Source organism: Cornus florida, unplaced genomic scaffold, assembly GCF_030987335.1.
Source record: "Cornus florida cultivar Cherokee Brave unplaced genomic scaffold, ASM3098733v1 CherokeeBrave_3.0.0_Hap2_Chr05, whole genome shotgun sequence".
NCBI lineage: Eukaryota > Viridiplantae > Streptophyta > Magnoliopsida > Cornales > Cornaceae > Cornus > Cornus florida.
In genome coordinates this window covers 64,930,510-65,002,598 of record NW_026775575.1, presented here as the reverse complement: position 1 = coordinate 65,002,598, position 72,089 = coordinate 64,930,510, and the positions used below count along the sequence as shown (strand labels likewise).

The following is a 72,089-nucleotide window of genomic DNA, read 5'->3' as shown; positions in this document are numbered from 1 at the left end:
TCATGTAATTTAAAAACATTGTTGCATGCTGTCAAGAGTGGAGGAGTTTTTATTTGCCGGTTTGTATTAACCAGTTTATTTTGGCAAGTATAAAAGACCATTGGGGTTGTATATAATGTGTTGTGAGACTTCTTAGTTGACATATTATGTCAAGTATAGGCTTTAACATGGAGGATTAAAAAGGACGTCATGTAATGAAACGATAATTTTCATGCAGTCAGGGATTAAGGAGGATTTTCATTACTAGTCTTTGTTTTAATAATTTAAATGAACTAGTATGAGAGTATGGTTAGGGATGTCTAGTATAATGTGCTCAGCTCATATTTCTGATAGTCATTATATCATGGTGTGGGTGTTAATTGATGAATTATTAAAATTTCTATTTTGTCAATTGGATGGATATGGATGGTTTAAATTGTCTATCAATGCTTTAACAATTTAAATGGAAGTTTTATGATTATAATCATATACTGGATGCATAATTTGGTCATACATATAATAGACTATATTTATGTTTATTTTGGAGTATGGTTGATGATTATTTATTATTAATTTGTCAACTATATTGGATGGAGGATGGTATGCACCGGTATGGGACGGTGGCATATTAGGTATGGATTAGTTCAAACACTATAACCTACCTATTCTGGATTGAGCTATGAATTTACCATAAAGGTTCAGTCCCACTCATATTTGTGTCATATCAATTATGAATTGAATGACCTACTTTGGTTTCTGGATGGATTGTTATACTTATATCAGACCACTACAAAAGATGGATGATATTTTGTATTAGGAGTATACGAACTTTATATACATATCATTATGGTGCCATGGTATGAGTTTGAGTCTTAGGACCATGGTTAGGGTGCGTATATCGCCTAGGATGGATAATTGGACACAGGTGTTGTTCCCTGGTAGGTCTAGATACACATGACCACAGTATGTGCGATTTGCATGGTATCTCTACTCAGGCTAAGACAGACCTATTGGACTAGTGAGCATCCTATAGTGTATATCTATATCTATATGGACTATTTTAGCTATTGCCGAGCTATCTAGGATGTATCTGCATATTGGGTTTATGTATCGATTGTAGTAGTATGGAACTTGCATGTGGGCCTGACCCACCCTTATTTTTTAGGTGTTCGTGAGTACCAGGCTTAGGGCTTGATCGTGGTGATGCAGATACAGACACTCACTATTCCGACTATATAGGAGTTTCTTTCTTATTGTAGTTTTGGGTTTTAATTCTGTATTTCATTTACAGTTGAGGATTATTAGGGGTCCACTTGGTGGATTCCCGAGTTGTAAGGATTGGAAGGTTTAAATTATATTAAAATTTTATTTGAAGGATTTTTCGTATTTAGAATTCTTATCAACTTATTATTATTTTATCTTATTTCATTTTTTTTTTATATTCTGTGTTCAATTACATATTGATTGTTTGGTATCCCTCGGATCTGTGCCCGGACTTGATCACCCTGTGGCTCTAGAATCGAGGGGTATCACAGTATTGAAGTTCGAGTTTTGTGGTAACGCGTAATGAATCGATAGGGGTTTTAAGTCACAATAATAAATTTCAACTGCCAAAATAAATCATTGGGATGCTACTGGATATATATCAGACTGCTAAGGTCATTTTTAAGGAAGAACAGAGGGATTGGAAGTGGTCGGAGTCGAAGTAGAAGGTCGGAAACAAGGCTGGAATGGACTGGAGGCTCACAGAGAGGGAGAGAGCCGGCTCTGGGAAGCCAAGAGCCGTCTCCCACTCTTCAAGAGCCAGCTCCAAGATGGTATAGAGCCGGTTCCATGCAGATAAGAGCCTACTCTAAGTTTCAAGAGCAGGCTCTCTCCTATTTTGACGTATTTTAGTGTTTTCTGATTTTCTAGGCACCATTTGGATGATTTTAATTCTTTCGAATTGTGTTTTGAGGGCACTTGGGGTTCTTAATTTAAACTTCAAGTGTATTTAAACCTCTTATTGCATAGTTTATACATTTATGCTAAAGTGTTAAACAGTAGGAAAGTAGACAACTTTTCAGTACTGTTAATGGTTAGAGGAAAGTTAACTTGCGTAGTTTAATTCAGTGATTGAACGGATTATAAAACCAGTCATGGGGATGATTTTGGGTGTAAATCGGATTCTTAAACTCAGTATTAAAGATGAACCGAAGGTTGGGAATAGTCGGAGACAAAGCTGAAAGGCTAAACGGAGCAAAACTGGACAGAAGAGGCTCTAAGCCTTTAAGAGCAGGCTCTAAGTTTCAAAAGCAGGCTCTAAGTTTTTATGGAGTAGGCTTTAAGTTTCTAGAGCAGGCTCTCTAAGTTTTTGTAGAGCAGGCTCCATGGTGTAAAGAGCCTACTCTATGATTTTCAAGAGAAGGCTCTTTGGTTAGGTTACGTTTAGTTGCAATCTGGAGCTGTTCGAGAACTGTTTGGGCTATGTTTGGAGTTCTAAATTGTTTTAGGGAGTGAACTAACAATTTTAAAAGTAATTTCAAGAGATCTTAATCTCTCTAATTGCATAAGTTAGCCTATTATAGGAAGGGAATGATCAGTGTGAAATTTAGACAATTTACATACTGTTAACGGTTGGAAGGGAAGTAGTTGTTCAATTTTTAAATGGGCGACTTAAGTAATTATAACATGATGTTAATCTTGTTTTAAATGCACGTTAGGGTCATTTACTTAATAAATTTGATCTGTGCACGCTCGGAAATATAATTGCTGAATTAATAAATCCGTTCTGCAATTACGTAGATTAAGGATAGGAAATTACTTGCTTGCTCTAATATGGAAATTTAATGAATTATAACATGTTTCTAATTTTTGTTTTAGATGCACAGTAGAGTCTTTTAGTTAAAAAATTGGACCTGTGCATACTTTGGATTTTTATATTGCTGAAACATTAATTTTCCTGCAATTACATGAGTAAAAGGTTTGCTTTAAATTGTTGAATTGTTAGATACACTATTCTGCAATTAATTGGATGATGGTTTTCAACTGGATGATGGTTTTGGACTTAAATTGCTAAACTAAAACATAGGTTTTGTAATTTACATGGGAGTTAACCTGGACTTAATTGAAGAATTAATTGCATATTTTCTGTCAATTATATGAATGGATTCTGGATTTTAAGTTGACAAACGATTAAGTTTTGTCTCGTCAATTTCATGGATATTGTCATGGATATTTAATTGATAAACTGTTCCAATTTTGTTTTATCAGCTACATGGATTTATGTGGATTATATTTGGTGTAATGATTGAGTTAATGCATCATTTACGGATCATATGCATGGTATGTACCGGTATGGGACGGTGACATACGGAGGGACGGATTAGATCAAAACACTAATTCCAACCCATTCATACATACATAATGGATTAACTAAAATAATTGAATCCTACATGGTTTTATGTCTTGTCAACTAAAACAGTTGAATGACATATTGGATGGTTGTTTATATTTTCTGTTAATAGGAAGGATAGGGATTTAATTAAAACATTCAAATCCTAATTATATGTTGTGTTTTGGTGACGAATAGTTAACTGACTCAACATTGTATTTGGATGGGATGTATATACGCTTAATTTATGTTAATCTGTGCGACTGAACAAGCTGAACGACTAGCTGGATTTCTTATGGTTGGATAGGATCGGACTTTATATATATAATTATGGTACCGCGATCTAAGCTTGAGTCTCATAGTCGACGGTTAGGAAGCGTATATGCAGTAGGATGCATAGCTAGCTATGTTGGTTGAGGTATACCCTGTTAGGCTTAGGTAGTCATGCCCACTTAGGTGCATTTTTGCATGTTGCCTTCTATTCAGGTTGAGACCCTTAGCATAGTCTAGTGAGAGTCATGTAGCGTGGTTATATGTATATATCTATTTACGGACTATATAGATATGGTTGAGACATCTAAGATGTATCTACGTATCGGGTCTCTGTTTGGATTGTAGTTAGGATAGAACTTGTTTGTGAGCCTGACCTACTATTATTTTTCAGGTAACGGACGGTTTCAGGTCTTAGATCTTGTTTGTGTTGAGCAGAGACGACTTCTCATTCTTCCGACGACGTAAGCGGTTCCTGTATGGTTTAGCATTGGTTTCTTTTTCGGTGGTTCATTTCTCAGTGATGATTTTATTAGGGGTCCACCAGATGGATTCCTGAGTTGTATTAGAAATGGAGAATTTAGATGTATCAGAATAATTCTTTATTAATTTAATTTTATTCTGAGGTTTCAATATTTGGTTTATCATTCTAGTTTCTTTTCAGCAAATTTTTATTTATTTTTGTTTCCTTAATTGTATTTTGTGTTCGTTTATTGCTAATTTATTTGATATCCTAGGGTAGTCGGGCGTGGGCCTGGCCAACCCGTATCTGGAAATCCGGGGGTATCACAGGAAGTGTCTAAGACACATTTCTTATGACCCTGTGAATTCATGCAAAGAATAGGTAAAACGTAAGTGGGATCATGTCATAGGGAATACACATCAATAACACCACAACAAGCATGTAAATAAATATCATCCAATCACAAATACACCAAATATGCTAATGAAATGCAATGTCATGTCAATGTCACTCCCCCATTTTTCAAAAAATTTCTTTTTTTTTTTTGCCATTCCAAACCGTTAATGCAATCCGGTCCATAGCACCTCTATGTCGCCACGAGGGGAGGGTTGGCTTGCTTTTCCCGACCACATGGCACATCCATGGCGTCGTCTAGGCATAGGTAGCTTAATCATACTAGAGTCTCTCTCTAGCTCCCTCTAGATCATGTTAACACCACGGACCACTAGGCGCCTCCTAGGCGTCCGAGTTTTTCACAAACACTTTTCAAAAATTATTTTTCCCAAAACAATTTCATTTCTTTCAAAACACTTTTTCCTTTTTCTTTCCCAATAGATGCATGAATGCTTCATGTTTCTAATCATCAATTCAACAATAGATTTTTCATATATGTTTTCCAAAATAAATTTCTAAAATATGTAAGTCATGCTTTCATTCAACATGGATATCACATAGTAAGTATACAAAGCCTAAATTATATTCACTTATGCATGCTTATACACAATGTATCAACTAACACATAGCCACATTTTTCATATACAATATTTAAGCAATTTGTAAGAATTCAAACTAATTAAGCATGCAAATCGACAAATTATAGAGAAAAAATTCACAAAAGCATAAGAAATCATGTATTTGAGACCCCTAGCTCTCCAAATTGAAGAAAAACCCCAAAATTTCCAATTTCAAACCCTAAATTCGAAATCCCTAGGCTTGGCCAAACGGTACTTGGCTCCTATCAAATCGACGGCCTCGACGAGCTCTCCAACTTTGCTTCACCAGGTATTACCAAATTCCAATTGGTGTAAGAAAGATCAAGCCTTGAAATTGTAGAAGGAGAAAAAAAAAAACGAAGCTATTGGACACAGTGAGAGAAAAACTGATGTAGTAAATGGCAATTAGGCCTTTTGTGAGGTTTAATATAATGGTGGGGCCCACTTACTTTTTTAAAAAAATATATCTTATAACCTTAGCATTTATATATATATATATATATAGTCATAGACATTACATTCTCCCTAACTTTAAAAGATTTCGTCCCCAAAATCAAGCCATACCTGAGGGAGAAAACAATTCTGGATACTTGGAGTAAACCTTCTGTTCGAGCTCCCAAGTAGCCTCCTCAACTCCTTCATGCCTCCAAAGAACATTTATCAACGATATCGTCTTGTTTCTCAACATAGGACTACAATATATATTAGTAAATCTTACTTGACACAATCTGACCAAAATTCAATCTTTTTTATTAGACAATTTAATTACACTGAAACCAATGGATTGGGGACCAATTTTTAATTTCCATAATTCATATATGAGAAGTCTACTTAAACACTTATAGAGGTCGGGACAAGATTTAAATTCTACCAAATATATATAAATATATATGGCATATACAAATAGAGAGAGATAGTAGTACCTAAATCATTGGCTTTACCAAGGATGGAAACAAGGGGTTTGCCTTGTAATCAAGAGGAGGCACCGAGCTGGTATAATCCTGATCACCTGCCTTCGAAATCTCATGAATCCTTGGAGAGAGAATGACGCGTATGCCCGGCCACTGCCATTAATGCAGTCCGGCGGCGACTAGGCATGAACAGCCCATGAATTGGTGTCCTCGGAGGAAGACGTAAAAGAAGAAGTCGGTCTGGTAGTTAGGGTTTCGCTGATCCAACTAAAAGCCTCCCCAATTTCACTGAAACTGCAATTAGGTAATGAAAAGTAAATTAACACTGAAATCAAAATGCTCTAGCTTCATAAAATCCTAATAATTGAACATGTATGAATTAAATTATGAACCAGTAGTGAAGGCATTAATTGGCTGATTGAACAGAATCAGATCCAAATTAACTGTGCATTAAACTAAATTATACAGCTTTGAATAAAATATCACAGTCCACAAGTAAATAAGGAGTAGTGAGATTCAAAGAAAAGGATAATGTAGTGCATATAAAGAGGAATCGTACCATCGGATTCGTCGAACGAAGCAACGGAGAGACTCCGGCAATTCCTAAAGAAGAGATCCAAGTTCTCGTCCGTATCCTTGGAGATTCTGTTGAGACTGAGACCTCGTCGGTACTGCGACCTCCCTTCGATCAGAGATTCCTTCAAACTCCGATTCATTTCTACGGATCCATACCATTACCATCCAAAATACACAAGGTTTAACTTGTGTACATGAGGGAAAGAGAGTAATAGATGAGAAGTACGGGTCAGTTTGGTGCAATGGAAAAGGGAGGAAAGGGAAGGGAAAGTGACGGAGGGTGTTAAAAAAAATTTGTTTGGCTAAAATGGGTGAAGGAAAAGAAATGAGAGGGAAGGCTTTGGAGGGTTATGTATAGGTTTATACAGTAGTTTTCTTATCCTCCCAAAAATGGGAGGAAATAAAAGAAAAGTGAGGGCAATGGCTGATGGAGGAGTTGTGATGCCAATTTTACCCTCAAGATTACACAAGTTTGCAAAACAATATACATACAAGTTAGCAGTTGTAGAGAGTGTGAGAGATGCCGAACCAGAACTGGAAAAGCGGGATGGAAACTGAAAGATATGGGTTTTGATTTTCCGAACAATTTGAAATGATATACCGATACGGGTTTTAAACTTCTGATTCTTGCAGACAGATAGATAAACTGAAATATATGGGTTTCGAAACTTCTGATTCTTGTAGTGCAGAGAGAGAAAGAGAGAGGAGAGAGGGCAAGTTCAGAGTGGAGAACGAGAATAGAGATGGAGGCGAGATTGGGGAGGCTAAAATGATTTTCCCTAATTTTTTTTGTCTTTTCTTGTGGCCAGCTATAGGATATATATAGTCTCCTATAGCTGGCCACAAGAAAAGACAAAAAAAATTAGGGAAAATCATTTTAGCCTCCCCAATCTCGCCTCTATCTCTATTCTCGTTCTCCACTCTGAACTTGCCCTCTCTCCTCTCTCTTTCTCTCTCTGCACTACAAGAATCAGAAGTTCAAAACCCATATAGCTGGCCACAAGAAAAGAAAAAAAAAAATTAGGGCAAATCATTTCAACCTCCCCAATCTCGCCTCCATCTCTATTTTATATATATATATATATATCTTTTAAAATATAAAAGGGTATAATAGTGAATTTATTAAAATAATTCCCATTCCTTTCTTTTCCCAAACATGATTATTATCCTTTCCTTTCTTTTCCTTCATTAATTAACCAAACATAATAGGAGGTTAAAATTATCTTTCCCTTTCCTTTCCTTTCTTTCATAACTAATGTTATATTTTCCCTTCAAACCCACTGTACCAAACATAGCCTGAGAGAGAGAGAGAGGAGCAGGGGTAGAAAGAGAAACTGATCAGCGATTAGGAGTGGGGGTAGAGAGAGAAAGGGAGGACGATGGACAAATACAAAATGAATAATGAAAAATAAAAATAAACGATGGGTCCATGTTTCTACAGCAATCAAGTGCCACATTTAGTAAAATGTGTAGCATTTTTTTTAAAATTGCTGTTAAAATTTTGGCACCACATAAGTGTTTTGTTGTAGTGTTAAATAATTTGTTCATCAAGGAATAACTCTCACGGTCATTCAAAGATATGATAAGATTGTAGTATGCTCCATGACTTTCACATCTGGGATGTGGTGAATTGGGAAGAAGGACAAACAATTTCACATTACCTCCATAATGTTGCGAGAATTGAAATGCAAATCTCAAAAGTGGGAACAAAGTTCCCTTTAGACTGTCAATTTTTGAATAACAACTGATAAAACACAAAAAAAATGTGGTCCAATCCACCTCCTCATGATATAGTTTTCATAAGACAAACTTAAGGTAAATGTCATCTAGATCTTAAATATAAGAGAAACATCAACCAATGCACCAAATAATTTTTTTCAGAAAATTGAAAAGTGCCTATAAAAATTTATACAGTTCCCTGCAGTAAACTTTATATTTAGGGAGCAATTTATAAATTGGTTTATCATTACCATCAAAGATGGATAGAAATAAGATAACAAGTAGCAAAAACAAGTTTGTGAATATAATTTTAAATAATTATTACATAATTACTCAATAAAAGATTCTTTAATTGAATTTACACGTTTAAGCATAAAAAAATGTAAAACCCAAGTCATATAATTCGTTAAAAGAGTAGCTGCTCCCATGCTTCGCGTATGAATTGGCAAATTGAGAGTGAATTCACCCTAAATTCATGAACTCAAATTGTTGAGTTTACAAATTCAGATTTCCAATCCGTGAATTATATGCGGATTGTTACATACAAGTATATTTGTATGACTCGTCTCATTAGTGATAAAATTATAAAAATCACTTCGTGATGTTTATCATTTTCCTATTTGTATACTGAATGCATAATTTGATTGTTTAATATTCATTCTATTCCATATTAGTAGTCCATCTTTCCATTTAGGGATGTTTCATATGAAAAATCAAAGCAAAATAATGCTATATTTTCATAATTACCTTTTAAATTTTCAAAATCTAGGAATATGCATATTTGAATTTAAAACAATAACTTGATAATTTTAAAAGTCCTAATAACAAAAGTAGAAGACTAATATGGACAGAAGGAACACACTCTAACAAGCTAAGCTAACTTGTAACACTTATGATATGTAAGTAATTGACAAGGTTAAAATATATAACTATTTCATATAATTAATTAATTAAAATATTTATAAATATTTATTTAATATTAGAAATTTATAAAAAAATATTTATTAAATTAAAATGATAAGTTTTAAGTGGAATAAATATATATAAGTAAATATATGGGTGCTCTCAAAATTTTTAGACTTTGACGCTCTCTCACTCTCGTATTTGCTCCGTCTTATGTGACTTAGTGTATCCCCCCAACAAAGATAATCACACAAAACCAAATATTGAAAAAAATCATTTTTGCTAAATTTAAAATTAGTAAGAAAAAGAAGGAGATGATAAACCGAAATTTTGTATTATAAAAATAATGATTTGGAAGATTTTATAAATTAGCAATAAAGGAATCATGCCAAATCTCAAGTATTTGTTTGGAATTATTGATAATTTATACCTTTTGAGTAAAAAATAATGATTAGGAAAAAAAATATCTTCAAAAATTCTGCAATGAGAGATACTAAGTCATAATGGCACTTTAGAAAATGAACAAATCCAAGTTGAATATTAGTAAAGTTGAAGAAAAATAAATTGAGCTACCTTTTCTATCTCCATTTGTGCGCATCAATTGCTGGATGAATTCCCCACTTTTTCACCTTCAATGGCCGTTCATTAGAGAAACTTTGTTGACAAATTGAAGCCTCAATGTAACACCCATCACTATTGCATTTCCAATATTTTTTTTTTAAATGGGTCACATGCTTTATGAAACAACATTATGTGATGTGACTTGATGCTGTAGATCCGATCAGATATATCACAAAAGTTTTCATAATCACCATTGATTTTGAGATCAATTACATCCTTGTTAAATGATTTTTCTTGATCTATTCTGATGATGCAAGATTTTGTCACGACCCAGAACAACGTCGTAACCTGCAGAGAAGAGAAAAAGTCGTCAAAGGCACCGGTATAGTACCGGCCCAAGAGTCTCTGATGGTCAAGTTAGTACAAGACCAAGAAGATTAATGGACTCTATTAAGGATATTTTTTGCATACCTTTTGAAATGGATGACTACCCTTTTTATAGGATATGTTACAGTATCTGATAAGGGAATTAATTTCCTTATCATAGTGCATTACGGATCTGAAGAACTCATCCTTATCTATATTACTTCATAATTGTAGTTTATCTGACTTCTTGGCTTCCATGTCTGTTAGAACTCGTGTATTCGTGTTAGATTGTAGAGACCGTATCATTAGTTACCCCCCATTCTCATGTTTGGATCTTAAACTAATAGAATGTAAGGTGTTTGGTTCCCTAGAAGATTAATAATATATATATATATATATATATATATATATATATTTATATTATTGGGGCCTCAATGGCAAATGCAGGGGACCTCTTCGTCAAATATTGCAATGGCCCATTTGTCATAAAGTTACAAGGAACCTCTTTGTCAAAAAGGTGCAAGGACCCCCTTGTCATAAAAGTGCAAGGGATCCCCTTGTCAAAAAGGTGCAAGGGACCCGCATGTCATAAAGGTGCAAGGGATCCCCTTGTTAAAACAGGTGCAACCCCTTGTCAAGAAGGTGCAAGGGACCCCCTTGTCATGAAGATGCAAGGGATCCCTTTTTCCTTTATAATGTAGAGGCCGCTGGTGTAGGCCTTGTATTGTGGCCACTTATTTGTAGTTGTCAAGAGAAAAAATGCAAGGGACCCCTATTAAACATCGTAGGGACCTCTGGTATAGGCCTTGCACTGTTGCCACTTGTTTGTAATTGCCAAGTAACGCAAGGACCCTGTAAGGAACTCCATTTGGCGGGCAACTAGAAGAGGGGGCCTCGCATTTTCAATTTCAAATTGCAAGTGTCTATTTTTCAACTGCTATTTTTATAACCATTGCAGTAGATTAAACTCTTTTCTGCTTATTTAAGTCACAGAGAATGCTTGACCATTTCAATTATCTTCTTCTGCCTCCTTCCTCTCCTCTTGCTTCTTTTTTCTTTACCACTTGCACTCTTTTCCTTTTTTCCATGGCTTCTTCAACCCAGCCTCCTGGGGAAGTCATTGAGCGCAATAATTCAGCCGGCAAGGTGCTTCCCATCAAACCACAACATGCAGCTTCGTACTTAGACGCCAGCCACCTGGGCCAACTGAAGCTGAAATTTTTATTCCCGGAGTCTGTGGAGGTCCGATGTGCTTCTCCTCGTGAAAGAGTATGTGACGATCCTCAAGAAGGTTATACATGTTTCTTTGAGATGGCTTTCGATGCTGGCTTACGGTTCCTCTTACCTAAATTTGTTAGGGAGCTGCTCAAGTTCTTTAAACTAGCTCCCTCCCAGTTTTCTCTAAATGGTTGGAAGACAGTTGTGGGATGCATGATTTTATGGTATTTGTGTGGTAATACTCTTTTAACATTGAAAAAGTTTCTTTACTACTTTCAACCCAGGAAGAAAGCTGGTGATTGGCTCAATTTTGCCCACCCATCTGACGCCTTACTAGGAAAGCTTCCTAATTACCCTTGAAAATGGAGATTGGTTTTCTTCTTTGTGTCAAAAGATGGTTGGGAGTTCGATGTGGGTGCCAGTCCCAAGGACAAGAGCCTTTCTGTGCCCCAATCGTGGAGCGAGCCGAATCTTGCCGGTAACTAAAAGTTTATTTTATTTATTCCCCTTAGATGACTTCTTTGACTTATTTAATACTTCTTATTTCAACAGCTTTTATAATAGATCGTGACTTAACCGATGAAAAACATGCTAATGTCGCAAAAGCCCGTGTATACCAATTGAAAGTATGGGCTGAGATAGTGAATCCGCAGACTATTGCGTCATTTGAACTTAGCAACAGAGTTATTGCTCCATCCCTCTCCATAGTTAAAGGTATTATGAGTTCGTCTCTTTAGCCAAATTGTGCAATCATTTTATTGTCTATATTGATTGTGTTAGCTCCCTTACAACTGCACCATTGGCATTTGATCATGATGTGATTGAACAGCTTTGCAATAATGGCAACACATTTCCACAGGCCAGGAGGAGAAAAAGGAGTGGTTCAAATCAAATAACTCATCCGCCTGTTGAGACCTCTTCGCTACAGGAGGCATTACCTAACCCAAATCCTTTTTTGACAACCTTTAACGTTCCTACAAAACCATTATTTCAGGACATACTTAACAGTGAGAACCCTTGGCCCTTTATAGTACGAAGCACTATTAATATCCCTTACAGTACAGGGATATTGGTTATGGGATTCATTTAGCCTGGGTCCTTTTAGTACAGGACACTAATTTGTTATCCCTTATAGTACGGGGACATTGATTACGGGATTCATTCAGCCCGGGTCCTTTTAGTACAAGACCTTATTTCCTATCCCTTATATTACGGGGACATTGATTACGGGAATTATTCAGCCCGGTCCTTATAATATAGGACACTTGTTATCATCCCTTATGATACGAGGATATTGATTACAAAATTCATTCAGCCAGGGTCTTTATAATACAGGACACTTATTATCATCCCTTGTAATACGGGGATATTGCAAGTATAAAGATAACTGATCAAGAGTTAATGCAACCAAAAGGAATTTATTAAAGACCATCATTGCCCCAAGGCTTATTAAAAATGAAAGACTAAGTTGCGAATCGGCATGAATCTAACATTAAACATCACGAGAAATAGAAAAATAGAAACTAACATTAATATTTAAATTATAACTTTACTGATAGTACTTCCTTAGGTGTTTTGCATTCTAAGGGTGGTCAAATTGCCTTCCCCCCAATGTCTCTAGCCAATAAGTGCCTTGTCTTTTTGTATGAACAACCCTATAAGGGCCTTTCCAATTGGGGGCAAGTTTCCCCTCGTTAGGCTCCTTAGTTGCTTGAGTCACTCTACGTAGAACAAGGTCACTGGGTTAGAACCTCATTTTCCTTACACGAGAGTTATAATATCGAGACATCGTTTATTGATAGGCTACAACTTTGACTTGAGCTTGTTCTCTTCTCTCTTCAATTAAATCTAAGTTGACAGCTAGTTCTCTTTCATATTGGAGTGGATCATAGTATTTGGTTCTGAAAGTAGTTACACCAGTTTCCACTAGAATTACTTCTTCGCTCCCAAAGGCTAAAAGAAAAAGAGTTTTACCTGTTGGGGTTTTTGTTGTAGTTCTGTAAGCCCATAATACACCAAGCAGCTCCTTCGGCCACCCCCCTTTCACTTTCTCAAGTCCCTTCTTAATTAAGCTGAGTATTGTTCTATTAGCCACTTCTGCTTGCCCATTGGCTTGCGGATGCCCTGGTGATGAGTAATGATTTCTTATTCCTAATTGGGAACAAAACTCTTTGAAGACAACACAGTCAAACTACTTACCATTGGCATGGTGAACTCTAATCTTGAACACTATAAACTTCCAAGTGAAGTCTTTGACATTGTTTGCCGTAATGGTGGCCAATGGTTGAGCTTCCACCCACTTAGTGAAATAGTCGATTGCCATAACAACATATTTGGTTTGCCCCTTCCCTGTAGCCAGTGGACCAATCAGGTCCATTCCCCATTGAGTAAAGGCCATGGACTTAACATCAGCACTAGCTCCTCTGGTGGTTGTCTAGGGACATTGGCAAATTATTGACATTTATCACACTTCCTTAAAAATTCTAGTGTATCTCTTTGCATGGTGGGCCAATAATAGCCTTGATGAACTGCCTTGTTAGCCAAGGATCTACCCCCTGTATGATTTTTGCAAACACCTTTGTGTATCTCCTTCATGATATAACGAGCTTCCTTCGCTGAGACATAACGTAAAAAGGGCAAAGAAAAACCCATTTTGTAGAGAACTCCATTGACGAGCGTATACCTGGGTGCTCGAATCCTTACCTTCCGAGCGTCCACCGGGTTTTGTGGTAACTATCCATCCTTAAAGTACCTGACTATTAAATCTGACCACTCTAACTTTGGTGCTAATTCGTTTACTTCTTTGTGCTCTTTGGATATACTAGGCTCTTCCAAATACTCAAGTGGTATAGCCTTAATACTCTCAAGCTCCACTATGGTAGCTAGCCGAGCTAATGCATCTGCATTCTCATTTTTAATTCTGGGTATTTGAATGATTGTAAACTTCTTGAAGCGACTAGTTAGGCTCCTCACCTTATGCAAGTACAATTTCATCTTGTCATCTTTGGCTTCGCATTCTTCACAGACTTGTCCTGCAATCAACTAAGAATCAATAAACACCTTCAATTGTTACACTCCGAGAGCTTCTGCTAACTTTAATCCTACTATCAAAGCCTCGTATTTTGCTTCATTATTGGTGGCTCTAAAACCAAACCGAAGTGCATATTTCAGATTCTCTCCCTCTGGTGATATAATCACCAATCCGGCCCCACGGGCTCGGGCGTTGGATGACCTGTTAACATAAAGCAACCGAGCATCATTCGAATGCATCTGATTCTTAGGATCAATTTTAGCTGTGGCTGTGACCCCATCCTCTTCTAGAGAGGAAGAAAACTCAACCACAAAATCAGCAAGTGCCTGGCCTTTTATTGCTACCCTTGGCTTATATTGGATGTCAAACTTACTGAGCTCTACTAACCACTTTGTGAGGCGTCTTGATGTTTCTGGCTTGTAAAGGACCTACCTTAGTGGTTAGCCTATTAGCACTATTATGGTGTGTGCCTGAAAATATGGTCTGAGTTTCCTTGCTGCCACAACCAGTGCAAATGCTAGTTTCTTTATTGTCAGGTACTTTTCTTCTGCTCCCCGAAGAACTCGGATAGTATAATATACCAGTTTTTGAATATTATTTTCTTCCCTAACCAATGCTGAGCTTACCGCTGCCGAGGAAACTGCTAGGTAAAGGTATAAACTTTCACCAGAAATTGCTCGAGACAATAATGGTGGTGAGCTAAGATAGTTTTTGAGCCCAATGAATGCTTGCTCACACTTCGGGGTCCACTTAAAGGCTTTCTTTAGTATCTTGAAGAAAGGAAGGCACTTGTTAGTGGCTCGAGAGATTAACTTGTTCAAAGCTGCGACCTTTACTGCTAACCTCTGAACCTCTTTGGTTGATTTAGGTGATCTCATATCTAACATAGCCCGAATCTTTTCAGGATTTGCTTCGATTCCCCTTTGGCTTACCATATACCCTAGAAATTTTTCCGAGGATACTCTAAAGGCGCATTTGCTTGGATTCAAGCACATATTATAGGCCCTGAGCACATCAAAAGACTCCTGTAAACCAGCTAAGTGGTCTTCAGCCTTCAGGCCCTTTACCAACATGTCATCCACATGCACTTCCATGTTTCTCCCTATCTGTTGCTTGAACATTGTGTTAACCAGCCTCTGATAGGTGGCGCCAGCATTCTTCAACCCGAATGGCATCACCTTATAGCAATAAGAACTCTATCAGTAATAAAAAATGTTTTTTCATTGTCAAGAGCATACATAGGGATCTGGTTGTATCCAGAGTAAGCATCCATAAAGCTCAGTAACTCATGTCCTACTGTTCCTTCAACCAACATATCGATCCTTGGCAAAGGAAAACTATCCTTTGGGCAAGCCTTATTTAGATTTGTGAAATCAACATAAAACCTCCACTTGCCATTTGCCTTCTTAACCAGGACCACATTTGACAGCCAATGGGGGTACTGTACCTCCCGGATAAAGTTGGCCTTCAGGAGCTTCTCAACCTCCTCTGATAAAGTGAGGTTCCTCTCTGGAGTAAACACTCGTCTTTTCTGTCTGACCTGTTTAAAAGATGGATCCACATTCAGTCGGTGCTGCACAATGAAGAGGTCGATACCAGGCATGTTGTCATATGCCCATGAAAACACATCTTTGTTATCTCTGAGAAGTTGAACGAGTGAATCTCGGATGAGTGGGTTGAGTAGTGACCCTATACTCACTTTTTTTCTAGCTCTTTCTTTATCCAAATCGATCTCTACGAGGTCCTCTACAGGTTCCGCCCTTTGAGTGGTGATAAGCGCCGAATATTGCATATTCAAGCACCCTTATTTGAATTAGTTAAGTCCATTAGTTGATAATAATGTATAGTTTAGCTTTATTTGTTTGTTTTTGTTTACTTTCAGGTCGGTTCCCCCGAATGTAGCTAAAGGAACGGTTTTGAAAATCTTTTGAAGAACCAAAGTAAGCCGTTACTGGGGACTATTATTTGAACCAAGTTCATTAAGCCATCATGTGTATGAATGTTGCGGCATTGTATTCAAGATGACGACCGCATCACTTGACCAACCAAGGAGGCTAAAGAGAAGGCTGAGAACTTTCAGAAGTCAAGCCTCCGCGGGCGCCCGCCGCGCCACCGCGGGCGCCCACCCATCATTATAGAAGCATGTCCTCCTTCATGGGGCTCCACAACTCTCACGGGCCCCCACTGCATGCTCCCGTGGGCGCCCACCAAAACCCCCAGTACGCCACTTCCGGATGCAAGAACCTGCGGGCGCCCACCGATCTGCAGAGAGCAGCTTACCTACTCCTGCTTTTGTGCTAATCCTTGTTCCCTCTGCATTTTGTGTGGTCCAAATGACATCTAGGGTGGTTGGAGCTCGTAAGGGAGTGGATGGAAGTAGGTTTTTGCCTAGATAAGAGGGGAAAGGCTTGTATTGATCCATATCACACATTTTGGCTAAGCTCTAGAGAGAGAAATGAGAGTTCTTGAGTTTTGGTGTATTTTGGGTGCTCTAAGCACAAAAATGGAGAGGATAAGCATCTCAAACCCTTCATTCCTTGTTCTTATGGGTAATTAAATCTTTCTCTAGGGAGGTGATGAAGCCCTATTTTGTAAGCATTGCTTTGTTTTGATTTATATTTGGGTATAATGTATATATGTAACTTTTCCATGAACTAGAGCACTTCATATGAATGAATTTCAATATCTATAAATGATCATTTTGAGTCAAATATCTTGTCTTAGATTGTTTTTCTCTTATAATTATATTGCTACATTTTCATAGTGACAATGGAGATAAGTTCATGGAAGTGTTTTTATTGGCATGATATTTAGGAAATTTGATAATCTATTGCTTAGGGCTTTCCTTTGATAGATTCTTCTTGATTTCTATTTCATGTATTTTTATTATGAAATTAAGGGCTTGATAATCTATGGCTTGGTGATCATGTCTAAGGTTGAATCCTAGTTTAGGTAACCAAAACATGTAATGCTTTGATAGGTTATTCTTGTGTCTTGATTTTATATATTTCTTGAAGGTAATGTATCAATGTTGTGTTGCTACATTCCACGATTATATATATATGTGTTTCCCCAAGTAAATCATGTCCTAGCATACTTATTGATGGGTAGTGGATTCACTTCCCTAGTCCCTCCTTAATTGTTTTTGTCTCTTTAATTCCTAGCACAATATTATTTTATGCAATTTAAACTCTTAATTTTAGTGACAAACCAACAAAAGTCTATACCCCCTTTTATCATTCTAAAAGTGATTCTTGATATCTTAGTTACCATAAACTAACAGTCCTAGTGGTTCAACTTACCTGACCAATAGTCCTATTTTACAATGATTTGTGCTATTGCAAAGGTTGATGCATAATGGACAACCGATCAATTTTTGGCACCGTTGCCGGGGACTGCAAACGGTTTTGCAACCGAGGTTTTAGGATTACCTTTGATTTGATTGTTAATATTGTGTTTTGTGAATATTTTTCTTGTTAGTTTTGATTATCATTGTGTTTTAAGTTCTTGTGAGATTTTAGGGACTCAAGGCTTGCCAAGGAAAAATTGAAAATATCTTAAGTCTAGAGGACTTCAAGTAACTTTTTCAAAGTTCTAGTATCTAAATTGTGAATATCTTACATGTGTTTAATTTAGAGATATTTAGCTTGTGAAGCCCTTGTCAAGGCTATTATTGTTTTTCTATTTTACAAAGCATCGGTCCTTGTCGAGGCCATTTATTTTCTGTCTTGTTGATAATTAAGGAGAAAGGGATCATTGTATGTGGATGTTTTGGTGAAGGATTGTTGTGTATCTTGTCTGTGTTGTATATTTTATGTGAATTTATCTTAATGTATCTAAACAAGTGGCTGAATTAGTCTTAGATGGAGGGTAATTATATTCCAACTCAATTTTACACACCACATGAGTTTTGTGCATATTGCTCTAGTTATACACAACATACAAGAGATTGTCCTCCACTGGGACAATTCTCAGATTTTTATCTAGAGCAACTAACTGAAAATTTATTTGAACAGGGTAATGATCCATATTTCAATGGTTATGACTCGGGTTGGGGAGATCATCAAAACTTCTTGTGGCATGACATAGGAAATTCAGCCCCATAATCTCATGGGCAACATTTTCACCCCAATTTTCAACCCAATGATCATTATTTCCAGCCCTCTTCTCTTTTTCCACCATCTCAATTGGATGAGTTTATTGCTGCCAACAAACAAATGTTGGAGTCTATCAACAAGCAAATGACGGATTCCAACAAGCAAATGTTGGATGACACTGTTAGCATGCAATTCTCAATCTAGAGTTGAGTTAGATAACCAAATAGCCCAAATTCAACAAATGGTTAATTCTCTAAATGATGAAAAGGAAAAAGAATTTCTAATTAAACTTGTGGCCAATCCAAAAGAAAATTCTATGAATGATGAGATTACTCCTAGTAATTTTCATCATGAGAATGATCAAATGGTTACCACATGTGAAAATGAAGAAATTGTGGTTGAAGATCAAATTGTTGCCACACAAAAAATTGAAGAATTTGTGGTTTAAAATGAGGAAAATAATGATGAAGAGATTGTCTCCTTTAAAAATCCAAAACAGCCCCTAAAGAATCATTCGCTTGATACACCTCCTTCAATGGAGGATCCTCTAAAAGCTTGTTTTGCTCATTTCAATTGTGAGGATTTTGATGTTAACAATTCTATTTGGGAGGTAAATTCTTTACTTGATATTCCTCCACCCATTCACTCTCTTCCTTGGGCAACATCAACTGTATCTCTTTCTTGGGAGCTTGCATTTCCTCCCATTCCCTCACTTGAGTTGTCTCAAACTGTTGAGCCCGAACCACCGGATAAGTGTGAGGAGGATGTTAAAAGTTTGAAGGACAATTTTCCAGGCATTCCCCTGCTAAATATGATCTTTCACAAACCTTTTCTAGGTGTGCCCTCACTTTATCCACCTTCTCATAATCCAAAACAGCCCATAAATAATCCAAAGTTCTTCATTGAGGAAGAAGAGTGGGTTGAGGTCTTTTCGTTACCTCTTTTCAAATTTTATCTTTAACCTCTTTTCCCTCCACTTTTAAAAGAACTTTCTTATTTGGGGAAGCATGACTCTCTAGAGAGACATGGTATAGGGTAATGAGGACTAATGCAAAATGTGGTTCGTCCAGCTATCGACGTTAAATTTAGCACTCATGGGAAGCAATTCTTTCAACTTCCAAAATTCCCTCTTCCAAGTTGCCTTAGCCAAGAATTTTTCAAAAATTAACTAAGTATAGCCAAAATGTGACCTTTTTCAAAATTATCTTGAATTGCATTCCAAAAGTCACATTCGGTTTTCTTAGTCATTTTAAGGCCTCGGTACCATTTTCAGAATTTTTCAAGGCTATTCCGGCAAATTCCTTGATAAATCCAAAAATTCATGGAAAATTCGGGCCTCTGCAATATCGCTTTTGCAATTGTGATCCGAATCCCGTTCCGAAGATTTGCAAGATATCTAGGGTCAATGGGAGCTTAAAAATCAAATTGAGGGATTTTTTTTCAACCCCTGCCCGACCTTCCTTAAGCCAAAAGTCCTTTCAATAAAGGTGTGCCCAGTAACATTGCGGGCGCCCGCCCATTTCTCCCAGGTGCCCGCCATTTTAGGCAGTGGCCTCTTGGGCAACTGTGGGCGCCCGCCCAATACCCGCTGGCGCCCGTCGCCCGCCGCCGTCGCTGAAGCATTTAAAATGGGCTTGAAAGCCCATTTTAAATCATACCCTCTCCCTCTCAACCCTCGCCCCGAACCTATTCAAACCTCAAACCCTTCACTCTCTCTCTCTCCATTTCCCATCTTTATCCATTCCATCCATCATCCTTCCATTATCCATCTCAATCTTACCTCCAATCCTTCTCTCATCAAGTAAAAGAGGACTTTGCTCCTCCAAAGTGGGTAAGTTTCTTCTCCTTTCTTTTTCTTTGAATTTTTGCATCAAGAAGGATGGGAATCTATTGTTGGAGGATTGGTGATTGTTGGGTATTGCATGCATGTCATTTGTAGGTTAAAATTTTGGAATTTTTTCATATCTAACATCATTTTGTCCTTCTTCCCCATTCTTGTGCACGCCAGGTGTATGTAGAAATTCCTGAACCAAATTTCCTCACTTCAATGGCTCCCAAAGTTGCGTCCAAGCGTGCTCGCTCGTCCAAAAGCCCTTCTAATGTGCCTCCAACACCAAATTGGGCGGAATGGCCAACTGTCCCCGAAGCAAAATTCAACATTGCCAATGATTTTGAACAAAATCAAGAAATCGCATGGTTAGTCAGTGAATTACAGGCACGTGGCCTCGCATCGCTTTTCAAACCATGCGCTCATTACTACTACCCACGCGTAGTCCGTCTGTTCTACGCAAACCTGTTCCATTCATGTGCGAAACCTAACGTCATCAAAACCACCAATGATGGCGACGTTTATGAATTTGGCCTGGATGACCTTGCTATGGCCATGGATTATCCATTGGCTTCGCCGGTGGATTCGGCAGGCCTCCCTCTTTATGTTGACCCACCGGCTCAGCTTCCCTTAGCGAACATTGTGGGCGAAATTTGTCACGATCAATTTATCGGCAATCGAATCATAAGCACCAATACATCCTTCTTACCATGCCGGCTGTGGTTTCTTGATTCGGTCCTGGCCAAGAACGTCCTTCCCATGCCAGGCCACTCCAAGTGTAAGGGGGATTTTCTGAAAGCCCTCTACGTTACTGAAAAGGAGTACTGGTTTTGCATCCCACAACTTGTCTGGGATCAAATTCTCAAGATTTATAATGAGTTGATCTTGGTGAGGTCCAGCAGTGCCACCACCTAGGCATTTCCATTTCCATACCTTATCACCAGGTTACTTAAAGATGCTGAGTTTAAAATACCTCGTGGTGAGGTGAAAGAAAAGACAGTGGCTGACTTCAACCTCGGGGTCTGAAAGTCCAGCACAGTTCAGCTTAAGACGTCCCGATAGGCTCGAATTGGAGATGACTTGGATTGGGGTGCTCCAACCCCTCCTATGGCTCCGACCCCTGAGGCCCCCGCTGCTCCAGCTGCCCCTATTGCTCTACCGTTGGATGTCATAACCTGTGCTGATTATCTTGCCTTTAATACTCGTCTTAATGCATTTGACATACGTTTTGGCAACATAGAGGGCGCCATTCAGAAAACTCAGGAGAGCCAGGAGGTTTTGCAGGTTATACTCCAGACTTTGCATGACCGAGCACCCGACGCACTTGGCGGTTCCTCCACCACTCTGATGATGGAGTGATTCTATGCTTCTAGTCTTATTTCCCTTTTCAATATTACTTTTTAGACTTCGTTTGGACCGCGTTTGGCAATTGATTTCTATCCTCTTTTAAACTTACAACTGCATCGTTTTTGCTACTTTGCATGGATTATAGTTTTTAGTTGAATAAATTGCAGTTATTTTCATTCATTTTGGATTCATATGATTCTTGCTGTGTATGGATGCTTTTGACAGGTTTTTGCAACCAAGTTTGGGGGTATGCTCATGGAATTCACGAAGTGGCCTATTTTTGCACCGCCACTCAATTCCTCTTCAACTTGGTACTATTGTTCTTGTTGCACTCTTCCTTTTTCATTATTTATCCTTTGTCTTCTCACATTGAGGACAATGTGACATTTACGTTTGGGGGTCCATTGCAATTGTTGCATTTTTGAGATAACATTTTTGTTTGCATGTCCATATCTTGATGCATGTAAGTTAGTAAAGTCATTTTATTGGAAGCAATGATAGTGTAATCATGGAACTCATTGGAGATGGAAGCATATGTTTAAGACTTTGTGTATAGAGGCAAATGATATTTTTGAAAATAAAGAAAAATTTATAATGACCATGTTGATTCTTATCAGTTTGTATAATCGTTTCAATTAGATTTTTGTTGGATTTCAAACTCTTCTATGCTTCACATTGCACAGATGAACACCGTGAACCTAATTGTGAGGTATGTACCCCAATTGACCTTGATCATGACTCAGCTGATTTGAGGTGATAACCCTAATGAATGGATATCTTTGGCATGTTTTTATTAAATAAATAAATAAAGGGAAAAAAAAAAAAAAGAAAGAAAAGAAAAACAAAGAGAAAAATAAGCAATGATAATGACCAGTTTGAGTTCGTAGCCTTTCCAACTCGAGTTATTAAGCTTTAGGAGTGTCTCTACACTTAACACCCTAAAGTCATCCAGTTTGGGAGTTGTTGGCCTAACACTTGCTACAAGGGTTAGTTAGAAAGCTTAAGAGACTTAGACATTGCACGGTCATTCACAAAAGTTATGAATAAATAAATATGGTTCATTGGAGTTCATAGCCTTTCCAACTCGAGTTATTAAGCTCTAGGAGTGTCTTTACACTTAACACCCTAAAGCCATCGAGTTTAGGAGTTGTTGGCCTAACACTTACTACAAGGGTTCGTTAGAAAGCTTAAGGAACTTCGGCATTGCACAACCATAGTATGTATCATTTTGAGCTATTGAATAAGTCATGCCTTAGAAACCCCATTTAGAAGGAAATTCAATGATTTGAAGGCTTGTGTTTCTGAGATTGAAAAAGAGGGTAAAAGCCTCATATTGGGAATCCGATTCACTTTCACTGAAGCTAGAGTTCAAATCTCTTTGACAAATGACAATTGAAGTGTTTATATAAGCTATGATGATTGATGCATAAAAGTTAAAATATGTTTTACCATTTTTGTTTATCAAGGCCTCATATATGTAAGGTAGTCTGCTGAATGAGTCTGTCTCCAATTTTCTGTTGTTCTAAGTTACATTTGAGCTTTATAGGTAATTTATCGCTTTACGATTATTGCATGTTGTCAGTATTTCATATGTTGTCATTTTTGTTAGGTTCTATATCTTGGTTTTGCTATGGGACTAGCAAAATGTAAGTTTGGGGGTGTGATAAGCGCCGAATATTGCATATTCAAGCACCCTTATTTGCATTAGTTCAGTCCATTAGTTGAAAATAATGTATAGTTTAGCTTTATTTGTTTGTTTTTGTTTACTTTCAGGTCGGTTCCCCCTAATGTAGCTAAAGGAACGGTTTTAACAATCTTTTGAAGAATCAAAGTAAGCCATTGTTGGGGACTATTACTTGAACCAAGTTCATTGAGCCATCATGTGTATGAATGTTGCGGCATTGTATTCAAAATGAAGACCGCATCACTTAAACAACCAAGGAGGCTAAAGAGAAGGCTGAGAACTTTCGGAAGTCAAGCCTCCGCGGGCGCTCGCCCCGCCAATCATCACAGAAGCAGGTCCTCCTCCGCGGGGCCCCGCAACATGCTCCCGCGGGCTCCCACCGCGGGCGCCCACCAAAACCCCCAGTACGCCACCTCCGGATGCAAGCACCCATGGGCGCCCGCCGATCTACAGAGAGTAGCTTACCTGCTCCTGCTTTTGTGCTAATCCTTGTTCCCTCTGCATTTTGTGTGGTCCAAATGACCTCTAGGGTGGTTGGAGCTCGTGAGGGAGTGGATGGAAGTAGGTTTTTGCCTAGATAAGAGGGGAAAGGCTTGTATTAATCCATATCACACATTTTGGCTAAGCTCTAGAGAGAGAAATGAGAGTTCTTGAGTTTTGGTGTATTTTGGGTGCTCTAAACACAAAAATGGAGAGGATAAGCATCTTAATCCCTTCATTCCTTGTTCTTATGGGTAATTAAATCCTTCTCTAGGTAGGTGATGAAGCCCTATTTTGTAAGCATTGCTTTGTTTTGATTTATATTTGGGGTATAATGTATATATGTAACTTTTCCATGAACTAGAGCACTGCATATGATGTAATGAATTTCAATATTTATAAATGATCATTTTTGAGTCAAATATCTTGTCTTGGATTGTTTTTCTCTCATGATTGTATTGCTACATTTTCATAATGACAATGGAGATGAGTTCATGGAAGTGTTTTTATTGACATGATATTTAAGAAATTTGATAATCTATTACTTAGGGCTTTCCTTTGATAAATTCTTCTTGATTTCTATTTCATGTGCTTTTATTATGAAATTAAGGGTTTGATAATCTATGGCTTAGTGATCATGTCTAAGGTTGCATCCTAGTTTAGGTAACCAAAACATGTAATGTTTTGATAGGTTATTCTTGTGTCTTGATTTTATATATTTCTTGAAGATAATGTATCAATGTTGTGTTGTTGCATTCCACAGTTATATATATGTGTGTTTCCCTAAGTAAATCATGTCCTAGTATACTTATTGATAGGTAGTGGATTCACTTCCCTAGTCCCTCTTTAATTGCTTTTGTCTCTTTAATTCCTAGCACAATATTATTTTATGCAATTTAAACTCTTAATTTTAGTGACAAACCAACAAAACTCTATACCCCCTTTTATCATTCTAAAAGTGATTCTAGATATCTTAGTTAAAATAAAAACAAGCAGTCCCAGTGGTTCGACTTACCCGATCAATAGCTCTATTTTACAATGATTTGTGCTATTGGAAAGGTTAATGAATAATTGACAACTGATCAAGTGGGTTCCTTCTTAGTTAACCCTTCTGGTTTCCCAATGGCAAATGCTTCCTGTAACTTTTTTTGTTCTTAAAGCGGCGGCGTAACACTCCCTTGTTGTTGCTTGATCACCTCTTAATTCACCAATGCCTTGCTCTGTAGGGAACCGCATCAATAGGTGGTATGTGGAAGTAACGACACTGATTGCATTCAAGGTTGTTCTACCTAAGATTATATTATACGTAGATAGATAGTCCACCACCAGAAAATCTACCATCACGATTACTTATTTCGGACTGGTCCCGACTGTCAACGGTAGTGTGACTACACCAAAAGGGAAAACCTTTTCTCCAGAAAAACCAACAAGGGGGGACTTTGTTGGCTTAACCTTTCTTTGCCAATACGCATCTTGTCATATGCTTCAATAAATAACAAGTCAGCAGAACTACCATTGTCGATTAGTACACGGTGGATTGCGTAGTTGGCCACGACCATTGTCACTACCAAAGGATCATCATGTGGCTGCTGGATTCCTTTAGCATCTTCTTCTGAAAAGGTAATAGCCTAGCCCTCCACTCTAGGAGACTTCGCTAGGGGTTCATGAATTTTAACTTCATTGACTCCTGTCGAACTCTGGACTCTTCTGACATAGGCTTTTTGTGCCGAGCTTGATTCTCCCCCACATGCAAATCCTCTCATAATCACTTTTATTTCTCCTAATGGGCGGCCAGGTGGGTTGTTCTCTCTGTTCACACAGGCAGCCTGAGTTGCACTTTTTTCACAGTCTATAGCATATCTATGCAACTGCCCCCGTCGAATTTGGCTTTCAATCTGGTTCTTCAAGTCGAAGCAATCATCGATATTGTGCCCATGGTCTCTATGTAATCAGCAATACTCGTCCCTAGATCTCTTTGTTGGATCTGACTTTAACTTGGGGGACCATTTCAAGGAGTGGTCATCCTGGATCTGCAAGAGGATTTGGTTGATCGAGGTGTTCAAAGGAGTGAAGTTAATGTAGCTATCTTGCCCCCTGGGTACTCTAGGGGGCCTATCATTGGTAGGCTTTCTGAACTTTGTGTCTCTCTTGTCTTTGGAGCTAGGCCTTTTCTTATCTCATTTCTTGTCATCGACTCCTTTACCTTTTCTTGAATTCATGGCATCTTCAGCATTCATATGTTTCTGGGCATTTATTAATAATTCTGCCATGCTATTTGGTGGGTCTTTTGACAAGGAAAATAGAAACTTGGAAGATTGTAACCCTCCCATAAAGGCTTTAAAGGCAACCTTATCATCCACCTCGTCGACCTGTAACATCTCCGTATTAAACCAGCCAATATAATTGCACAATGACTCCCATTTGTCTTGCTTAACGTTCAACAGATAAGTAGCTAGCTTTCGATGTCTCCTTCTTGTAATAAAATGCCTTATGTACTACTTAATCAGTTCATCAAAGTCGTTGATAGATCCTGGCGTCAATTTATTAAACCAAACCCGGGCTGACCCTCTGAGTGTTGCAGGGAAAGCCCTACACATGATCTCATCCGGAATGGCTTACAAGTTCATGAGGGACTTGAAAGTTTCTAAGCGGTCGAGGGGGTCACGCGTTCTGTCAAAACTATCAAGATGAGGCATCTTAAATTTTGTTGGCAATAGGAGAGCCATGATCTGAGGACTAAAAAAGGTAGATTCGTCTTTTAAGCATAGTCATCAACTGTGGCGGGACCTTTTCCTTTTAAGGCTTGGGCCATTCCTTCCACTTTTGATTTGAGATCCTGGATCTGCTGATCGACGTAAGTTACTTCAGTGCGTTCTCTGGTATCAGACATATCCCGGGAACGAGGCGTGGAAGTGCACAGGTCTCTTTGTCGACCTCCTACTTGACTATAGTCAACTCTATTGCTATCATTGTTACCTTCAGAGAGCACTGCAGGGATAACTAAGTGTTGCATAATTGCCATATTTTATTGGACCAACTGATTCATACCTTGAGTAAGGTTATGAACCTGTTGCTCCAATGCGATAATCTTCCCATCGTTTAGAACACGCTTGGAGGTGTTCCCTTGACGGGATGCATGCTCGGACTGATCTTTTCTCGCGCAAAGCTGACTAGCGCGAGGTTTCTCATGTAATGACCCGGTCATTTTCATTCCTTTCCCTTTCTCAGATTTTCACGGATTTCTTTTTTTTTTTTTTCCGTTGATCTTTTCCTTTCTGGGTTCAATCCCTCGTCGCTTAGTGTCATCTCGAGTGCTCTGGAGTGATTTCTGAGACTCTTTCCTGTTGATTGACAACTTTCTTTGAGGACCGAGTCGTTTCCACATTTTTCGTTTTCCGACACTATTAACTTTTTGTTCTTTTCCCTATTTCGTCTTTTTCCCTATTTTGTCTTTTCTCCGTTTGTCACCTTGTTGGCATAACCACACTTCTTACATTTGGAGTTGGGTTTTGACTTCACTTATCTTCATTCTTAGTGGTTTTCATGAAATACGTATCTTTACTTTTGCAAGAAAGTACTCTAGTTGCTCCCGGTGTCCATAGGAGCATGGATGCATAGTTCTTTGGGAACTTTTTCTTTTCTTGGGGTATTTTTCGTAAATATCTTTTGAAGATATTTTGTTTCAGGGGTTGTTAAGAAAATATTTTTGGAAGATATTTTCATTCTGGGCCATTAGTGCAATTTTCACTTTTTGGAGGGGCCATTGTGTAATTAATGAAAGTAATTGCTAAATGTCTTGTTTTGAGCCTAGATCCTCGTACGGGATTCATTTTCACTTTTTGTCAAGTCGTGTACTCTTGGAATTTCCTTCTAGTTGTTTTCTCCAGTTTCAGGGTTTTTGGCCCCGGGTAGCGCCAAACTTATTTGGGGCATAACTTTCTGCTTGGGACTCGGGTTTTGGCCCCGGTTAGCGCCAAACTTGTTTGGGGCATAACTTTCTGCTTAGGACTCGGTTTTTGACGCTGTTTCTTTTGTTGTTCATATTTTCTCATTTTGAATCTTTTTTGTTCACAAAATTTTTCCGTTTAAGCACGTCTGCTCAAATTCCACTTTTCCGGACCCGGCGGGACCCGTTCGGGGCACTTTTAGGGTTTTTCTATAAATAGGAGCACTTAAGAGAAAATATCAGATTTTTCTCTCTCTCTCTCTCTCCTCTCTTCTGGCCGGAATCCATGGCAACCATGGCTGCCATCTTCTCTCTCCTCTTTTGGTTCACTTTTCCTTGATGAAAAATCTTCGGCCTTAACATTTATTGTTCCCTTCGCCGTACTCTATCTTTCCCCCTTAATAGAAACCATTTCTGACCATTTTTTGAGTTCGGGTTTGAAGTCATGATGTGATTTTGATGGGGCTTTCATGGGGGTTACGTTCATGGTGTTATCCCCGACAAAACCTAGAAGTTTCGTCAGATTTGGAGTCGTTCCATTTTGGTGGGTTTTTGAGATTTCATCTCAAATGGAGGTAGGGAATGTTTTAAGATTAATTGAGTGTTGTATTATGTGTTTCCCATGATTATACAACTCATATGTATGCTTTGCATCAAATCTAGAAAGTTAGTAATAATTAATTTCTTTGTACAAGATTTAATTCACATGATGATGTATAACTTGAATTTGAATTGTGGCATGCTAGAAAGCTTAGTTTTAATATGTTTGTTATCATATATTTAATTGGGATTATTTGAATAAAAGTTGCATCTTTTATTTAATATTTTTCTTTGTGAAAGATTAATTCCCATGGCCATACTTTACATGAAATGAAATTGTATTATGCTTTTAAATTAAGTCTTGGCATATCCTTTAACATACTTTAAATTGAGAGCATTTGGTTGAGTTTGAAATTCTAGAGACTTTAATTAAATGAATTAATTAAAATCTATTTTGTGGTTTCATTGGCTTAATTAAGCTTTTGAATGCATATATGTAATGACCATGATTTATCCTTTAACATATATTAAATTGAGGCCATTTGGAAATGATGTGAAATCTAGAGTTTAATTATTTTGATTTAATTAAATTCTATCTTGTTTATCCATGGATTTAATCATGTTTTAGAAGTTGCTTCTATGTTGAGATCATGGATTTGGACTTGTTAAGTATTCACTTGATTATGTTTTAAGCATTGAAGAAAGCATTATTGCTAAATTTATATTCATGAGAACTTGTTTCCAATATTGAATATATGATTGACTTGTGTAAGGAATTGTACACTTTGTGTTGACATTATGTATGTCATTTTAGAATTGAAACTTAAGGCATGGATCATGTGGTTTCAACCTACTTGTGCATGGAAGGTGGTTTTCGTGCATTATATAAATTATATATAAGTTGTGAACTTATTTGGATTATTTTGGAGTCTTGAGACATTGTTGTTACATGTGACATGGCTAGAGTTTGGCTTTAGTGCGGGAGGTATGAGTTCTCCCCAATTGAGATAGTGCGCACTAGGGTGGTCTTCCCAGCGGGTTAGTGCCCGGAACAAATCCAAGACGTGATGTCCAAAACTTCCACTATTTGTTTTCGCATTTAATTCTAAGTTAACAATCATGTTTATATTGTGACTTATGGTTTTGGTTATTGGCGATTTTGATGTTGTTAAGTACATCCATGTTTATGATTTTAGTGAATCATTTTGATGTTGTTAAACACATCTATGTTTTATGATTTTAGTGAATCATTGTGAGCTTTGATGTTGTTAAGTACATTATGCCTTATATGTTCAAATGTGGTTTAGGAATGATCCTATAGATTCATTTGGAACATAGACGTTAGGTGGCATAACCCACTTTGGATATTTTAGCATTTTAGATTTCAAGTTCATAACCTTGAGAATCTACATTTTTGTTACTTTGTGTAAGCATGCTACTATGTTGTTGGAATTGCATGAATGATGTGATTTGTGCTAGAAATGATCTAGGGTAGCTTAGGATGCTTTCGGAGTCTCATTTTGACATAGACGTTAGGTAGCATGAGCCCCTTTAACATGTTTCACCTTAAGGTGATGAAATTGTAAAACGTAGGTCAATGCGTGTTCATTTCTTACGAGTAGCTTTATATTGCTCACCCCTACGTTACTGGGGCATATTTCAAGTACAAGAATCAAGATACGGAGATTGGCATTTATCTTTGATGGTTTGGTGATTTGAAGTTCTTTCAAAGCATTCCTGTTCATATGCAAGTGTTAGCATGTTTAAGTCTTACTTTTGATGTTGTAACACTTAGTTAGGTTCAACATGCTCTTTTTGTCTTTTTATGTGTAAAGTGTACTTAGATACACTAATTCGGATCTATTTGATATGTACGACATGAGGCCAAGGGCCATAGAGTTTAAATTTCAAGTGTATGTACTTAAATTCCAAGTTTTGCCTTTGAAATGTAAAATTTTTCAACTTTGAGGTTTGGCATGTGAATTTGAGTAAATGACATGTAATGAGGCTATAGGCCATTGTAATACATTTCAATATGTAAAGTATACTTGCTAGCATGTTTATATAGCTTAAAATCATGTTTTTAGATCATATCCATGTTGGGGTTTGAAGCTTAGGTGAAGCTTCATCAAATCTTGTTCATAGAAGGTTCATTCTGAGCTTTTCGAGCCATTTCAGTCATCCAAAGCTTCATTTCGGTCGACCGATGCCCTTTGGTATTTGTTTGAACTTCAAAAACACCGTTTCTAGTAGCCAAAAGTATTGTTCAAGCTTATTTCGGTCGACCGATGGGTTATTTCGGTCTACCGAAACAACCAAGCCTTAAAAACTTGATTTTTATTCTCAGCATATTCATTTCGGTCATCCGATGGGTTATTTCGGTCGACCAAAATGACCCCTTTCACCCAACTTCTTCAGTTCAGTTTCAGCACTGATGTTCCGACTTCAAATGGTCATAACTCCTTCGTTTTAAATCCAAATAGGGTGATTTTTGAGCCTAAATTCATGAATTTTGAGTCAGATTTCCAATGGTACTAATGCCATTCTCAGATTCCAATCATAGTGAGAGTTATTCATGTTTTAGTGAAGTAGTGTCAATTTTTACTTCGACCGGGATAGGGCATTTTGTGGGATTCTTGTCCAATGTTCTTAGAACCTCTTAGAAAGTCATAAAATGATTAAGTTAGGTTGTTTTCACCTTGTTTGACTTGTTTAGAGTCAAGTTTCTCTTTTTGGTTGTGAGTTGACCATTTTGCCCTTAGTTCATGGTTTTTGTCCGTTTCAACCTTTGTTTCTGTTTTCGTTCTCCTTGAACTCTGTGACTTCTTGGAAGGTCACATTGGTGTCTTAGAGATGGTCTATATCTCTATAGACCTTGGTTCTATCTATTGCTTCTGCATTTCGGACTCGTTATCTGGTCAACTTTCGGTTCATCACTAACGAACCGGGTTGAAAAACTCGGGTCGCTACATGTCATTCCTGTGATGAGGCTGATTGTCATCATGATGTGATTGATGACCATCGTTGTGACGCGACTGGTTCTCATCGTCATGTGGTTGACCGCTACCGTCATCTCCATGCCGTGATTGATTTGTACCTTGACACTATTGATGGTGGCTAACATCACCATGCTGTGATTGATTTGCACCTTGACGCTGTTGATGGTGGCTGCCATCACCATGATGTGATTGACTTCCGCCATCAAAGCGCAAAGTGTGCTGGCTTCCTTCTCCGAGTTGGACTCCGGATCGCAACTGAACCATTGTTTTTCCAGGAAACTAATATCGCTTCCCATAGACGGCGCCAACTGATGATGCAAGATTCTGTCATGACCCAGAACGACGTCATAACCTGCAGAGAAGAGAAAAAGTCGTCGAAGGCACTGGTACAGTACCGCCCAAAAGTCTCCGACGGTCAACTTAGTACAAGACTAGGAAGATTAATGGACTCTGTTAAGGATATTTTTGCGTACCTTTTGAATTGGCTGACTATCTTTTTTATAGGATAGGTTACAGTATCTGATAAGGGAATTAATCTCCTTATCATAGTACAATACGGATCTGAAGAACTCATCCTTATCTATATTGCTTCATAATTGTAGCTTATCTGACTTCTTGGCTTCCGTGTCTGTTAGAACTCGTGTATTCATGTTGGATTGTAGAGACCATATCATCAGATTCCATTTTCAAAACCGCGCAAACAGAAACTCCTTTGAGGTAACGGAGAGAATCTGGATCCATCCTCAAACACACCAAAGTCATGTCCTTAGCACCACTCTCACTCTCATATTTTATTTGGCTGAACCAACTTGGAAACTCATTTCCTAGAAGAAGGATTGAACCACCAATTTCCTATACCATATATAAAAACCATAACAAATGATTTACTAATTCTGTGAGAAAGAGCGAGAGTGATAAATACGCACACACAAATGCATAATTTCTTAATAGTATATATTTGGCTTCTTGTTCCTATAGATTAGGGGATTAATTTTGGACGTAAGTTTACAGAGAGAGACGCATACACAAATATATATATATATACGTACCTGAAGTTGACTTTCTGAATAGTATACATTTGGCTTCTTGTTCCCATGATTCTCAACCAATGACTGAGGAAGATTAAGAATGGATTCTTCATCTAAATTGCAGTTACTCTAATCTAATTTTCCAAGGTTAGTCCATGACGGTAACTTTTTTATACCACTGCCTCTCAAACAAAGATTATTTAACCTCTTTATTTCACCAATATTGCTTGGCAAATTTTCAAGCATTATACAGTCAGTTACATCTAACGAACAAAGCCTGTTGAGATGTACAACCGATGGAGGTAAATTTGTTACAACAGTTCCTTTTAAGACAAGCTCTCGAAAACTCTCCATTTCACTAATATTGCTTGGCAAACTTTCAAACATTTTGTAGTCCCCCATATCTAAAAAATTAAGCCTTTTGAGACGTACAACTGATGGAGATAAATCTTTTATAACAGTTCATTTTAAGACGAGCTCTTGTAAACTCTCCATTTCACCAATATTGTACGGCAAGCTTAATTTTAAGCATTTTGCAGCCGCCCATATTCAAAGAACGAAGCTTTTTGAGATGTTTAACTACCGATGAAGGTAATTCTTTTAGTGTAGTCCCATCTAAAGGAATAACCTTTATACATTCCATATCTCCTTCCATCTCTGGAAAGTTCTCAAGTTTTGAGCACCGAGCAAAATCAATACTTTTGAGAGATTTCGAATTAATTTTTGTTGTGAGACTCTTTAGATTTCTACACCAAAGAAAATCCAAGCTCCCAAGCCTCTCATGAAATTCAATGGATGGATGAACCTCAGCCAAACTTGTACAGCCCGAAAGATCTAATGTCTCTGGACATGACAACCCGGACACATTAGGAGTTTTCTTCAAATTTTGACATGGACCGAGAGAAATGATTCTTAACTTGTCTAGATTATGCAAAAATAGAAAATTAAATGATTAAAAAAAAATCAGAAGTAATTGCCATTAACATTTAATCTCATTAGAAATCAGAGTTAGAGGGGGAAAAAAAAACAAACACTAGAGCTCAATAATAGTTTTCAGTTTCCTTTAATTTTTTCTTTTACATTTTTCCTTTTCCTTATCTATCCCTCACAATCTAAAACAAAAAACAAAAACAAAAACAAAAACAAAAAAAAAAACATACAGAAAAAAAATATACTCAAGGAAAGAGAGAGTTACTGAAACTATACCATCGGGTCAATGACATTTGTTTAATTAGTTTATTTCAATTGGCATTCACTAAGAGGTATATATTTTTTCTTATGTCAAGTCATTTTTTTACCAACAAACAAGAGAACAAAAAAGAATTAAACTTACTAAGGAAAAAAAAAATGAAGAATTGCCTCGTACAAAGAACATCTCAATCGCTATTGATTTATTTTTTTTCTTACTATTGTCATTGTTTCTTTTTACATCTAGATAGTAAGTAACTATTTTTGGAACTAGAAATGAACTGTTCATCCTTAAAACTGAACCATCTTATAGTACTGATGACATGCAAGATCTGTAATGAATTTACTTGGGATATAATCTAAATCTGTTATGCCATTTTAATTACTTATTTAATAGTTTTTTAAAAGTGATAGCTGCTATCATTATTATTATTTGTTTGGACAATTTTCCAAATGTACGCTCGAGGAGGTTCTTGACAATTTTTTTCCCGGTGAATTTAGTTTCAATGATCCGTCATGTTACCAAGTTGCTGAAAAATGAAAACATTTTATTTTTGTTTTTTGTTTGTTTTGCTTTGTTAGTAAGAAAACTTGATAATTTTAGAAGTCCTAATAACAAATGAAAATCACCAAACATTTCATATGTTTAGTAAGAAAACTTAGGGGTTTCTCTCAAAATTTTCGTAAAATATATATGAGGTCAACTTGTGATATAAATCATCTTCAAACAACTTAACAAAATAATTCGCAAAGAGAAGCATAATGCACCTTAAATAATAACATTACCTTCCCGTCCTCAAATTCAACCTCAACCAAACTGTCACAACCTCCGAGATACAATTCCTCCGGAAAGGGAAACTCTGAAATATTAGGATTTACCAGATATGGGCAAAAATTGAGATTAAGGACTTTTAACCTCTCTAGAAACTGTTAAAATATATAATATATATATTAAAAAAATAAGTTAGCTTCAATTGGGTGGAGAAGATTATTTTATTCGAAAGAGAAAATTTTAACAAAAAGGAAAACCACGTGAGTAAATTAATTATCTTACTTTTGAATTCATGCAAATCCCTTTAATCAGGCTATTAGGTAAATGGAGATGAACATGTCTTTTTGGATGAAAATTCTATGGCAAATATTCTTGGGGATAGCCATCCCACTCAAGATACCTTAACTCATTTGAAAGATCTGTAAGGCACCCATCAAGCCGCACACCATTGATTTTGAGTATTCGTAGCTTCCTCATCTTTGTGAACGCATCAGCTCTTACATGCAACCCTCCCTCTAAAGATAATCCATTGTTGGGTAGCAGCTTCAATTTTTTCTGTCACCTATCAACCAACAGAAATAAAAACCTAACTATAATTATACTCTTCAAAGAAGACAACAAGGAACAATACAAGAAACTTTTTTTGTTTGCAAATCTTGCATGTGGAAAGAAAGTAACATGTATGCCTTTAACACGTACCATATTTTCAGCGAATACTTGATGGATGTCATCACAAGACCACAGCCTACTGCATTCTCCAGGTTCTTTAGATTCTTGACGAACAATTCCTCGGCCCATTTCTTGTATCAAGTCATGCATTAACACCACATTTTTTCCTGATATATTAATGAGGGACCTCTCATTAAGAATTTGTATTTCAATGACCACGTCAGATTCAGGCAACTTAGAAACATTCATGACATATTTCTTATGGCATCCATTGAAGAAACATGCGATATCAAGAAAAATATCATTCTCTTCCTCATTAAGGCCTTCATAACTAATCTTTAAAACACGATAAACATTTTCCTTGATTTCTTTGGGAGGGTTTGTCTTCAACTTATCCAATATACTTGACCAGTATTGTTTTCCTCTTTTGTGTAAAAGAGAACCCAAAACTTGGAGAGCAAGTGAAAGGCCATTGGCATAATCTTTTGCACGGTTTGAAAGTTCCTCATAATCATCTTCAGGCTTTTCCCGCTTGAATGCATGACAACTGAAAAGTTGTAGCACTTCGCTGTCATTTAATAACTTAAGGTCGTATGTTCTAACATCGTACATTTCCAACAATTGTTTATCTCTAGTTGTTAGGATGATCCTACTACCACTACAAAACCATTCATGTTCAACTAAGTACTGCAATATATTTTGGTCGTCTACATCATTAAGCACTAGAAGAAGCCTTTTATTACCAAGTCTATCCTTTATCTCATTGATTTCCCCATTAGGATCTGATATTGTTATAGTTTGATCCCTTAGGGTCTCCCTGAGAAGCTTGGTTTGTAGTTTAGCTAGACCACCATCCTTTGCTGACTCTTCTTTCACTTTTTCAAGAAAGCAACTTCTTTCAAAATCTTTTGATTTACGGTTGAAAACCGCTTTGGCAACGGTGGTCTTACCTACTTCTCCAATTCCACAAATTCCAACAAAGAGTTGATCCTCGTCTAGCAATGTAATTATTTTGTCTATGCATGCATCGATACCCACTTCGTACTTAGCAACTCTTAATGGTTTAGGCTGTAATTTTTCTGAAATCACTTGAACAATATTTTTGATAGACTTATCTTCGTACCTATCAAGTAGAAAGCACTTTAAAATCAAAGACTTGAGGAGAAAAAAAAAAGAGAAAAAATAGATCGAGAGAAATATATAAAGGTTGAAATAAGTATTTACTCATTATAAATTAAATAAAGCCCCAATATATTGCTCCTTGATGGGAAGTCAATAAAGTTGTTACTGCTCTTTATCACAACCCAAAAAAAAAGAAGTATATATACATTGAACTAAGCTAGTAATGACTGATCATATATAGAAGCATAACGTGTATATATAGAAGCAAAACATATATATATATATATATATATATATATATATATATATACCCATTAGCTAAGATGAAAAAAAGAGGATTATGAAAAAAAAAATAAAAAATTATTTCCATAGTCACAAACTAAACAGCTCTTAAATTTTTATTTTAAAAAAATTGCAAAATACCAATTTAAGATGAAAAAAAATATGATAACGAAAGGAACAAAATTGGTGTCAATTTCTAGTGGTTGGCTGCCTTCCCCCACCATTTATGGTATTTTGTGGGTCACATCTACTAAAGTTGCCAAAATTAGCCAAATTGAATGACTTTATATGTAAAGGAAACAGCAGATCACAAATATCTAATTGAAATTGCCATCCCATTTTCACCAAATAATAGCATAGGTGTGAACCACAAAAATAATGAGAAACACACTCATTAAAACTTTGAAAGTAATGAGAAACTCATTCCATCTCTTGTTTCAAAAGTAATCTTAGTCCACAATCATACTCTTGTTGTAGTTGCTTTTTAGGATGTACCATTGTTAAGTGTTCATTTATAAGTGGATGTGATTGACGAATTGAGAACAAAACTTGAGCGAGCCAAACATATAGACCCAATTGAATATACTCTGATCTTTATTTGATTAGATCTGTCATTGCATTACTCCTAATTTTTCTTGTGAATTTTTTTTCTTATGTAAGTTGTTATTTCAGAGTATCTTTGAAACCTGATTTGTATCCAAGTTTAAGCCAAGTAACCAAATTTTAATACCAACAAATTATCTTTCCTGGATATAAGTTTTCCTTGAATTTTTGTACATCGTATTGTCTTTGGTGGTGGCCCACTCTTTCTTTGATTTCCTTCTTTCGATGGCGTTGAATTTCCATCTTAGCAATTTGTCACGTTCCGATTCCTAACGACGCCATGAGCATAGAAGACACACATGCTGATTGGCTAAGAACATTCATTGACTGGGAATGGTTCCAGGAAAGGGGCGTGCAAGACCACAAGATGGTACCTCTTCAGAGTTCAGGCAGGTCAACTCGGTTCAGTTCGAGGTGCTTGCTGCTAGTCGTGGACTTGACTATGAAGAAGGGAGTTGGCTATCCCTGCATAAACTGGTTGGGAGCTGGAGCCATTCCCCTGATGAGACCAAGGCAGGTCGAAACCAGTCAGCATGTATCCTTGGGAGGGCAGGTCGTGGTGGCTGACCAGGGCGCTTGCGAGAGCTGAAGCAACGCCTTGGTGCCGCACGGGCCATGCCGCTGCGCCAAATCTCTAGGCCCGTGACAAATGGTATCAGAGCAGGACTTAGGGTAAAGCACAAAGGCGTGCCCCCTTGTCGATCCGGGGGTCTTGAGAATGAAATGGGTGTACCAAAGAGTCGGTGGGCAATCAATGATATTGGATGAGAGCCTCCATCTCCCCAGAAAGATGCGTCCTTTGAAGCCGGAGGGCCGCGCGCATAAAAGTTCTTGCAAGTTCAAAGGGGATGCAAACTGTTGTGAAGGGCGGGTATAAAGTCAGCCAGAGGGCCCTTGTTTGCTCGGGGTGTTGCGGAGGCGGCATAATGTGGGGTTGGGTCCCGAAGAAGTGGGCGTCCCTTTAGCCCGAAACCCTATCATTAGGCGAGTGCAGCCAGTGGTTGTACAGGGAAACGATAGTGGGCAGGCAAGCATACCACTTGGAGGAGAGAGACTTTGGAATGTTAGACACAGTAGAGTCAGTGCTGCATTGCGACGAGGGCGTCGCAGGATTTGGGTGGGGGAGAATGTCACGTTCTGATTCCTAACGACGCCATGAGCATAGAAGACACGCATGCTGGTTGGCTAAGAACATTCATTTACTAGGAATGGTTCTAGGGAAGGGGCATGCAGGACCACAAGATGGTACCTCTTCAGAGTTCAGGCAGGTCGACTCGGTTCAATTCAAGGTGTTTATCGCTAGTCGTGGACTTGACTATGAAGAAGGGAGTTGGCCATCCCTGCACAAACTGGTCGGGAGCTGGAGTCGTTCCCCTGATGAGAACAAGGTATGTCGAAACCAGTCATCATGTATCCTTGGGAAGGCAGGTCGTGGTGGCTGACCAAGGCGCTTGCGCGAGCTAAAGCAATGCCTTGGTGCAGCACGGACCGTGCCGCTGCGTCAAATCTCTAGACCCGTGCCTCCTTAGACACTTTCAAGCCCCCTTGAAGCGCTAAGTCAGCCTACTCGAGAGTGCTAGCTTAATAAAGATTAAGGCTAGACAAGTGTTTTGCTTACTTAGGTGTGTAGGAAGAGGTTAGACAAGTGAGCAAGAGAGTTTGGGAAGGTATAGAACTTGTATTGCTTGAGAAGAGAGATTATAACTTGGTTGCTTGGTGAGAAACAAATGAACTCCCACCTCTTATTTATAGGCCTTTGGCCTTACAAGAACATTCTAGATGTGTACAAATGTGTGGCCTAGATTTAGTGTCTAGAATCCTCCAAAGAAATATCTACACAATTCTAGAACTATATAGAATGTATAAGACAAGTCTAGATAATTCTAAAGAATTCTATACAACTCTAGACAAGTCTAGAAAAGGCTAGACAACTCCACACTAATCTAGAGAATTCCAGAAAGTTCCATACTTGTGTAGAGAAGTCTAGAAAGCTCCGATCTATGCAGGCTCCATGTCATCGTCTGCTGGGCGCCTGCATGGCGCCTGCGTGGCGTAACCTCTTGGTTGCGGGGAGTGACATTCTCCCCTACCTAAGCTCGCGACGTCGTCGTCGTGTCTTCTTGCTTGAACCGCTGGATATGCTCCGCGAACTGCCAAAGTGTATCCTCGTGCTCCCAGCTCGCCTCGCTATCTGGCAGGTTCTTCCATTTTACTAAGTATTCTGTATACTTGGGCACGCCTCTCCTGCTCATTACACGATCCGCAAGGATACAATCTACTTCCTTGTCAAAGGATGTGACAACAGCTGTAGGTACCCTTTACGATATGCCCCGAGTAAGGTCTTCCGTGTCTTCATGATAAGGCTTGAGCATGCTGACATGGAAAACTGGATGTATCTTCAACTTGGGTGGAAGCTCCACCATGTAGGAGACCTTGCCCACCCTCTTAACAATGGGGAACGAGCCCTCGTACCTCCTTACTAGCCCCTTATGCACACTCCGAAAGGACTTAAACTGTTGGGGTAGTAGCTTAACCATCACCTGGTCTCCCACTATTTACTCCACCCGCCTTCGTTTGGTGTCGACCCACTTTTTCATCTTCTTTGCCGCCTTGTCAAGGTATGCCCTAGCCAAGTCAGACTGCTCGTGCCACCTCTTGGCAAACTTGTAGGCCGCTGGACTTTTACCATCGCAAGTCGAAACAATGGCGTTGGGTGTCATAGGCTACCGTCTGGTAACAACCTCAAATGGACTATGATTGGTAGCCTCACTCCATTGCAAGTTATAAGAAAACTGTGCCACCCCAAGGAGTTTGGCCCAATCTCGCTGGTTGGCACTCACATAGTGCCTTAAATAAAGCTCTAGGAGAGCGTTAATGCGCTCCGTCTGCCCGTGGAAACTTGTAGAGAAGTTAAGATCCGTCCCCATCTTCTTGAAGAGCCCCGTCCAAAATCTACCCGTGAAACGCGGATCTCTATCACTGACAATATTCTGCAGAACTCCCCAAAGCTTGACCACATGGTCAACAAACAATTGTGCTGCCCTCTCTGCCGTGCAATCTGCCGGTGCGGGTATGAAGGTGACATACTTGCTGAACTGATCTACCACCACTATAATGCTCCCGCAACCCTCTGACTTGGGCAAGCAAGTAATGAAATCCATAGAGACGCTCTCCCATGGTCTCTCTGGAATAAGCAATGGCTCTAGTAGGCCCGCAGGATGCTGTTACTCAATCTTGTCTTGTTGGCACACAAGACAAGTCCTCATATATGTCTCCACATCATCACGCATCTGAGGCCAATAGTAATAATCTTCTAGGAGTGCTAGTGTGCGCTGCATACTTGGGTGACCAGCCCATTTGGTGTCATGGAACTCCCGTATTAGCTCATTTCGTAAGTTGCCCCACCTGGGCACAAAGAGTCAGTCCCCTGTAGTGAGAAACAAGTCATCCCTTAGCCAAAAGCGCTGAGTCTTCCCATCCTTAGCCAGCTAAATAAGGCTTTTGGCTAGAGGGTCATGCTGCAACCCCTCCTTGATCCTCTCCACAAGAAGGTGCTGGGGCCGACTAACAGTTGTGAGCTCGGCCTTGTGACTAAGCACATCCGCCACAACATTGGCCTTGCCCGGCTTGTATTCAAAATGATAGGTGAACTCCGCTAGGAAGTCCTGCCATCGAGCTTGCTTGGGGCTGAGCTTCTTCTGTGTCTAGAAGTAGCTGGTGGCAACATTATCTGTCTTGATCACAAATTGTGCCCAGAGCAAGTAGTGCCTCCAAGTACGTAAGCAATGGATGACCGCTGTCATCTCTTTCTCCTGTTCCATATAGCGCCGCTCGGTGTCATTAAGCTTGCGGCTCTCATAAGCTATAGGGTGTTCTTCCTACATCAACACGCCCCCAATAGCAAAGTTTGATGCATCCGTGTGCACCTCATACGGCTTGGAGTGGTCGGCCAAGCTAAGTACCGGCTCCTCTGTGACTGCCCTCTTCAAGTCATCAAATGCCCCCTGGCATGACTTTGTCCAACTCCAAGCACGGGCCTTCTTGAGAAGGTCTGTCAATGGGGCTGCTCTTGCGAAGTAACCCTTGATGAAGCGGCGATAGTAATTGACAAGCCCAAGAAATGAGCATAGTTCTATCACCTTAGTGGGCGGCTCCCACTCTTGAATGGCCTTCACCTTTGCCTCATCCATCATCAGCTTGCCATCCCGTATCTTATGCCCTAGGAACAACACTTCTTCTTGGGCATTTCTCTGTCTTCACATATAGGTCATTCTCCCGTAGGACTTGGAAGACCGCCCTCAAGTGCTGCACGTGCTCTTCTAGAGTGGTGCTATACACAACAATATCATCCAAGTACACCACCACAAAGCGATCCAAGTAGGGATGGAAGAGCTTGTTCATCAAAGTACAGAAAGTAGCAGGTGCATTGGTGAGGCCAAACGGCATAACAAGAAACTCATAAGAGCCATACCTCGTCACACACGTAGTCTTAGGCTCATCCCCGTCCGCTATCCGCACCTGGTAGTACCCCGAGCGCAAGTCAAGCTTAGTGAAGTAGCATGCTCTACCAAGCTGATCAAAGAGATCGGTAATAAGAGGAATGGGGTACTTATTTTTTATAGTCACCTTGTTAAGCACCCGGTAGTCGATGCATATGCGTAAGGACCCGTCCTTTTTCCTCTGGAATAGCACCGGTGCGCCATATGGGGCATTCGAGGGTCGAATATAGCCCGCATCTAACAGTTCCTTGAGTTACCTCAGCAACTCCTCCAACTCTAGGGGTGCCATCCTGTAAGGCACCAAAGCAGGGGGTTTAAAACCCGGTTCCAGCTCAATCTTATGATCCACCTCCTTCCTAGGTGGAAGCTTCTTGGGCAGCTCCTTAGGCATCACGTCCGTGTACTCGTTTAGCACGGTTCGTATCTCCTTAGGCACCTCTTCTTGTGGGGAAGGGACTGGCTCATCATCGGGTGTCTCCAGTAACGTAGCAAGGTAGCTAGTCTCTCCCTTCTTGAAGCCCTTCTTGAACTGCATAGCTGACAAAGCTTGGGCTTCCAACTTGGCGCCTCTATCCACTAGTACCATACATGCTGTGTTTCCTTCCATAATACACATATAGTTAGTGAAAGGAATGGGGAAGGCTCTCATCTTGTCTAAGAACTCCAACCCAATGACTAGTTTGAAGTCGTCTATGGGTACCACCGATAGGTCTATGTGGCCACCCCACTCGCCAATGCATGCTCTGACGCCGTGTGCCATGCCATGTATAGCCTTTCCTGCCAAGTTAACTGCCTTCATGGAGCCCCCTTCTTTACTATACTTGAGGCCCAACCTCTTGGCCTCATCAAGGCTCACAAAATTGTGGGATGCACCCATGTCCACCAAAGCACGTGCGGGTGTCCCATTGATGCTCCCCTCCACAAACATTAGCCCCTTAGCCGCCACCTTAAGGACTTCAGTTTTAGCCTTGATAGCATTAAGGATTTGCAGTGAACCCATCTGCGCCTCCTCCTGTTGTTGCTCTTCGTAGCGGCTCGTCATGGCATTGAAGGTCTTCCGCTTTGGGCAATCTCTTACCCAATGTGGTCCATCACATATAAAGCAAGAACCCTTAGGCTTGGGTGCTCCTTCCTTGTTCTCCCTTCCCTCTTTGCCTCTATAGCCACCACCTGGCTTATAGGACCAATCCTGGTGGGGTGCAGCGCCCTTGTCTCCCCCACCTTTGCCGGCATACCTCCCCTTATCCTTGTCTTTGTCTTTTGGCTTGGACGAGGGTTCCTTCTTGGAGCTGAAATCAATAAAGGACTCCGTTTTTGCAATAGCCATGGCAAGGTCTTGCACGTTGCATCGCCTTAACTCCGTCTTAGCCCACAACTGCAAACCATCCATGAAGAAGAAAAAAGAGTCCTTGTCGGATAGATCCGGGATCTCAAGAGTCAAGTTAGTGAATTTTTTCACATAGTCCCGAATCGACCCAACTTGTTTTAGCCTTCAGAGTCTGCCCCTAGCTTCATCCTCGGCATTTTCAGGATAGAAATGCTTCTTAATTTCTTTTGTAAAATCAGCCCAAGTATCAATAGAGACCGTACCTTTGCCCATGTCACCATACTTCTTCCTCCACCATAGCATGGCATGGTCTGTGAGGTAGTGAGTCGCCATGTGTATCTTGATGGTCTCATTTGTTATGCCTATAGCCTCAAAGTATTGCTCCATGCTAAAAAGGAAGTTCTCTAACTCCTTCGCTACCCGGTTCCCACTATAGCACTTAGGCTTGGGAATATCAACACGGGGTGCTACAACCCCCGTAGTAGCTGTGCCGGACACCACCGCCCGTCTGCACAATGCCTAATCCGCTCGCATTTCCTCCATTTGCTCATAGAAAGTGCCAAGCTCCTGATCAACATAGCCACGTAGGGTGGCAAACTCTCCCAACATAAGTTCTTAAAGTGCTTGGAGCTCCGGCCGAAAGTCACCACTTAGGGCATTGAGTGACCCTTTGACAGTATTCTAGACCTCAGCGTCCTCCGACTCCAGCCCATCCATGCGCTGGTGAGCATCCTCAAGCTGCTCCAACATGTTGGCCATGAACCCCTCCATGTTTGCCATACGTGCCTCTAAGCCTGCCATGATGTCCTTCGACCTAGCCCTCATCCTCATTCCGACTGAAGGGAGATTTGCTTCCCTTCCACATAGCTCCTCCTCTTGGTTGTTAGTCACGTCTGATTGCTCCACCATAGCTTCCTCTACACAAGGTGTGACGTCTCACGACCTTAGCTCTGATACCAACTGTCACGGACTTGAACCTTTCCAAGCTCCCGTGCGGCCTTGACACTTTCAAGCCCCCTTGAAGCGCTAAGTCAGCCTACCCGAGTGTGCTAGCTTAGTGAAGACTAAGGCTAGACAAGTGTTTTGCTTACTTTGGTGTGTAGGAAGAGGTTAGACAAGTGAGCAAGAGAGTTTGGGAATGTATAGAACTTGTATTGCTTGAGATGAGAGATTACAACTTGGTTGCTTGCTGAGGAGCAAATGAACTCCCACCTCTTATTTATAGGCCTTTGGCTTTACAAGAACATTCTAGATGTGTACAAATGTGTGGCCTAGATTTAGTGTCTAGAATCCTCCAAAGAAATATTTACACAATTCTAGAACTATATAGAATGTACAAGACAAGTCTAGAGAATTCTATACAACTCTAGACAAGTTTAGAAAAGGCTAGACAACTCCACACTAATCTAGAGAATTCCAGAAAGTTCCATACTTGTGTAGAGAAGTCTAGAAAGCTCTAGTCCATGCAGGCTCCATGTCATCGTCTGCTGGACGTCTGCGTGGCGCCTGCGTGGCATAGCCTCTTGGTTGCGTGGCGTGACAAATTACTATGATTTTTCCTCTTTGGCCTTTAGTTCTGGTGGAGAAAGAGACTTTAAGTTGACCCCCAAGTCAAGATCTTAACCAATGATTCAAGTTAATTTTAAGTTGGTAAAGAATATTTGAGTTCCGAAAATAATATATATATATATATATATATATATATATATATATATATATATATGAGTTGACCAAAGTCAATATCTTAACAAATACTCCGTAATTCAAGCCGAGTTTATGTTACATCAATTAATTTTCTATTTATCTGTCAGCTTTTGGTTATTATCATTATTGAATTTTTTGTTTTTTTCAAATTCAATTTGAGTTTCATTAAGCTTTTGTAGAGATTACTCTGTTTTTATTTGATGAGGTATGGAGTCGCATTATTTCAATTTTTATTGTGATTTGTTATTTCAAATTAGTTCGTAAAGATGATTTGGATCTAAGTTTCTGTCTGACAACCAATTAAGAAATACTAAGAAAAATCAAATTGGAAAAACAGTTTGCAATGGGAAGAATTCTGCTTAAGTTGATCTGTGTCAAGTCTCTTCAAATAAATTGAAATACCAAGGTATCCAAAGCTACTTGAGGTGTTGAAGCTGTATTTAATCTTTTTCACTATAATAAAATGCTTATTATCTTAATGTGTGAAATCTGGATATAAGCATTCAATAAATTTTCATACATCATATTGTGATCGAATATGCCAACCAGAATCAAAATTATTTCAAATACCTAGCCAAAGGAAAAAAGAAAACGAATATTAAAACTACTAATCAAGCTTCACCCAAAAAAAAAAAAAAAAAAAAAAAAAAGAAATCAACAAAAATCAACAAAACATTACTTAATACAAGTGATGTTTAAACAATTTCCAACACTACATTGATCTGGCGTGGCCAGTAGTTATAATCAAATTAACGGGTTGATTACGAATATAATAGCAACTTGACAATTTTTTTAATTTATTATTTATTTTTTTAATTCTACTAAAAATTTTACTTTCAATTTTAAAAGAACACGTAACTTTGTGATTTTACTTCTATATATTTTCCCAAAAAAAAAAAACTAACAAAAGAAGTTAGTTTATCAAAAAGGTTATTGGTGTGTGTTTTGGATACATCCATTCAAATGTTTGAGAAATAATGGCAAAATTGACATGTTATTTAATGTTAAATAAAAATGCTGAATATTATTATTATTCAAAATTACAAAATAATAAAAGACCATTAAATTAATGTTAATTTACAAAAAAAAAAAAAAAAAAAAAAAAAAAAAAAAAAGAAAAAGAAAAAATATACAAAATTATTAGTTAATATTAAATTTAAAAATTGACCTTTGCATTTTAAAATTAAAAAAATTATTATCAAAATCTTAGTTTAACATTAAATAGCAATGTCAATTTCAACCAAATTATTGAGTTGAACAACTTGATAACTTTTTTTAATTTAAATTAGACTGTGTGATTTTAACCCTATATTTGTTTCTAGAAAGAACTAAAGAAGTTATTTTTAAAAAAAAAAAGTTATCGTTTTCCTTAAGCACGACAATATTCTGTGCCTTATAATTTGTTTTGTTTTTTACATCTTTGCATGGGGATAGTGTTGGGATTTATATGCCCTGGCATAGCAAATTCCTGTTTCGATTAAAGTAACATATGTTCCTGACGTTTCTGAAATATTTATATTTTATACAATTGGTGAATTCAATGTATTATATTTCGATTCATTATAGAATTGATAGTGTCTATTTGATTACAAGAGATATTTATATATATGTATGTAATGGCAATCAATGCATGATATATAAATAGTAATCATAAATGGTTTATAGTCGGTAATTATGGATAGACTCATAATTAATTAAGATTTGAACTGGATCCGCATTAGGTTAAGATATATTGCGAGAGCCGTCGTATGCAATTGCTCCTTATCACCGTCATGGCATTTGACTCTTAAGCATGAGAAAATTATAGACTCTTTTATTAATTAATAATTACTTTGATTTGTTCGGCGGATTCTTCGGGATCCTTAGACCGACACTTTGGGTAGTTATGTAATTAATAATTAGAGGGTTATATTTTCAATATTTGCATCATTGCTACTTGTATTTATTTTGTATTGATTATGGTTGATCACAAAGTAAATTCGAAGGCCTTCATGTGTTTTTAGACAAAATGATTTATTATATATTTATTTATTTAAATTATTATTTTTGTCAAACAAATGTTTTATTGTGGTCGAGCCAGAAATAATCAAAGGTATCAAAATAAATATATTAATTAAGTAGTCGGATTGATGGCTTTATTTATCCGATAACTAATTATGCATAGAGGGGTTAAAGTGTAATATTGACTTAGAGGTTATTTATTATTTAATTGGAGTTCAATTAATTTCTTTTAGTGGAGTAGAAATTAATTTATGAATTAATTGAATTGGGTCCGTGGACCGGGCCAATTATTAATTCATTGTAGCCAATAAAATAATAGGCCCAATGGATTCTCACTCATAGCCCAACTTGATATTGGAATCATATTAGATTTGAGACATGTAAATTAGAGATTGAGAAGGATTCGTTGTTTCCTTTTCTTTACCTTTATGTTGCCTATAAATATACATGGTCTATGTATATTTTAGGGGTGATTTTTAGAAGAAGGAAAAAGGAATTTATTTTCTCTCTCTAGAAAATTAGGGTTTATGTTCTCATCTAATGGAGGCTCCCATAAGCCTAGTTTTCTAAGGTCATTCATGGAGGCTTATGAGTGATTCCTAAAAGCAAAACAATTACTAAGAAGATGGAAATCCAAGGAGAAGGCATCTTGCTAAGGGATCTACAATAAGTGAGAACACTCACTTTAGAGGAAAGATTTAAAGGTTTACTCAGACCTTTGATGTAAGTATTCAATCCATTAATTGAATGATACATCATATTTTTATTTTTGCATAAAACTTGTCTCTATGTGATGGATCAAGATCTATGAATCAAAATCCCTCGAAAAGTTTTTAAAACTTGCATGTTTCCCAACAGTGGTATCAGAGCATGGTTTGATTCATTACTAGAGATCATGATTTTATGAAAATTCATCATTCATGAATCCAATTTTGATATGCATATATTTATTTATTGATGTATGTTGATGTATGAATTAATATATTGATATGTATTGATACATGATGATGTATGTATAATTGTGAATGGATGATGATATGTGTTTTGGGCCATGGATGAAGCTTATAGGAATATTGAATGTAATTTTATCTTTGGATGAATGTAATTAAGGCTTTGATTTAGCCGTTTGAAAGTTCAATGATTTAATTTAATTTTTTCCATTGTATTTCAAAGTATAAATATTTTTTAAAGCCATGTAATATTCGTCAAAGGGTGCTGTGAAGCTTCAAGGAGGTTCAAGAGGGTTAAATTAGGCTTCAGGAATTTTCTGGAATTTTTTAGAATTTTTCTGGGATTTTTCTGAATTTTTAAAGGGCCTAATTTAATTTTCTAAAATTTTTTAATTAATTTTCTGGAATTTTTCCGGCGTTTTCCCGACCACCGGAGCGTCGCCGGCGGCGAGGGCAGCACCTGAGGTGGGAGGCTGATCAGGTGAGGCACAGTACATATGCGTTTGGATCAGCAGCCATTGGATTACAATTAGAGGCTAAGAAATAATCAGGTGCTTCGTAGCTGGAATGCACCACCAATGGACTGGCGCGTGAGGACCACGCGCCAGAGGCAAGTCAACGCCACATGGCGCGTGCCAGAGCGTGGAACGCGTTGGCAACTTCCCCACACGCGTGGAGGCGCGTGGGAGGGCGTGACACGCGCCCTGACCTCCTCCCAGCGCATGTAGGAACGTGGGAGCGCGTGACACGCGCTGGAAACCTCCTGGAGTGCTTGCAGGTGGTGCAGATGGGTTTTGAGGCGTCCAATTGTGTCTGGTGGCACGTGGGATCGAGTTACAGCCTCCTGCAGGTATATACAAGCATTTGGAAGACCCTCGTGCAGTGATTAGAGCAATTAAATGTTAAAAGCTAAATCCATTGGCCATTTAAATTGCTTCTGTCTATTATTTATTTATTTAACTGATGCATGGAATAATTAATTATTTATTATTATTATTCATGCATTGGATCCATGATATTTAATTAAATGACTTGATTTATATTAATTAAATTTTGAAAATTAATTGGATTTGATTACTAATTAATTTGAGTGCACTTATTGGGAAACGAAAAATTATTTTTGTAAATTATTTTTAAAGTGTGTCTCAAATTAAATATTAGTGAATCGTTTAAAGTCCAAATATTTTGTAAATTTAATTGGATTAAAATCAAGACGTTTTGCATGCATCATATCATGTATTTGAATAAATTGAAAACCCTAAGTATGAATGATTAAAAATTGAGTGGGAGCGGGGATTTTTATACATTACCCCATGGCCTTCGTTATTAACACCATTGTAATTAGATCTTCAAAAATAAGACCCCACGCATGATTTGAAGAGTCTTAATATTACAAGAATGGTTGTTTCATGAAAATTAAAATATTAAATGTTCATTGTAATTAGATCTTTAAAAATAAGGCCCTACGTATGATTTAAAGAGTCTAGATTATAATGACAAGATATTTAATGTTTTATTTTTCATTAGAGTTTTAATAACGTTATACACTCAATCTAAAATCAATAGTGTTAGCTCCCCAACGGAGTGGTCTATATTAGGTGATTTTAGAAAGGCTAAACATAATCGGGAATCATTTCATATAGATAGACAAGGCATTGTCTTAAGAGATATGGAGATGATGGGATTTGTTCGCAAATAGTAATAATAAACTTCGCCAACCGAATAAGTTATTGGCGTATTGGTTATCCGATTTTTCATGCAGTGGTTAAGGGACCCACATATTATTATTTTAATGGAAGTGCTCACCTAATAGCAAATGAATCTCTACAATAGTAATAATGAACTCCTCCAACAGGATAAGTTATTGACATATTGATTGGTTGATTTATTATGCTACAGAGTTGAGGGACCCGCATTAATTAAAAGGGATTGTTCACCAATAATGATAATGATCTCTTGTTCGATTGAGATTTATTATATTATGTGGTAAACAAACTCATTTTAATTTTAAATATGCATGACAGTATTAATAATTCACCTTGCATATTGTATGAATGCACTTATATTCAATTTAATTATGTATAATCCAGTTTATCTGCTTACTTACATATTCAATGTAACTGGACCTTATTAATATTGACTGGGAAAGGAATTTAGATATTTTATTCACAACGTAAGGGTACAAACGTATTTACTACTCCTAAACCTAATCCTTTTACTTTAAGATACCCAAGAGAACATTAATGCTTTGAATAAGTGAAATAAGGCAAATGAGATGACTTGGTGCAATATTCTAGAGTTTACCTCGAATACGCTCCAAAGCTAACATTTACATTATTTTATTTTCTTCAAGTATCATGTTAAATGTCAATATGATGTTTTGATGAGATTAGATAGGGCGTATGCCTACGTACTATGTTAGACTTGAACACCATCAAGATAGCCTAAGGAACTCCAGTATGAAATCTTTGGAAAATGATTGTTTATTATTTAAAACTTAGCTGGAGATCAATAGAGCTGACTTGGGTGGTAAGTTTAAAGTTGACATGATTATTGCCTTGTTACCAAACTCGTTCGACTCTTTTAGAGTGAACTAAATAAGGAATCAGTTTGAGTTTATACTCGCTGATATTCTTATAGAATTGGTAACAAATGAAAGGATAATCAAATAGTATAAGTATTCCTATCAATCTAACTTAGTCTATACCATCTTCTTCTAGGCCCAAGTGGAAGGGCAAAGTAAAGAAGAAAGATGATAATAGGACTAGGCTAGCACAAAACATGGATATCCAAATGGTTAAAGGGAATAAGGCAGTATATGTTAAGGGCAAATTAAATTGTTTCTTTTGCTGCTAATGAAGACACTAAAGGACGAACTGTCTAAGCAATGACGTAGCATAGGAAAATATATATTTAATCATTAAGCCATGTTATGTGGTTATATCTATTAATTCCTGATGGATAGATTCTGGAGCCACTAAACATTTTTGCAATTCGTTGCAAGGATTTCAGGAATCCAGAAGCCTCGATGATATGGAATATATTTGTACCTGACCTGATGTCAAGGTTGTAGCTAAGTCAGTGGGAGTTTTACATCTGAAATTAGAGAGTATGAGGATATTAGTATTAGAGAACTATCTTTATGCACAGAAGTTAGACGCTATCTTATTCTTGTTTCACTTGTGGTTTATAAAAAACTGTGTTGTTATTTTGTAAAATTGGTTTTATAAAATTGAATAGATATGCAATTGCTTCTAGTGCATTGAAAGATGGTTAATATACTATAATCACAAACTCCTAAGATTTGCAGGATGTAGAAACTAATGTTGCATCTCTAGATTGAATGTTAAGAGAAAATTTGTTATTCCTGACTCATTGTATTTTTTGGTGTCAATTTTTAGGTTGTAATCAATCAAAATGAGATTCAAAGATTGGTCAAAGAAGGTTTATTACCTAGTGAGGCAGAGGAGCATAAACCAAACTTGTGACTCCTGTTTTGAAGGATAGATAACTCTAAGGGCTTAATCAGCCAAATGAAATAGACATAAAGAACAATTGGAGTCGGTACACACAGACACGTGTAGTCTTGTGAACATCCAAGCAAGATTACTCACGTTTTGGATAAATTTACTTGTTGCGACACAAGTCTTATACTTTTGGTATATTCCGAGAGGGTCAAGACTGATGTGGAGCACAGATTAGGTAAACTTATCAAGACATTTCAATCTGATCGAGGATATGAGTATTTCTTGGGATAGTGCAAATACTATATAGTCAATGAGGGTGTTGTGTACCAGTTTTCCGCAATTGACGCTAAATGCATTTAGGTGTCAAATAGGAATAACAGAATTCCACTTAATATGGTTAGATCTATGATTAGTTATGCCACATTATCTCTTTCATTTAAGAGTTTAGCGTTAATGACATCGATGCGCATTATGAACTGCATTCCATCTTAGTCTATCTCAAGGATACCGTTGAACTGTGTTTTTGACTAAATCTTAGTTTGAATCACATGCACATATGGGGTAGTCTTGCACATGTGCGCTTGATATGGACAAGTAAGTTGGAAACAGATCATACGCATGATAGATTTGATAGCTACTCTAAAAATCACTAGGATGGATTATTTTATGATCTCAATGATAAAAGTTGATTGTTTACACTCACTGTTTATCTATAGGAGGATCATATTATGAATTACATACCTAGTAGCATAATGTTAGAGAATATGGTATGAGTACCAGATGTACCACATGTGAACACACTTATTATAGAGATTGAGAATAATAAATGAATTCCCTATTGATGCGTCAGCATCATCTAGTACACAGATTCCTGCATCGGTACATTAATGTAGTGGGAGGATTATCATCCAATCCGACAAAATCATGTTTTTAGGTGAGACCATTATGGACATCCCTGTTAAACATGAGTTGGACCCAGTAAGCTACACGGAAGCGTGAACCGATATGGATACAGATCGTTTTGGCAAGTTACTATGAAATCAGAGTTGGAATCTATGTATTCTAATAAATTCTGGAATCTTGTAGAACTTTCTAGTAGGGTGATTCCTATGGAAGGCAAGTTAATCTACAAAAAGATACCAAAAGATTTTTTTAGTGAATAAATTATGAGTGTACAAGGGAATGTCATTATTTTTCTGATTCTATATATATTTATGACATCCTACTCTTTTAGAATGATGTGGAAGTTTTGTCATCGATAAAGAGGTAGTTGTTCAATTACTTTTAAATGAAGGATTTTCAAGATGTAAGCTTATTCCTAGGATCAAGCTTTTGCAAGATCAGGTTAAAATGAAAATAAGTTTATCTTAATAATCCTACATTGGAAAAGTTTTTATCAAGTTTGGTATGCATAACTCAAAAAATGAGTTCTTGCTTTATTGATATGGATTGCTCTCTCTAGTAAGTAGTTTTCCAAGACTGGCAGAGAAGATTGAGCAAATGAGACTGGAACTATATACTTTGGCATATGGGAGTCTCATATATGCCGTGGTCTATACCGAACAGGACATCTGCTACATTGTAGGGATAGTCAATGATATCAGTCTAATCCTGAACTTGATAACTGGTCTGTTGTGAAAAATATCATTAAGTACCTAAGGAGAACCAATGATATCATACTCATTTATGGATATGATAATATGGTCCTAGTCAGGTATGCTAGTTCTGATTTTCAATCAGAAGTAGATACTATGAGGTTTATGACTTAGTGTATGTTCACTTAATGGAAGGGAAATCAGTTGGTAGATTGTTAAGCAGATTTCAACTGCTGACTCAAACCTACAGGTGGAATATATTGCAGCCTTAAAGGTGGCAAATGAAGCCTATTGGTTTGATCTCACTGATTTGGAGGTTGTGGAGTATACTAGCCTGCCTATTGAGCTATGTTGTGACAATAGTGCAAAAGTAGTCCAAACCAATGACCCAAGGATCTATAGAGGAACAAGATACACTGAGAGGAAGTATCATGTTCTACATGATATTGTCCGGCAAGAAAATGTACTTGTAGTTAGAACATTGCATTGGAACACAACTTTGTTGATCCATTATCAAAGGTGTCATTAATCAATAATTTTGATCATCATCTGGATAACATTGGAGTTAGGTGCAATTTGAATCGGCTATGAGGGCAAGTGGGAGCTGTTGGGATTTATATGCCCTGGCATAGCAAATTCCTGTTTGGATTAAAGTGACATATATTCCTGACGTTTCTGAAATATTTATGTTTTATACAATTGGTGAATTCAATGTATTATATTTCAATTCATTATAGAATTGATAGTGTCCATTTGATTACAAGAGATATTTATATATATGTATGTAATGGCAATCAATGCATGATATATAAATAGTAATCATAAATGGTTCATAGTCGGTAATTATGGATAGACTCATAATTAATTAAGATTTGAACTAAATCCGCATTAGGTTGAGATATATTGCGAGAGCCATCGTATGCAATTGCTCCCTATCACCGTCATGGCATTTGACTCTTAAGCATGATAAAATTATAAACTCTTTTATTAATTAATAATTACTTTGATTTGTTCGGCGGATTCTTCAGGATCCTTAGACCGACACTTTGGGTAGTTATGTAATTAATAATTAGAGGGTTATATTTTTAATATTTTTATCATTGCTACTTGTATTTATTTTGTATTGATTATGGTTGATCACAAAGTAAATTCGAAGGCCTTCGTGTGTTTTTAGACAAAATGATTTATTATATATTTATTTATTTAAATTATTATTTTTGTCAAACAAATGTTTTATTATGATCGAGCCAGAAATAATCAAAGGTATCAAAATAAATATATTAATTAAGTAGTCGGATTGATGGCTTTATTTATCCGATAACTAATTATGCATAAAGGGGTCAAAGTGTAATATTGACTTAGAGGTTATTTATTATTTAATTGGAGTTCAATTAATTTCTTTTAGTGGAGTAGAAATTAATTTATGAATTAATTGAATTGGGTCCGTGGACCGGACCAATTATTAATTCATTATAACTAATAAAATAATAGGCCCAATGGATTCTCACTCATAACCCAACTTGATATTGGAATCATATTAGATTTGAGACATGTAAATTAGAGATTGAGAAGGATTCGTTGTTTCTTTTTTTTTACCTTTATGTTGCCTATAAATATTCATGGTCTATGTATATTTTAGGGATGATTTTTAGAAGAAGGAAAAAGGAATTTATTTTCTCTCTCTAGAAAATTAGGGTTTATGTTCTCATCTAATAGAGGCTCCCACAAGCCTAGTTTTCCAAGGTCATTCATGGAGGCTTATGAGTGATTCCTAAAGGCAAAACAATTGTTAAGAAGATGGAGATCTAAGGAGAAGGCATCTTGCTAAGGGATCTACAATAAGTGAGAACACTCACTTTAGAGGAAAGATTTAAAGGTTTACTCAGACCTTTGATGTAAGTATTCAATCCATTAATTGAATGATACATCATATTTTTATTTTTGTATAAAACTTGTCTCTATGTGATGAATCAAGATCTACGAATCAAAATCTCTCGAAAAGTATTTAAAACTTGCACGTTTCCCAACAGATAGGACACATGATAAGATTCTCTGTATGTCATGTTGAGAAATGAAATCAAATGCATATATATATATACTTAATATAATATTAATTAATACATATATATTCTTGCATTTCATGTTTGTGGTGTTATGTTGAGTTATTGATGTTACGTTGAGCACTTGAGCAGGCAAATGAGCTGGCTTTCGGTGAAATCCATCACCTAAAAAGGTTAGTGCATGATTTTTTGAATTTATTACATCTTTTTTATAAAACATATATATAGTTGAATTTTTGGCACCTAATTTTATCACAATATACTGTATAACATATACACTTGTAGAGCTTTATTTTACACCTTTCTTTTTATATGTCTAATTTTTTGAACATTTATATAATAATAGATTCAATCAAATCCGTACTTATTTAAACATGTACTTTTAGTCTATTTTGCATGGGGACACATGATATGAAATAGCTATATATGAAATAGCTATGATTTTCTAGCATTTTCTTCTCACCGTTACAAATGATGAAAATTCAGATTAAGATTTCCACAATGAAATCTAATGGTAGATTCTGAAATTATTAAGATAATAGAAAGTTTGAGGGTTTAAAGTCACCGTATGAAAATTAAGGGAAAAAAAAAAGTATTACCAGTGTCTTTCTTACCCCACCATTTATGACTTTTGTACTGGTCACGTTGACTACAGACGATATAATCAATTTTTTACGTTGGTGGGCTATATAAAGGAAGATAAAGACCACAAAGTTCCAAAATTTTCATTCTTATTATAATTGCATTCACACGAATAATTAGAAAGGTGTGAACCACGAAAGTAATGAGAAATGCTTCCATCACTTCTTTAAAAGTAATGAAAAATGTAGTGTTTAGGACCATCAATACATCATACTCTTATTATTACCTTATTAAAGTTTTATTTCTTTTATTTATTTATGAAAATAAAATAATTTAAAAAGCAAGAAATTCTCTTCTTATAATAAACCACCTGGCCCAATACTAAGCTATTTACAAAGTAAAATTTTTTTTTTTTTCCCCCTTCGAGAGTAGGATGGTGGGATAATGTTCTCACTGACATTCAGAAAGCTAAAATCTTTTCTGCTACCAAGATAGTGAAAGATGAAGCTACCCAACAACCAGGTCCTGCTCCCGATGCGGTTTACACCCTCATCACCACTATTATCCAACATTTTGTTGGCCCAGAAGGTGCTAATAGTGAAAGGAGTCGTGAACTTCTCCAGAATCTAAGATGTCCATCTTTAACTCATTTTCGGTGGTATAAAGATGTATTCTTAGCAAAGGTTCTCCAACTCAATGATGCAAATCATGAACATTGGAAAGCAAAATTTGTGGATGGCTTACCAACCTTTTTTGCTGAAAGAATCAGGAAAAAGCTTAGAGATATGCATAATGGTATCTCGATCCCTTACAGAAACTATACCTATGGTGGATTACTTAATATTGTAATCCAAGAAGGTTTAGCTCTCTGTAATGATCTGAAGTTACAGTCTCAGTTAAAAGCACAAAGATTAACTGGTAGAAAGGAAGTAGGTGAATTTTGTGATCAATTTGCCTACCAGACTCCCTTATCTTATCCTAAACCTAGGAAAAGAAATAAGGTTGAAAAACCTTATAAAAGGAAGTATTCCAAAAGAAAGAATTATTCAAAGGAAAAGGATAATTCTCGATAGTATACTAAGCCTAAAAGGAAATATATTCCTAAAGCAAAGGGTAAAAGAAAACCCAAAGCTGAGGCTAAATGTTTCAAATGTGGACGCATAGGCCACTATGCCAACAAGTGCAGAACTAAGAAGAAACTTAGTAGTCTTCACATAGAAGATGAACTAAGACTTCAATTAAGTAAATTGTTACTTAATACTAGTTCTTCTGAATCAGAATCACCAGCTGATTATGGGGATGTTGTTATGGAATTACAGTCTTCTTCTTCCTCTGAAGCAGAAGTTGGAAATCCAAAATGCTCCTGTAATCCCTCTCATGATGATTACTATAAGGCAAATGTTGAAATGAATGGGTTAAGCTTAAATGTTTTGACTTCGACTCAACAATCCTTATTGGATCTTATAGATCACATTCAAGATCCTCAACTCAAGATGAAAGTCTTTGAAATAGGTTCTGCTTTAGCACGAACTAATGAGGATACTGATAATCCAGATTTTCTGAGAGCAGAAAATCATTACAGCATGAAAGAAGTTCTAAGCAGATTAGAACACCAAGGACAGAATTCACGTGCTGCTAATCTCCCTGATCTCAGAATGGAGATTAATCTTTTAAAAGAAGAAATTCATCAGTTAAAGTCTCGTCAGACTAAGATGGAACTGGAAATTACTCTTTTAAAAGCAACATCTGTAACTGAAACTTCATCATCCCAGATTGAAGTCCCTCAATCCGAAAGCAAGAATTATCTTCAACTCTTGAATCAAGTTACTTACCAAAAATGGTATATATCTATCAATTTGGTAATTAATCAAGAATACACCATCACTAATGCTATTGCCTTAGTTGATAGTGGTGCAGATATGAACTGTATACAGGAAGGATTGGTTCCTACTCAATATTTTGAGAAAACCACTCAAGGTCTTACCAATGCAAGTGGTGGTAGGATGCAGATTAAGTATAAACTTAATCACGTTTTCATCTGTAAAGAAGGTATTTGTTTACCATTTACTTTCTTACTCATCAGAAATATAGCACAACAAGTTATTTTGGGCACCCCCTTTTTAGCTTTGATCATGCCAATTGAGAAAATTGATTCTCATGGAATATGCTCTAATTTACATGGCCAGTCAATTACTTTCCAGTTCTTGACCCCACCAGTAAATAAGCATATCAATGCTCTTAAAGATAACATTATCTTTAAGGAAAAGCAACTGAATTATTTGCAAAAGGAGGTATCCTCCTTAGCAATTAATCAAAGATTGGTACAACCCATTGAGCAACAGAAAATTGAGTCAATACGACAAAACTTTCTAAAGGAAATCTGTAATGAGATTCCTAATGCTTTTTGGGACAGAAAGAAGCATATTATTTCTTTACCCTATGAAAAGGGATTTACCGATCTCATGATTCCTTCTAAAGCTAGTCCCAGCCACATGAAGGCTGACTACTTGGAATTATGCAAAACTGAAATTAGCTCTTTAATGGCAAAGAAGCTTGTCACTGACAGCCACTCCCCATGGAGTTGCAGAGCTTTTTATGTCAATAAAAATGCTGAAAAAGAACGAGGAATTCCTCGATTGGTTATTGATTATCGACCACTCAATCTAGCTTTGAGTTGGATCCGATACCCAATTCCCAACATCAAAGATCTTTTAGATAGGTTACAATCTGCTGTAATCTTTTCTAAATTTGATCTTAAATCTGGATATTACCAGGTATAGATTGCAGCAGAGGACAGGTACAAAACAGCTTTTTGCGTACCTTTTGGACAGTATGAATGGACAGTAATGCCATTTGGATTAAAAAATGCCCCTTCAGAGTTTCAACATATTTTGAATGACATATTTAATCCTTATACTGAATTTTCTATTGTTTATATTGATGATATTCTCATATTTTCAAAATCAATAGATCAGCATTATAAACACTTGAAAATTTTCAAAAATGTTATTTACCGAAGTGGTTTAGTAGTTTCTGTTCCTAAACTAAAACTGTGTTTAACTAAGGTCAGATTTCTTGGTCATGAAATTTGTGATGGAAAAATTAGACCTATTGATCGCAGTATTGAGTTTGCTTCTAAATTTCCAGATGAAATAAAGGATAGAACTCAACTCCAGAGATTTCTTGGTAGTTTGAATTATATTCGAAATCACTACAGAAATCTTGCACAGGATACAGCAATTTTGTACACCAGGTTAAGGAAATCTCCTTCCCCATGGACTTTGGAACACACCAAGGCCGTCCAGAAGATTAAACTCAGAGCAAAACAAATTCCTTGCTTAGCTCTAGCCAATTCTTCATGGTTCAAAATTGTGGAAACAGATGCATCCAATATTGGCTATGGTGGTATTCTTAAACAGAAGGATCCAAATACAGGAACCGAGGAGCTTGTTCGCTTCACTTCAGGAACTTGGAAAAATGCACAACTGAATTACTCAACCATCAAAAAAGAAATTCTTTCTTTGGTTAAATGCATTTATAAATTCCAAGATGATTTAATCAATCAGAAATTCTTGTTACGCATTGATTGTAGTGCTGCTAAACAAGTACTGGAAAAAGATGTAAAGAATTTAGTTTCCAAACAGATATTTGCTGGTTGGCAAGCTGATTTATCTGCTTTTGATTTTTCTATTGAATATATTAAAGGCAGTTCTAATTCTTTACCTGATTTTCTAACTCATGAATTTTTGCAGGGTTCATGAATCAGCCCCCTCATGGGCAGGGCTGGGGTAATACTCCAAAGGCTCGTGGCAAAAACAAGGCTAAGGCCAAAGTGGTTATACCACTAAATGATGATCAATTTCCATATCTGGATCATGTTGCAGATCTGCTCGGCACACCTCCTAAAGGCAGCAGCAGTTCACAACAGAAACAACAGAAACCAACCATGAAAGAGGTTCTTGAGCAAGAAACTCCATGGATACCTAATCAAAGGTATATTCAGACAGTATTGGTACTGGATTCTCAAGATGAGCAATGGATGCCAGACCCTTGGGAAGTAAAATCCAGATATTTCCAAACTCAACAATATGTTGCACCGGATGGTCGCCATAGATATATCTATGAAGCCATTCTTACTGAAACTTCCTCTGTGGAAATCAACCACACGAAGCAATTTCTGAATTCCGAAGATAGTCCTCTTACTTATAGTAAAGCTATCTTTAAAAGGCTTATACGGCCTAGTGACTGGGGATTAAATCCTAATTTGCCAAGGAAAATATCCTATGGTCACAGTTACAATTATTGGGATTATATCTCAGCTTGGACATATTCGTTCTTTTATCAAAATCCGAAGCATAAGCATTCTTGGTTTTTCAAGATATGCCCTCAATCAGTTAAGGCTGATTTTCCAAACTGGGTTATACCCTGGTGGGCTATATTTGGCCCTGATCTGGATATTTTGTCCGAATCTATTAGGCAGTTATACTTGTCATGGCAACAATTTCATCCTCAATTAAGGGGACAGGATAATATTCCTGTAGGGAAATCCACCCTATTGTTCTTTACTGAATTTGGAATCCCTTCAGAGGATCTTTTATTACCGATGGTGGTCAGGCATGACTCAAGACCTTATCCAAGCCTTCCTCCATCATATCAGAAAGAAAACAATGGAATACATGGATAAGGTTCCAAAGTTAACTATTCCAGAACCAGAAATCTTTAACCCATTTGAACTTGTTAAAGATATGATCAGAAAGCAACAACCATTAATTACCGAAGCAGATTTAATGGTTAAATGCATGGATTTTATGAGGAATAAATTTGTTACAACTTTTGATTCCTCCACATCGACAGTACGAGATGATGCCTCCATGATATCAGTCTCTAGCGAGACTAGTCAAGATGGTAATCAGTTTTCCTGTCTAGCTGGTTATGCACAAGATCCCAATGAAGATCTTATTTCTGAAGATGAACCCACAGTCGCTGATTATTGGGACTCTCTCACCAGCCACTTGAAGGAAAAGATGAATTCACCCAAAAAGTAAAGATTCCTCTTATCCTGCCGACAGAAGAAGACAAAGGACTTTTCTCAAAAGTCTTTGATTCTATAATATTTCCTTCATCAGATGTCTACTTTCCATCAGATAAGGAGACAGAACTTAGTGGTGGGCCGACCGACTGCATTATTCAAGCACACGTTCCCATGCATTATGCAGACTTAAAAATGTTAATTTCAAGTCCATTTTATGTATAAATAGAGGGCAAAGTTTCCCTTCAATGTATCTTTCAATTTTCCTTTCTTCCTCTTGTAATATTTCTCTGTATTAAGTTTAGAAGCGCAATAAAGAAGAAAGTTTTCTGTAAGTGTTTCAAATATAATTAACTGTTATTATCAACTGTAACTGTTTAAATAAATCAACTCTTTATTATATATCTTTTATTATATATCGATCTACTATTATTTGGTATCAGAGCCATGCTGGCTTAACTTTTTATTGTTAATGCTTCTTCGGTACTGGTAGCATGATTATTATCGTAATTATGTAATGAACAATACGACTACTATTCTGTCTAACTTATGTTTATCCCTGATTCAATTATGGGTCGTCCAAAAGTCGCGTTGGAATGTTTAGCCTGCTTTTTGCATTAAATTGCTGCACAAGGTATTGTTTCCAGTAAATCGTTGACAGACGAGTAATAGAATCTCTCTTAAGCAGAACGACGACAGAATAGTAACTTACTGTTCATTATATAATATTATAATATTTATACTATACAGACCTTAAAGCATTAACAATAATTAACAGACATGCTAAAACCATTTTCTTCCTCCTCTTCAGGAGTACAGGAATACCAGGATTCAGAATTGGTAAAAAATACTGAATTAGTGGAATGGACCAATGTTCAAAACAAATTGAACAGATGGACTATCCCTCCAGTAAGTGCTAAGAGCATTTACAAAATCGGAATGCTTAATCTGACTGATCTATGGACTGTCAAGACCATGGAACAGACTATGCAATTAAGCACCCAAGACACAATAATTAGATTGTTGTCTTCCTGTGACCTTCATAGGCACATGCACAAATATAAGTACATCCATATAGGTTTAATTCAAATTACTTTTAAACCTTTAACCTTGCTAGGTATGGATGCTTGTATTCAAGCAACCCTTAGGGATGCTCGATGTCTGAAATTTCACCCTTCTTTGATGGGTGCACTGGAAACCAGTCTATGTCATGGACCGGTTTATTTTAATGTCTATCCTAGTCTGAACTTATCTTTAACAGATAAAAACATCCTTGAGGCAGTTAGTCTTCGTGTTCAGACCTATGGGTATGATTATTTACTTGGATCGGAAGTGATAAGTGTTATTTATCGCATCCATTACAAAGTACTTGATACTATGTGTCCAAATGCCATACGCAAAGACTCTCAAGGAGTAACAGCGTTATGGGACACCAATATGTTCACATCAAATGTTGCCACAAAAAGGATGATTCCTTGGAGTGAAATAACATTTCCTGAACATTGGACAATTTCTAATGCAGTTCCGGCAAAGCCAATTGCTAATCATAGCTTGGACTGTGTTATTCAGGACCAGGATGGTGATGTTTTTCTGAATTTCAGAAAATCATTAGATCTACCCAGATCTACATCATCTAAAGGAAGTCATCTTCCTTATCATGTTTCTTGTCCTCCTTCTCGCCATTCGATCTCGTCGGATTACAGAAAGGAAGATCTCCCTCCTGCAGTCGTTGGTTCCAATCACCTCAAGCTGAAAGGAATACAGCAATCTCAGAATCAAATTCCAAGAGGAGTCTACGAGAAAGCACCAATAGGTATGTCTCGTCGCCAATTTGGAATTGAATTCAGCCCAACTCTATTCGAAATGGGAATCAGAAATGAATCTGTCAAGGATCAATTTGATGATCCTACAGACATAAATGACCCTCATGAATATTAGTTTTTAATGGATTTTGTTCCAGATAGAATTGCCATTAATACTGAATTTCAACAGAATCAATATAAAGAATTCAGAAATTGGTATTTTAAAGCTTTTGACCAAAATCAATTACAACTTTTTAAAAATCAATTTTATGACTTTATACAAGAACGCAAAATGGTTATACCTTTTGTTTCTTGGTTCTTTATGACAAATCATTCTTTAGTTAACATAAACATATTGGATGATTTTCTCAAACCATGGACTATAACTGAAGATAAGGTTTATCACTCTGTCCATCCTCCCACTGAATATTTAATTCTGAAAAGAATTGACCCTGACAGTGGTGCAAAAGTGGAAACCAAGGCTTATAGCCAACCTAAAATAATTGATCCGTCCTGTAATGCTACTAAAAAAGACATTTCTCATATTTACAGGCAAAACAATTATACTAATGTCTGTCTGCAAACGGTAGGGTCCCAACTTGAGAGAATTGAAACAGGAATAGACACGGTATTAAATACAATTAATACTAAGTGTATTACTGATAAGACTTCTCCTCCAGAAGCTTCCTTATCCAAAGCATTGGTCAAACCTGCAATTGAAGTTAAAGGCTTCAATCTTACACATCCTAAGAAGAATGAGGAATTTCTTACTCTTCTTACTCAGAAAATTCAAGGACTTAAAATTCAGACTTTATCCCATGATGAATCTGACATAGGTTCTGATTCTGATGATGTGTTACCTCATATTGAGGTTTTCCAAACTGATTTCACTCAACTACCTGAGTTAAACAGAATTGTCTATGATAAGAATATCCACTCTAATACAGCCCCTGCTCCGAGTAGATATTATTATCCCAGACCTACACCTCAAGATATCTTGTATGAAGAAGATTATTTTCATACACAGAAATCTTTTCATGGCAAGACCATTTATGAAAGGAATATAGATGGCAAATCTGATTATCACATTTATGTATGGAATATATATTTTTGTGTGTTTACCGAGTCAATTCAATACCTCTCCTAATTGGAATAACAAATATTTACTCTTAATAACCTCAAACATTTGGTATACATGATCACGTCGGTAAAGCCTTACAAATTTCATACAAGCATGCCGTGCAAGTATGAGCTCGTTTTAAATTAACACACTTTGAATACTTAAAAAACATTATACAAGTTACATTTTAAATTATTCATGTTTTCCGTGTGAATTTTTGTACATCAGGCCCACTCTTCCGTTGATTTCCTTCTTTCGATGGCGTTGCATTGTCCATCTTAGCTGATTTTTCTAACTGGAAAAACCAATCACATTGAATTGGATCCAACTGGAAAGACCAATCACATTCTTTTATTCTTATGTGTGTGTGTGTATTTTGTCCATGTGGGAATTTGAATCCTAAACCTTTTCTTTGAAAGGTGAAGAAATACTACTGGACTAAAAGGTCGCTCTCAGTGATTAATGGCATTTCAGCATTTGAAGTAAACTGAAACTGACATGAAGATATTGAGTTGATATAGTCTAAAAGATTGCAAAGCTAGTTCCTGGGGACAACTCGTGTGCTGCAAATGGGCTTCTTGAAATTTAGCTCTTGATTGGGCCTAGTTTTGGGCTTCAATTGGGCCCATTGTGGAGCCCAGACGTGCATTTTTAGTGAGTGTGTGTGTGTGTGTGTGTGTGTGAGAGAGAGAGAGAGAGAGAGAGAGAGAGAGAGAATGAATATATTAAGATATAGGATTGGGACCTTGAGCCTTGAATTTCAATTTTGCCTCATGGTTGTTCAATATGAATTCGGATTTGGAATTGAATTATAATTCGAAATTCACCAATTTCACGATTTGAAGTTTAAATTAGAAGTAGAGATTTCATAATCCAAACATATTTGGAATTCAATACAGCCACCAATGGCTCTACCGTTTTTTAGAAAGTAAAGTAGGTCATTGACTTTTGAACCTTCCAGACACCCCCTCTGAGGTTGTGATCATCGCATTTAGGAAGCCATCACCCTCTCTTCAACATCTAACTTAGCTAGTGTTTTTTTACTCTGGTAATTAATGACATTGAAATTAAGCTAGTTTTCATTTTGGTTCTTCCTGTTTTTTTTTCTTGATTTTTTAATGACTTTTTTTTTTATTATTTTTTATTTTTTTTATTTGAAGTAGTTTTTACTAATAAAGAATTTAGGTTAAAAGTAAATTTCGGAATAAGAAAATTATTGCTAATTGAACCAAGAGTTCAACTCTCCAACAATAAAAATTCTCATCGTATAATGGATTACTTCATTTCATACCCGAGGAGTCCATGCATGAACAAGGATTAATTTTTACTTCCCGCCACGATAGCGGTAGGCCCTCGTGAAGAAGTTATAGATTCTTTTCATACTTTGAATATAGAATAATTCACTTAATTTTCTCTGCATTATTGAGTTTTTGTCGGCATTTATCATGCACTTCCGGGGCTTGAGACTCATGTAGAATCTTTTTCATTTCTTGGTTATATATGGAATGATGGAAATACAATAACCAGAGTGTTAGGTATTTACTTAATTTTGTTAGGTATATGTGTTTTTCTTATAGTAGTATGAAGGCTAATTAAGATAAAGATTGTGATGAAAATTTCCAAGCACCGCATGTTACTTTGTTCTTTACTTGGTTGAAATTTTCTCTTTTGGACAGCGATGGTAAATAATTTAGTCTCGAGAACCGACAAACATTGTCAAAGAGTTGTGTGACTGGATGGTATTATTTCTCCATTCTCAAAGGGGTTCAAGGCCTTTGATATAAAAAAACATTATTAATTCAATTGGCTAATTTCTCATCCACTCCTCTCATTCCACCAACGTACGTGTCAACTGCTCTATAAATCTTGAATACTATATTTTCAAGCACCAGTAGATCAGCCATAAAGCATAAGTAATAATTTCATACTTACAACAATAACAATATATAATTCTTTGTGAAGATTGTGGGTAGAAGCCTTTTACAAGCAGTAATTGTGGAGATTTCAAGCTGATTCTTATGCATTACTTGGTTGATCAATCAGCGTCAATTTGTCTAAATTAATAATCACCACAAAACATGAAATGAATAAGCCTATTAGTTTTTTACTTTGCAGTTTTTACCCTGCAGTTTCTACCAAAGACCAAAAGCCCCTTGTTTCTTGCATAATCTCTCAACAACAATGATCATTTTGCGAATTTCAGAGACAAGCTAAATCATTTCATGGACCAAAAATTGAAAAATTAAATCACAATGGTACAAAAGGCATTTTACTGAGCCACTATGACATTAAGTATGGCCACGAATTATATATACACAAGAAATTGATTAAATTTAGGCTCAGAGATGCATATAAACTGATGCAAATCATTTTTTTTTTTTTTAATGAATGGTTTAAGTTTTTAAATTTATTGATGTTTAATGTGTTGTGAAATTAAATCTTGTGTTTTATTTTATTTTTTAAAATTACCATATTATGTCATACTCGTATCATGTCTTTTTAAGATTTACAGTTTCCTCTAATATGTATCATATCGTACCGTATCCGTATCAGTGCTTCATAGTTTTTGATTTTTTATTCAAACCAATTAAAGTCAAATTTGAAATAAAGAGAAACTAGGTAGGTAAAAGTGACTGGTTTGAAAGAAAATATTAATTAAAAAATGGAGAAGTTTAGGCATTATTTAGACAAGTTTTAAACAAATTAATACTTGCAAACATTAACATTTTCCTTTATGCCCTCTTTCTGTCAAAAATATTTTACACGGAGCTTAAATTCTATTCATGCATAAAGGAATACTTCATCCGAAATAAACATTGTGGTTGTGTATTTTTTATTAGCATTATTTTCATACTGAAGTCTTGTTTGGTAAGAATGATAAAAATCTAATGGAAGGAAAAGTAGTAGGGTGGTGGTGGAAGACACACCATAGTAAAGGAAATATCTTGTCTTTCTTTTCATCTTAATAGCTCCTCTCTCTGTGTCCTCTCTCTACCAAAAATGGAGGTGTAAATTCAAACATAGTCCGAACTTGCAAGCGACCTTTGACAGCAAACATGATAAGATGACATGAATTTATGTAGACAAATATTAGAATACGTCGTGTTCATAACAAATTTATAAATAAGGAAAGATTTTAATGGTTAAATGAATTCAGGTTATATTCCCCTTGTTGTAAAGATGACTCAAAAACTTGATTCTTCTTTGTTGTTTTTTCCTTTATGCCCTCTTTCTATCAAAGAACCACTAGGGCTACCCCTCGTCCCTCTCTCTCTCTCAACTCTCTCTATCTCTTGTTGGAATTTGTAAAATAAATAAAATTATTTTGTAATTTTATGTATACGAATAGGATTGTAAGAGCATCTCTAACGGTTGTGTATATATATATATATAAATCTAATGTGTCATAGGATATTTACACAAAATTTAGATACTTATCTTAAGTTTCCGCCATTATTTTATACCTTTGTATAAAAATGTATCTGTCTACAATAATCAACCACATTGAATTTTTTAGAGATTTGTAATTATTTTTATTTTTATTTTTCAAAAAATTTTTGCATAGTAAAAACTCTTTGTCAATCTTCAAAGTGAACACTATAAACCAAATCATGTTAAATCTTTGTATTTGTATGACAGTGCAATTTTTTATTTTCTCTTAATTAAAGGCCATTTTGTGCTGTGAAAGACATGAATATGTATAAAATATATGAGTAGATCAAAACACAAGCGTAGACTTAATTGTTTGATAACTCAATTCAGAAGGAAAAAAAAAAAAAAAAAAAAGTTTAAACATATTTACCTAAATGCCTACCCATGTTATATTCTTCCACAACTATTACGCATGGTGCTACTCACTAACATTATATATAGGTGAATTAAATGAGCAAAGAATGCTACAATATTGATATATCCATTTGCTTTGTGCTATTTAATCTGCAATAGATTGCTCCAAACCTCTTTTTATTAAATACAATGGAATTTATGAAGTAGAGCAAAGATTGAAGAAATAGTATCATACTTGTTGGAACACATTAAGCATTAATTAACTATCATATATGGATGCTAAACCCATGTTTGAAAAATGATCCATAGTGAATCTAAAGGCAACTAATTATGTTGTTATTTTATATTATTTTCGGTAAATAAAACTATTAAAAGAACAAAGGGGCACTGGGGCAGCCGGGAGGGAAGGATAAGCCCAAAGACTTAACCAACAACATGTAAACTTTAAAAGTTACTATACAAATACAGGGCCAGAATGCGGCCCACTTACTAGAGGGTCAACAACGAAACCAAAAGAGCCCACACAATGGGAAAACCCATTGATCAAATTCCTGTCAATTATGGAAACAAGCTCAGAGCCCAAAAGAAGTACCCAATAATTCAGAAAATTAAAAATTATTTTCAGAAACCTTTAAAAAAAATTATAAGTGCAGGGGAGACTGAGTTGTGTGAGAAACTAAGAATTGCTGATTGTTTTATGTGGAGGAGTGATATATATATATATATATATATATATACACACACACACGCACACATCACTAAGGAGGTGGTCCAGATGGGTTATTGAATGAGTACCCATGGTTGGCAGCTGGCCATGATGCCAAAAAATGAGGTCACGGGAGGCTAATGTTTTTGTACCTTCTTGGTAGGACAGAGACCATGTGACACATGATAAAAGATCCTACTATATAAATTTAGGTTGTTGAGATTTGAAAAAAGCATAATGCAATAGTGGTGTGTTACTCTCAAAATTTTCACTCTATATGTCCCAAATTAGATTTTAATTCTTGTTCTAAAATTTTTTTTCATCTTTTTATTTTGAGTTGTCTTAAAATACATGCCTCATTTTAAAAATGAATGTACTTTTTGCATAATATATCTAAACTATTGTAGCGACATTAACTTGTGCACTAATTAAGTAGTATTTTTTTGTCTTTTATCAAGGGTAACTTTGGAATCCCTAATAGTCCCAATAATTTTGGGACATGTGGAGCAAAACTTTTTAACAAACCAATAATCAATAATGTTACCTGGACTTGCTAGTGCCGGTGAGAGTGATCGTGTGACACGACACGACACGGCACAAATACGAGATATGTGTCGGAGACGCTTATGTTTCATACCGGACAAGACTAATGAGCTGCCACTCATATTGTTTGGAAGGTTTCTGGTTCGAGGTCTCACCTGATTCAAAAATAGGGTTTTAGGAAAGTTGGAGAAGATGAATATTTTGTTCCGCGTGGTTATCTTTTTACCTATTATTCACCACATTATATAATATATATAAATATATATTTGTTTTTCGCCAAATAACAAATATACACATATACCGTGACTATGAATTGCTGATTGTGTTGTAAGTGGAGGAGTATATATACAAACACATCACTAATGTTTTGTTTTAGTGACAGACTCATAGTACACGCAAAAGACAACTAAGGAAATTTTGGAAAGAGCCATATCATGAAAGATGCCGACTTCCCCAAAATAAAAAAGCCGTGAAGGAAATGAATTGAAACGGATGGAAGATTGTATGTCCAAATAAAGTAGTTGGTTAGTGGTGTCATACTCCAAACTTGCAGGCAAACGTGATAAGATTTTAACGGCGACATGAATTTATGTAGACAAATATTAGAGTCGTGTTCATAATAAATTTCTAAATAAGGAAAGATTTTAATGGTTCGATGTCCAAGAGTCCACGACTCGACGAAATGTGAAAATGAATCCCGTATGAGGATCCAGGCTCCAGACGAGGCATTTTGCAATAATTTTCATTAATTGCACAATGGTTCCTATAAAAAGGGGAATGAAAATATCTTCCAAAAGATATTTTCTTAGATACCCCTGAAATAAAATATCTTCAAAAGATATTTACGAAAAACACCCGAAGAAATGAAAAAGATTCTACAGAATTGTACATCCATGCCCCTGTGGGCACCGGGAGCAACCAGAGTACTTTCTTGCAAAAGTAAAGATACATATTTCGAGGAAACCACTCAAGATGAAGGCACGTAAAGTCAAAAACCAACTCCGAGCATGAGAAGTGAGGTTGTGCCAAAAACTGACAAACGGAGATAAGACAGAATAGGGAAAAGGACGAAATAGCGCATAGTGTCGAAAAACGAAAATTGTGAAAATGACTCGATCCTCAAAGGAAGTTGTCAATCCATGGAAAAGAGTCTCAGTAACCAATTCCGAGCACTCGAGATGACACTAAGCGACATGAAACAGAGCTCAGAAAAGAAAATTAAACGAAAAAAATTCATTCGTAAAATTTCAAGAAAAATGAAAAGGAGGCAAATGACCGGGTCATTACAACCTACCCTCCTTAAGGAAATTTCGTCCCTGAAATTAGGAACATACCAGAGAGAATAGAATAATGACCGAACAAAAGGTCAAATGAAAGGACAGCTCATAACGCACTGAAGGACAAACCCTGAAGTCTAAAGATCAACTGAAGGAACACGAAACCATGAACTGAGACAACACCTCATACGAGCAGGCACGTTAACTCAACGTCAACTACCGAGAGAATCCCAAGAAAATGAAACGTCAAAACGCGATGAAAGAAATGAGTGGTAAAATAGAATGAACAGCGACCAGAACCCGCCCACACTTACTCATCAGTAAAGTAGCATGACGGTATAAAGCACTAGTTCATATCCTGCCCTAGAAGGGAACTTTTCGATACAAATAACATCAATGTCAGAAATGTTCATTACCAAAAGCACTGCGGGAACCAGGCACTAGCGAGAGTTGGGGTAGCTAATCCCAAAACTCTGACAATAATGACACTGGCACCATTACGTTTAAGGCCTTAAATCTATAAGTTACGAAGGAAAAGGAAATAAAACGGTGCCTCCCTGGCCCACGTCTCACTCTACCAGACAAGAATTGCGATTCTACACTCACATGAGCCTTACTCGCATCAATCGACAGAATAGACAAGAAGGCAGACAAAAAAAGTTCCCGACATAGGTCCTTACAAAATGAATTTCTCCTATCTAAGGAAGAAACTCGTGAAACAAGAATGCATCCAAGGGATACGACAGATCCTAAGAGACAATGTCAAAACCAGACATAAAAGGAGACAGCTAGCATACAACATAGCAACAGACTATCTACTCACACAAGTAGTAAACAAGTTGCCACATAAGCAAATAGGCATGTTATCAAATCAAACATGTTATCAAGAAGCACGTAAGTATATGGTACGACAAAACACGTGAATGAAAAGCGTAAGGTATGCCAATATACGTCGCATACGGTCATGCTAACATAAACACGCAGACATGATAGAAACCCAGATCATGTTATCAAGAGCATATATACACATAAAGCATGTTTAACAAATAATAGATGCCTCGAAACACCTAAGCATGTGAACATGTTATCATACAAAACATGTTATCAAGATACAAATGACATATCAAAGCAAAACAACATAAGCATGATATGCACCCAAAATCTGTCGTCCAAGGTATTCGAACCCGGACGCTCTGATACCACCTGTGACGACCCTGGTTTTTAGGCCAGCGTGTCCTGTGATGAACCGAAGGTTGACCCGATAACGGATCTGAATGCTGAAGTTAAAATAGAAAACAAGACTCTAAGAAGTCAAAGTGACCTTCCATGAGGTCGTGGAACTCAATAAGAACTAATGCGGGAACAAATGATCAGAAAAAGACCGAACAGGCCCCCAAGGGCAAAATGGTCATTTCTGAAAATATAAAATCGGGTGCTACTGAGTACACCACTAGAAAGATAACAAAAATTTAATCTAATTAGACCCAAGAATCACTTGATCCGGAGTCTGGATGAAGAAGATATGAAACTGCAAAGTTTCAAAAAATTAGACTTTCTGGGTTTCAAGTATGAGCAGGGCCTGCACATATTTTCTGAATTCAAATGGGATTTTGAGGGCTTAAATGACATTTTTTGGCAAAAAGTTGTGAACAAACCCCCCCCCCCCCCAAAAAATCATGTTTTCTACATGACCATATCAAGAGAAGATTTTATTTTACAAGTGAAATACCCGAAATGCCCCTTAGATCAGCACTTTTTTCAAAAAAACCTAGAACGACCAGATTTTCCAGATCTGCGAGTTATTTTCGGCATCAAGATGATTTTTTTCGTAAAAACACGAAGAAGAAACCCGCCCTAAAATCACGTTTTCTACCCGAAAGGCGGACGAAAATGAAAAGGAAACACTATGAAGTACCCAGAATGCCCCTAGATCAGGAAAGGGCAAGAAGTTAAAAAAAAAGCTGCTATAGCTTAGCAGAAAAACCAAACTTTGCACGGGATTTTCGGTACAAAGACGACATTTTCTGGAAAAACACGAAGAAGAAACCCCCCCTAAAATCATGTTTTCTAAGTGACCATGTAAAGAACGGAATTTATTTCCTGAAGGAAAACCCTAAAGTGCCCTAAAATCAGATTATGCAACAAAACTTCAAAATGAGTTCATAAGAAACTCAAAACACAAACGATAAGGTTTTGCCCGGAAACGACTATGCATGCAAATGTAACTTACCTATTTAGATGCGCTACAATGGTCCCTAGCTCAAAAATATAGTCGATGCAAAATCCGACCCCCCAACGGGTAAAAAGGCAAAAATGGACTTGGAATGGAAAACATGGAATCCAAAAATGTAAAATGGAGTCAAATGACCATTTGGCCCTTGGCCACACTTCATACAAGATTAATAAGACCCTATGAAAGAATGAAAATGGAATTCCCACACCCGATGCAACCATGGTGAAGCAATGACTTGTGATTTTTTAAGGTTTTCATAATATTTCATGAAGTTAAAAAGTTGTATAGAATACAATACATATGTCATTGGCCTCCGGCCTCATCTCATACATGTCAAATACATTGAAAGAAGTGCACTTATATACACATTACATACATGGAATCAAATATACATATTTTGACATATAAGTCTACAAAATGACATTTCATGCTAACATTTGCATGAAATGGAAACTTGAAAG

The 72,089-nt window shown here is 36.9% G+C and overlaps 1 protein-coding gene across 1 annotated transcript; it reads right to left on the bottom strand.

The window, feature by feature from the left end:
* Window positions 1–33,416: 33,416 nt before the first annotated feature.
* Window positions 33,417–39,667, bottom strand: LOC132309376 (TMV resistance protein N-like). The gene is made up of 4 exons (XM_059807693.1): window positions 39,507–39,667; window positions 34,971–36,063; window positions 34,672–34,826; window positions 33,417–33,423 (listed from the first exon to the last, which is right to left on the bottom strand). The coding sequence occupies exons 1-4, from the start codon at window positions 39,665–39,667 to the stop codon at window positions 33,417–33,419; spliced, it is 1,416 nt and encodes a 471-aa protein (XP_059663676.1).
* Window positions 39,668–72,089: the final 32,422 nt, after the last annotated feature.

Bases quoted from the DNA above. Each gene is read 5' to 3' on its own strand.
- LOC132309376 (XM_059807693.1), bottom strand. From the start codon at position 39,667: ATGACACCCAACGCCATTGTTTCGACTTGCGATGGTAAAAGTCCAGCG. The intron at 36,064-39,506 runs GTAAATAGTGGG...TCTACTTGATAG, and splicing joins ACCAAACGAAGGCGGGTGGA to GTACGAAGATAAGTCTATCA. The intron at 34,827-34,970 runs GTACGTGTTAAA...GATAGGTGACAG, and splicing joins AAGTATTCGCTGAAAATATG to AAAAAATTGAAGCTGCTACC.